The sequence below is a fragment of the Hyla sarda genome, chromosome 6 (assembly GCF_029499605.1).
Source record: "Hyla sarda isolate aHylSar1 chromosome 6, aHylSar1.hap1, whole genome shotgun sequence".
Taxonomy (NCBI): Eukaryota; Metazoa; Chordata; class Amphibia; order Anura; family Hylidae; genus Hyla; species Hyla sarda.
This window is the reverse complement of record NC_079194.1, coordinates 243927007-243999095: the sequence shown is the minus strand read 5'-3', so window position 1 is coordinate 243999095 and position 72089 is coordinate 243927007. Positions and strand designations below refer to the sequence as shown.

The 72089-nt window shown below is 41.0% G+C and overlaps 1 protein-coding gene across 1 annotated transcript; it reads right to left on the bottom strand.

Moving 5' to 3' along the window:
- Window positions 1–19668: 19668 nt before the first annotated feature.
- On the bottom strand, window positions 19669–58413 carry IGF2 (insulin like growth factor 2). The gene is made up of 4 exons (XM_056526867.1): window positions 58085–58413; window positions 31863–32025; window positions 22586–22752; window positions 19669–21754 (listed from the first exon to the last, which is right to left on the bottom strand). The coding sequence occupies exons 1-4, from the start codon at window positions 58142–58144 to the stop codon at window positions 21524–21526; spliced, it is 621 nt and encodes a 206-aa protein (XP_056382842.1). The 5' UTR covers window positions 58145–58413; the 3' UTR covers window positions 19669–21523.
- Between the last annotated feature and the right edge of the window lie 13676 nt (window positions 58414–72089).

The window sequence follows — 72089 nt, the reverse complement described above, 5'->3', positions numbered from 1 at the left end:
GCGTGGTGCTGTACCAGAACTAACACCGCCACTCACCCCTCTAAACCCCCCCCCCCCCCCCGCATCGCACATGCCAACACCCTCCCCTCCCATTCAGTTGAAGTGGCTTAACATTGACGGCATCAACCTGATTCCTTTTCTTCTCTGTCCAGTTTAGATGGCCATGGTGACATCTTTCAGCCGTAACTTGGTGTGGGGCCATGGGGGTGCTAGGAATACCTGATCACTTTGCGATGCCAGGGCACCGTTAGCCTATACATGGTCCGAAGTTGGAGACAGCTTCTCCTGGGTAAAGAAACACACCGCTGTTGGCTAATGGAAAACTGTCTTTACTGAGCAGGGTACAGATGGTATTACATGCCAACAGTATGGTGCAGAGTGGAGAGGATGCAGTGTAACACCTTGGAAGCCCTGTTGCCTTGCTGGGACTTATGGTGCTTTTCACCTAATTGAATTAATACTGACTTGTTATGAGACTGAATATTTGTTCCAGGTCGCTAAGGTTCTGACAAGGTCCTGAGACTTTCTCTGCCACTGCTTGAATTTCCACGGCCCGGGGACCCCTTGCAGAATGGCTGGATAAGACTTGAGATTAGATTTGTTCTGGACTTCCCTCACAGCTTCTCCACATACAGCTCACACCTTCCCCACACTTGAGCTCCGCACACTAAGAACAAACTGGGGCAACTCCACCCCCCACTACTCTATATATTTAGGGGTTCCAGTTGGCAGGCAGGGTCATATGAATTTGCACTGCTCCTCTGCACTTAAAGGTATTACACATATAAATTACAGATAACACAGTACTTTTAAAATAGTAATAGTAAAATATAATAAACATTTGATAAAGTGCTTAAACATATCAACTAGAGATGAGCGAACTTTTGAAAAATTCGATTCGGCCGATTCGCAGAATTTTCCGAAAAAGTTTGTTTTGATCCAAAATTTTTTGCGGCGAATCTATATTTAAAAAAGCTATTCCTAGCCTACATACAGCCTCTATAGGGGTATAGAACACTTAGCTGTGTTCTAAAACGCATATGGAGTGTTCTGGGTTAGTGAAATAATACTGTTATTCAGAATAACATGCAGATTATCGGCATCACTTTTAGAATCACTGCCGCACAGCAGAACAATGACAGAGCCTGGTGGTGGCATCAGTGTCAGGAGACCATATAGTGGCTGAATGAAACATCGTGGAGGTGTTGGCAGCATGAGGAGACCATATAGTGGCTGAATGGCACTGTGTGGAGGTGTTGGCAGCATGAGGAAACCATATAGTGGATGAATGGCACAGCCCGGAGTTGCCAGCAGCATGAGTAGGCACTAGGCCTTCACAATCCCTAAAATTAAAAGATGAATTTAGAAATTTAAACCAAAGATTTTGGATAGCGGGTGCTACCTATGATAAAATTTGAATTTTCCAGACCCAAGCCAAGCAGCGGCATCAGTAAACCATATATTGCCTGAATGACACAGCCTGGAGTTGGCTGATGCACGAGTACACACCAGGGCTTCACAATCCCTAAGAAAAAACTCAACAATTTTTGAAATTTTTGAAGAAGATTTTTGATAGCGGGTGCTACCTATAATAAAATTTGAAACTCCCAGACCCAGGCACAGCAGCTCCATCAGTAAACTACATATTGCCTGAATGACACAGCCTGGAGTTGGCTAATGCACGAGTACACAGCAGGGCGTCACAATCCCCCCCAAAAAACACAACAATTTTAGAAATTTTTGAAAAAGATTTTGGATAGCGGGTGCTACCTATGAGAAAATTAGAAATTCCCAGACCCAGGCCCCACAGCGGCATCAGTAAACTATATATTTTCTGAATGACACAGCCTGGAGTTGGCTGATGCATGAGGAGACCATTGAAATATCATATTTTTTTATTTGAAATTAAAATCAAACTTTGAGGGGCCCGGACCCCATCGTGTGGATACGAAGGACCAAATCCAACAAGCCCCCACAGCAACATCAGTAAACCATATATTGCCTGAATGACACAGCCTGGAGTTGGCTGAGGCACGAGTACACAGCAGGGCATCACAATCCCCCCCAAAAAAACCAACAATTTTAGAAATTTTTGAAAAAGATTTTGGATAGCGGGTGCTACCTATGAGAAAATTTGAAATTCCCAGACCCAGGCACCACAGCGGCATCAGTAAACCCTATATTGCCTGAATGACACAGCCTGGAGTTGGCTGATTCATGAGGAGACCATTGAAATGTCAGATTTTTTTATTTGAAATTTGAATCAAACTTTGAGGGGCCCGGACCCCAGCGTGTGGGTACGCAGGACCAAATCCAACAAGCCTCCACAGGGCTCATGTGGGCGTGAGATGTAGGCGCAACGTCTCCATTGCCCTGACCACCTCTTACCTTTGTTTAACCCCTTAATGACAATGGACGTAAATGTACGTCATGGTGACGTGGTACTTAGCGCACCATAACGTACATTTACGCGCCGACATGATCGCGAGCACTGGAGCGGTGCTCGCGTCATGCCCTGCAGGTCCCGGCTGATATCAGCAACCAGGGACCCGCCAGTAATGGCGGACATCCGCGATTGCGCGGATGTCTGCCATTAACCCCTCCGATGCCGTGATCAATACAGATCACGGCATCTGCGGCATTGCGGTAGTCTGAATGGACGATTGGACTGCCCGCATGACAGCCGGAGGTCCCCTCACCTGGCTCCGGCCGTCTCCCGTGGTCTTCTGCTCTGGTCTGCGATCGAGCAGACCAGAGCAGAAGATCACCGATAATACTGAGCAGCGCTGTGTCCTATACATAGAGCTGCACAGTATTAGCAATCACCTGATTGCAATGAATAGTTCCCTATGGGGACATAAAAAGTGTAAAAAATGTAAAATAAAAAAGTTAAAACATTTGAAAAATCCCCTCCCCCAATAAAAAGTAAATAGGCCGTTTTTCCCCATTTTACCCCCCAAAAAGCGTAAAAAAAATAATTAATACACATATTTGGTGTGTAAAAGTATGAACTATTAAAATATATTGTTAATTATCCCGTACGGTGAACGGCGTAAATGTAAAAAAATTTAAAAATTCCAAAATTGCTGCTTTTTTGTCACATTTTATTCAAAAAAGATTTATAGAAAATGAATAAAAAGTAAAACCTAAGCAAAAGTGGTACTGATAAAAACTACAGATCATGGCGCAGAAAATGAGCCCTCATATCGCCCTGTATACCGAAAAATGAGAAAGTTATAGGTGGTCAAAATAGGGCAATTTCAAACATACTCATTTTGTTAAAATGGTTTGAGATTTTTTTTGGTTTGAATTATAGAAAAGCATATAGCATGGGTATCATTTTAATCGTATTGACCAACAGAATAAAGAAAACATGTAATTTTTACCGGAAAGTGTACAGGGTGAAAACAAAACCTTGCTAAAGTTTGCTAAATTGCGGTTTTCTTTTCAATTTTCCCACATAAATAATATTTGTTTAGTTGCGCCATACATTTTATGGTAAAATAAGTGATGTCATTACAAAGTACAATTGGTGACGCACAAAACAAGCCCTCATATGGGTCGGTGGATGGAAATATAAGAGAGTTATTATTTTTAGAAGGCGAGGAGGAAAAAACGAAAATGCTAAAATAAAATTGGTCTGGTCCTTAAAGGGGTACTCCGCCCCTAGACATCTTATCCCCTATCCAAAGGATAGGGGATAAGATGTCAGATCTCCGCAGTCCCGCTGCTGGGGAGCCCCGGGATCCCCGCTGCGGCACTGCGCTATCATTAAAGCACAGAGCGAGTTCGCTCTGCACGTAATGACGGGCAATACAGGGGCCAGAGTATCGTTATGTCACGGCTCCACCCCTCGTGATGTCACGGCCCGCCCCTTTCAATACAAGTCTACGGGAGGGGGCGTGGCAGTCGTCACGCCCCCTCCCATAGATTTGCATTAAGGGGACGGGCTGTGATGTCATGAGGGGCGGAACCATGACGTCACGTTGCTCCGTTCCCCGTATCGCCCGTCATTACGCACAGAGCGAACTCGCTCTGTGCTGTAATGATAGCGGAGTGCCGCAGCGGGGATCCCGGGGCTCCCCAGCAGCGGGACCGCGGCGATCAGACATCTTATCCACTATCCTTTGGAAAGGGGATAAGATGTCTAGGGGCGGAGTACCCCTTTAAGGCCAAAATGGGCTTGATCCTTAAGGGGTTAAGAACAAGCGCATATCCAAGAGTCCAGAAGACTCTATAAAGCAGGACGGTGGACCACAAAAAGACATTCTTCTCTCTAGAGTTCATTCATCTCCGTATTATTTTTGACAATTTTAATCAAAAGATCACACACAACAAGCATTCAATGGTGTAATGGTTATTATTCTGGAAAATTCAAGTTTAGTACTGAGAAAATTATCATAAAATTTGAAAAAAAAGTACTCAAGAGGGTTTAATAATTATTATTATCTATTTCACAAATCGTAAAATTAAAGGCCCAAGCCCAGAAGCATCATGAAGGCAAGTAGTTCCTGAAAGACACAGGAGCAGTCAGGAGTAGGCATCAGCAGTACCCAAGAGGCTTTCATAACCCCTTACATAGCATGATCAATCGCGAGATCGAACAATAACAGGTGTGTGATGCCCTCAGATGTCTGGGGCTGCATGTGCGCTACACTGAACGGACCAGCGTGTTTCTATCCTTCATCGACAAGTGCAGGTAACCCGCTCAACCCCGTTCGTGATAGAGATTGGGGATTGCAATTATTTGCCATGAAAGAAGAATTCCAACTAAGTGCGGGTCATAAGCTTGGGTTCATTAAGTCCCTGGCCTTTGTACACACCGCCTGTCTCTACTACTGATTGGATGGTTTAGTGAGGTGCTCTGATCGGCCCCAGCAGGGTAGGCGACAGCCCTGGCAGAGCGCCGAGAATTTAAAGATCATTGTTGAAATTAGCATTAAGCATGTATTAGCTACTGCTAAACTTCCAAAAATTAAAGGCCCAAGGCCAGAAGCATCAGTGAGGCAAGAAGTTCCTGAAAGACACAGGATGAGTCAGGAGCAAGCATTCGCAGTACCCAAGAGGGTTTCATAACCCCTACACTAAAGATCAATGTTGAAATTTGCATTAAGCATGTATTTAGCTACTGCTAAACATCCAAAAATTAAAGGGCCAAGGCCCTAAGCATCTGTGAGGCAAGTAGTTCCTGAAAGACACAGGATGAGCCAGGAGCAGGCATTCGCAGTACCCAAGAGGGTTTCCTAACCCCTTACATGTAAAGATCAATGTTGAAATTTGCATTAAGCATGTATTTAGCTACTGCTAAACATCCAAAAATGAAAGGGCCAAGGCCCGAAGCATCTGTGAGGCAAGTAGTTCCTGAAAGACACAGGATGAGCCAGGAGCAGGCATTCACAGTACCCAAGAGGGTTTCCTAACCCCTTACATGTAAAGATCAATGTTGAAATTTGCATTAAGCATGTATTTAGCTACTGCTAAACATCCAAAAATGAAAGGGCCAAGGCCCGAAGCATCTGTGAGGCAAGTAGTTCCTGAAAGACAGGATGAGCCAGGAGCAGGCATTCGCAGAACCAAAGAGGGTTTCATAACCCTAATTGATAACCCAAGAGGGTTTTATAACCATAATTGGGAAGTGTTGGTGTAGCAGCATGGTCAATCTACTCTGAGGCATCTGGCATTGGTGGCTGGAAATCCTGGCTGATCCATCCCTGATTCATCTTGACAAACATAAGTCTCTCCACATGTTTAGTGGACAGACGAGTTCGCCTTGGGGTGACTATGGCCCCGGCCGCACTAAACACCCGCTCTGATGGCACACTACTGGCCGGGCATGACAGCTTTTCCAGGCCAAACTCTGCTAATTGCGGCCATAAATCAAGTTTGGCTGCCCAGAAGTCCAGCAGATCTTCAATGGTTGTTGGCATGGCTATGTCAGGGTATGCCACCACCTGCTGGTTCAGGTCCTGCTCCATGTCTACCTGCTGCTGATGAGTTGCTTCACTATGCGAGTGAAGAAAGCTACTCATCAGTGAATGTAGACTCAAGCTGCTGCTGATTGAGCTGGTACTGCTCCTGCCACCCCTCCCCAGCAGCCATGGCAGTGGAAGGTGAGCGCAGAGGGCCCCCCGAGTAAGACCTGAGAGTGGATGGACCATGTGGCCGATAGGCATCGGCCAACTGACTACGTAGGATCTCTCTGTAGTAGGTCAGTTTGTCCTCCCTCTCAGTGGTTGTAAAAAAAGGCCCCCATTCTGGGACAGTAGCGAAGGTCCAATAAGGTGGAGATCCAGAAGTCATCCCGCTGATGAATTTTGACAATTCAGGGGTTACTACGCAAGCAACTGAGGATGCATCCTGCCATTTGCGCCAGTGACTTGGAGGGACTACCTGCCTCCATCTCCACTGCATACTGCCACGGTGTGTCTGGGTCCTCTGTCTCACCTTCCTCATAACCCTCCAGCTCCTCTGGCTGCTCCTCCTCTCCTGTCCGATGACTAGAAACACCGGACATCTCATCCAACCTAAACTGTGCTCCGCTCTGCCCCTCATCCTCCTCCTCCAGGTCAGCCCCCACAGGGCTCATGTAGCCTTGAGATGTAGGCGCAAAGTCTCCATTGCCGTGACCAGCCATTGTTTCAATAATTTGTTGTAGGAAATGTAGGAGTGGAATTACGTCATTCATGGCGTTATCCAGGCGACTTACAAATAATGTGGCTTCCTCAAAGGGCCTGTGCAAACGGCAGGTGTCACGTATGAGCTGCCATTGGTTCACATTGAAGTTACACAGGGGAATACTCCTATCTGCTTTGATCATCAAGAAATCGGTGATGGATTTTCTTTGTTCGTATAGTCTGTCCAACATATGGAGGGTGGAATTCCAACATGTGGCAACGTCACAAATAAGACTATGTTGTGGGATACTGTTCTGACGCTGCAGCTCAAGGAAGGTGTGCTTGGCGGTGTACGAGTGGCTGAAGTGCATGTACAGTTTCCTTGCCATTTTCAGGATGTTTTGCAAATGGGGTGAAGACTTGAAGAAGTGCTTGACAACCAGATTCAACACGTTTGCCATGCAGGGCGCATGTTTCACACTTCCTTGTCGCAGCGCGGACACTATGTTCTTCCTGTCGTTGGTCACCATGGTTCCCATTTCCAGATTTCGTGGAGTAAGCCATATTCGGATTTCTTTACGAATTAATTTTAGCAGTTCCTCCCCTGTGTGACTCCGTTCGCCAAGGCAAACCAAGTGAAGAACAGCTTGACACCGCCGTGCCCTACACACATGGTACGATGAAGGGCCACCGAGATTTGGACGTGCAGTGGAGGCCGAGGACACGGTGTCGCACACTGTAACAGGACCAACTGCCTGAGAGCTAGAGCGTGGAGGAGGAAGCGGTGTGACCTGTCCAAGTTGCTGTTGTGGCTGTGCAGGAACCACATTTACCCATTTACCCGTAAAAGACAAGTATTGTCCCTGCCCGTAGTTACAGCTCCACACGTCGGTGCTGCCGCGTGCTTTTGAACACACCGACAGGCTCAAGGACTGGCCCATCTTCTCTTGTACAAACTTATGCAGGGCTGGTACTGCCTTCTTCGCAAAGAAATGATGGCTTGGGACTCTCCACCTCGGCTCGGCACAAGTCATCAATTCTCTGAAAGGTGCAGAGTCCACCACTCGAAAAGGGAGGGACTGCAGCACCAGCAACTTGGACAGGAGCACATTCAACTTCTGCGCCGTTGGATGAGTGGGCACATACTGTTGTCTCTTGGATATGACTTCGCCGATGGATTGTTGGCGGAATGGCTGACTAAAAGCAGGAGAAGCAGGAGCATCTGGAGCGTCAGAAGGAGGGTTTGATACACAGCTCCCTTCGGCTGAGGTGGTGGAGCCTTGGCTGGAAGAAGGAGGGAGCGGATGGCCACTGGGTGATGCAGCAGGCTTGACCACTACATCGGAGCCACGGTTCTCCCAGGCCGCTTTATGGTGGCAAAGCATGTGTTGACGCAGTGCCGTGGTGCCGACATTGGGACCCTGGCCACGCTTCACCTTCTGCCGACAGATCTTGCATGTGGCTACATGAACCTCCTCCGGATGCCTGATGAAAAACTTCCACACCGCCGAGCAGCTTATTTTTCCACCTATAGTCCGCACTAATTGACTGCTAATGGCGCCGTCTCCAGGAACCCCTGCTCCACTACCTCCCGGAAAGGTAGGCTACCGCGAAGCAGGTGGTCTCCCCCGGGCACGTTTGGCTCCTGAATTTCCACTTCTGCCACCACGCTGACTGCCAACCGTGCTACCGCCTTGCTGCCTCAAGGGCAACCTGCAACTCTCTTCTCCTGATGAGGATGAAGCCCCTTCTGCACCCGGCTCCCAATTGCGATTGGCTTCATCATCATCAACAGGTGTGTGCACGTCACTGATGTCTTCCTCAGGTTCCCCAACAGTGTCTGCTTCAGGAATCTGAACCCTTGCAATACCACCTCCCACATCACTCTCCGCATCACTACTTGGCCGCCTACTTGGCTGGGCAGAAGCTGCTGGCTGTCCTCTATTAGATCGTCCTCAGTGAATAGTGGAACTGAATCCACAGCATAAGATTCTTCTCTAGGAGAGGGGACAGCATAGGACAAAGGCAATGGGAGGACACGGACTGCTTCCGGGGACATGCCAACTGAGGGTTATGTCTAAGGAACCCACTGACTGTTGACTGGGGGTGTCAGATGTCACTTGTAATGATGTGGATGAGCGTGTTAACCAATCGACGACGGCAGATGGGTTGCTGGTGGAGACACGACCGATGGCTGATAACGGGAGCTCAGGTCTCTCGCTGCGACTCCTGCTGCCACTCGCCCCAAGTCTGCTGCCAACTCTGCCTGAAGTATTTAGGCCTCTGCCACTCCTCTTTGCACATCCTGGCACTTCTCTGCCTGACATACTTAGTGCGTTTATGAGGGTATTACAATACCCTACACTACTCTTTAAACAGTATTTGTCTAGAACAGCAGCAGGTGATTACTTATGGCTGTCCTTTCACAGTATATAGGACCTTGACAGATTAACAGGTACAAAATGTTACACTACTTGGATGTACGTATGCGGTATGCACTGATGAGGACAGAAATATGCGTAACTATACGCAGAAAAAATAAGTATTTTTTTAAAAACACCAGCAGGTGGTTACTTTTGCCAGGAGTCAGGACTTTCCCTGTATCTAGACTTGTTACATATACAGAATAGTAGACTGCTTTGATGTAGGCATGTGTTATGCACGTATAAGGGCAGAAAAAAAAAGCTACAGTCCGCTGAAAAATAACGTATTTGTGAACAGCAGCAGGACCCAACAGTGCAGCACCACAAAAAAATATATATATATACAGGGATTAAACTCTAAATTGCACTCTGTCACACAACACAGAATTGCGCTGAAAAATGAGGAGATAAGATGGTTGATAAAGTTCAGGCAGCTTGTTGATCTGTATGAGGCAGCTGACAGCTATCTGCCCCTCTCTGCTGCAATGCTCAATAACGTGAATAGGAGGTTTAGCTATCAATGATCCTTCTCAGTGTGAACAGCAAAGCACTCTGCACTCCTGTCTTTCCCCAATGCTGATGTGACTAGCAGTTGCAGTGTAATGCTGTGGTATAAGCTAGTCAGACACACGCAGTCCCATTCTTGTTATCTCTGAGTGCATAGACGAAATGAAGAGAAGCAAGATGGCTGCCGATTATATAGGGCTGTGACATCATAGGGGTCAATGAATACTAATAGGCTGCATCTCACATGTGATTCAGGGTCATCCCGCCTACCTTCATTCCCGCCGCTGTTTCCCGCCCTCCCATAATCCCCTGCCCCATGTACTCACATGTGGATCCGCCATTTTAGGTTTCCAATAGCCTGGAACGCTGTAAAATGAAGTTTAATGAAGCGATTTGCAAGATCGAATCGCGGCGCTATTCGCATTTATTGCGAATCGAATATTTCATTAAATTCGTAATGAATTCGGGTTCATCAGCTTCGATTCGCTCATCTCTAATAATAACCATAGCAACCTGTCCTTTAGTGGGCTCAACACCTGTGCTGCAGGTCTGCCCGAGGAAGTCTGCAGCCGACTAGACAGCCTTTGGTGCTGGGACACCCCAATGGCATCTGCAGGACAAACATCTTAGACTCTACATTTTTCCAGTTTCCTCCCACCTTTACACAATGTCCCCATCTATGGGCCCCCAAAATGTAATAATGACCCCTTGGTGTCCCGCACAGTAAAAATAGGTAGGATAGTGGGTCCCTCAATAAAAAAAAAGGTATATTCCCGCACATTAGGCAGGTAGTTCCCCTCTTAGGTAGATATGTCTCACATCAATCAGTTCTCTTATTTTATAGTCCCCCCATAGGCAGGTATGTCCTCAGGTAGCTAGTCCCCCCCAAAAGTTAAATACATCCATAAGTAGGTAGATCAAGGCCCACCTGAAGTTGGTAATTATGTTAATAGGTAAGTAGTCAGATAGGTGGTCAGCTAGGTAGGTAGATAGCCAGGTAGGTAAGTAGATAGCCAGGTAGGTAGTGAGGTAGGTAAGTAGATATCCAGGAAGTTAGGTATCCAGGTAAGTACATAGGTAGGTAAATAGGTAGGTAGCTAGGTAGATAGCTAGGCAGTTGGCCATGTAGGTAATTGCCAGCTATGCAGGTGGGTAGCCTGATAGCTATCTATTTAGGTATTTAGCTAGATAACTATGTAGGTAGGTAGCCAGTTAACTAGGTAGGTAGTAAGGTAGCTATTTAGTTAGGTAGATATTTAGGTATTTTGGGACACTGATATGTGATATTGCACATCCAAAATGTAAAGTTATAATTTCATATATCAATCATATATAGCACTGATAGGAGATGAGACTTAAAACACAACTTTAAATTTTTCAACTGATAAAAAAAAGCTCAGAAATATATTAAAAAAACATACATATATGCTGCCATCACAGTGTCCACGCTATATTGCAGTATATAAGTAAAATATTATTCCATATTCCGGGACTCACATCTAGCTGAGATATATTCTCTTAACTTCCAAACAGGTTGGATATCACAGAAAAACAGATAATAGAGGTCTATACTTCTCTGTCTCTTTATCTCATCCGACAGTAAATATTGCATATGTCCATAGGCCTCTATTGCAACATACCCATGTATGCACTTAGTTTGATTGCACACGTATTCACACAGCACATGTCATCTAATGTGCGGTTTATATCCATACAATCACATTGATTCCAACTGTTGACTGCATGTGTGTGTATTAGCCTCTATCATATAGACTAGTAAGACAACGCTGCTCCCATGGGCAATGTCCTGGTAATCTGTATTGTACTCCCAGATCTCATGAAATTATTATTAAAGCAGCATATGTCTTATTACAGTTCATTACATGTAGTATTATTGCACATAGGGTTAATATTGCACCATTCCCCAGAGAAGTGCCGCCATCAGTGTCATGTTTAATACACGCTACATCGGGAGCTTTCTTTGGTGAACAAATGCTGTTGTAACCAAGATTCCTGATGAACTTAACAGCGGGAAACATGTTGAATTTGAGCATAGGAGGAGAGATGTAGCCTTAATGGCATCTTGGATATACAAATGAAGCAAGTTCGGGATCACAGGTTTTTCATTATCACTACAGCACCTTGTATGCACATTGCACTGATGGAATAAGATTTATACAACTGGCACTTCTCTGGGGAATGGTGCAAATGCAATACTGAAGTAAATGCAATCTTCCTCTTCCTCTAGGTCAGCTTGCAACAGCTCTGCCATACATTATAGTAGTATCAAATAGCAAATTCCAAGCGGAACAGTAAAGCGACCACTCACCAGACTCTTATCAGAAGGCTTTATTACTTGCCAGTGCTGGGTACATACAGGTGCAAACATCACTAAGTGCTTCTTCCGGCTCACACCTGGTCCCACAATTCAACCGAATCTACAGAAAGGTCCCACAACCCAAACAAATCTAATCTGCCTTTTACTTTTGATTCACTTAAAACCAGTGGCTTCTACTTTGCAGCCCGCTTTCCACATTTACTGAAACAACTCGCAAACTTTCCAGGGTCCTATGAGGCAAAGAACTAGCAGAGATGGAGAGCAGAGCAGTGATACCTCATTCTCATCTCATTTCTTGGCCAGTCTTATAGGCAGGGGAAATTGGACTGTCTAATAGAATGTTGTTTAAAGAAACACTGCATGAGTAGAGTAGGTTCCAGCAGTAGTAGCCTTCATTCCGGCCCAAAAGACTTCCACTGATGAAACCTACTCGTACAGCATTTCCTTAAACAGCATTCTAAATTATCCACTTACAACTGTCAATCTCCCTGGTCTGTGCTGTGGTAGCTGCAGTCATCTGGACCCACTAGGAACCATTGGCTTTGACCTACCCCAGTTATGCCTGGGGAGCACAGCCTGAATAGTTGAGCAGTTTTATTGCCATTACTTCAGTCAGTACCCTCAGGTTTTATGTATCTGTGCACTGCATTTTTTTCCCTTTTATAGTATTTCTGCTGTTGTAGAGAATTTGGAATTATTATTTTGACAAGGATATAAATGGCTCATATCGTATTAAAGTCAATGTTTGGTCGCAGTTATTACTGCTGAAAAAGAACTGATATTAATGTGGGGGTGCAGTTACTTTTTTTCACATGGGTTCTCTATGTCTAATATATTTATTTTTGAGATCAGAAACTGTTCGGTGTAACAAATCTGCACTAATAAGAGACATCTGGAGTAAATACAATTTCACAGCACTGTATTTAGTATCAACATACCTGCCAACAAGACTGGTTTTCATCCACTCAACCACCAACAAGTCACATCTCAGCTTTGCCCAATTACACAGAAAATATGTTCAGTCTGAGGGCAACACTTTCAGAATTTTGTTCTTGGCGCACAGGTGCACATACTTTCTCATGACATTATGGCGTTAGTTCAGAGTTTCAAAATGGAAGCATTAAATGGCATATGTCCCCTGTCCAAGATGTCTAACTTTACTGATCCAGTATGTTAAGAGCCAGCACAATGCAACTGAATCTTGAAAGGGAGAGTCTACTATAGGCAAATCTTTTGTGTTGAAGAAATAGTTCATTTCCATTAGCATTAAGGAAATAACATACGGTCTAACCGCACACTTCACAACCAGCCCTGGGGTGCCATGTAAATTCATCATACACTCATACACTCTTCTCCACTGACAGTTTATGTCATGCCAAGATCTATATCTACTTTTTTTCTACAGCTTAAAGGGCACTATAATTCTAATAATTCGGAGGCATTGGGGAAGTCCCTGTCCTCATCTAAGGGCCTGAGTGGAAAGCGCTTACAAACAGCATCTCTCGCTCTGGGGGACCTGTCCTGTTTTACACACTGTATGACACCACATTGATTTGAATGGGCACTGTGTAATGCCAGTTTCCCCACAGATTACCACTCATCGCTGAGGTTTCCAAGCACGGCAACACTTTATTGTCAGCTCATTGTCAAGGAACCCTTCTAACAAGTAAGCATTCTCCAAATTGGGAAATTTCTTTCTTCTTGTGAACTTTATGTAAATCTTTAGACAATGATAAACATAAAGTAAATCTGCCAACTCTTTCATGCTGCCTAAACTACAAGTGACTTCCCCCTGCGCTATCATCCCCGATTTATAGATCTTTCCTTATACCCAAACAGTGAGAGCTCTATCAATCAAGGCTGCTGGAGTGGGAAGATGCCATCGGAGACTACTCCCATGGCTCTTAGGTTCATTTAAAGAATTTCTGCAAATATTGAGGTAACATGTTATATCTTATTACTACTATTATTACTACTTTGTATTTATATAATGTCAACATATGAGGAACATACAGAAATTGGCAGAAATTACCCTGGTTGGAGTCAAAATCTGGAGCACAATTAAAATTGGTAGAATAGCCCTTGCTGCCCTTATGGTACCTAAACCACAGTTGACATACAACCTGTGCGTTCTTACATTTACATGGCAACAGAACTCCCCTTTCATTTACAGTGGTCCCAATAATAACATAAAAATATTCTTGTGATCATTCCTTCAAATCCCTTTGCCCACTGTTGGGAGCACATCCCTTTGTGTGTAGGAAGATGTGTTGCAACAATGATATTAAAGAGGTTATCCACCATAAGGGGATTTTAGTACTTCCCTGCCAGACAGTAATGGACATTCTTAGGAAGAATCTGGGCTTGTCTTGGGACTTAATGGCTGTAATGTGTGTCCACCATAACAATGCTGATTTCTTTTTGAAATAGCTATTTCCTGTTGGAGTTTCCTCCCTCCAAGTCCCAGGATCCCTTGTTTGTAACTGTGAGGTAACGTTTCATCCTCCCACACATCAGTATCCCCACCAATTGCAGCATATCTGAGATGCCTTCCATGTGTGATATGCTTAAGAACTACAATTCCCTGCTGTTGTGTGGAGAATGATCTCCCTCCCAGAGGCTGCTTTTCAACACCTGACTAGTGATGTAATTTCTCAGGCCGCACTGTAACCTGGAAAAATCTGAGACAACACTCTTTTTGTATGCTGTTAAAAATAAACATTGGGGTAAAGATCACATAAGAATTGTGAGAGAACCGTCACACACAGGTACATACACTATATTATGAACTAACTTTACAGCCTCTGTAGCATAGTCAAATAAAAAAAAATTTAGCACCTGAAATACATGTGCACCTGAAATATCCCTTTAAGGTGAGCATGTAAGATGCGATCAGCCAACAAATTAACTTTCATAAATGTTTTGACTGATTTCTGACCAATGATCAGGAAAGAGCGTTCCTAAAAACAACTTATTCCCCCGATCATCAGTATGTGTAAAAGGACTTTAAAGCGTTATCTAAAGGTCTGGGAGTCCAAATGGCAGATAAAGCCAGGAGGATCACACATCTGAGGGCTTCTCACTCTTCTTCGCCATTGTCCCTGACTTGTTACATAGACTAAAGGGTCGGGAAGGGCAGTGAGCCGGGGAAAGAAGCTTTTGATAGAAGTGATTGGATTTGTTTGCCAAAAATGCGGTCTGAACACAAGGCCCGATTGATCAAAATCTTTGACATGTCTGTGTGACAGTAATATTTTAAGGCTATGAACTGATTTTCTTTTCCCAGTGTGAGGAATAACCTAGCTAAGAATGCTTTGATAAATAAATAAACAGCCAACAATATTTCATCATAATATGGTAAAATGGCTTTATTGATATGATATTATAAAAAAAACGTACAATAGGTGCAGAATCTGGGCGGTTGTAAAGTTGCATATTATGCTGAGTGCACATAAAATTGGACAATTTATGACAAAGGTACCAAAGTATAGGCTAATAAACATGAAACATGATGAAAAGCCAACAGTCCACTGGCAGCACACAAGACAACGTATCCTTCATATAGTGCAGAGGCCCCTCATTCCAACCACATAGACATGGCTGTCCCAGTTCTACAGAAGCCTTTATATTGGTGATAAAAACTGTTGCACTTTGGCTCTGTAACATATAGACCCTTTATATCGGTAATTGTTTTCATCCGATAAGGCAGAAAGTGTATGATACAATATTGTCACAATGTTCTGAATCATTTGCCAGAATCTAGGAAAATGCAAACATATATTCCATAGAGATAAACTAAGAGAGATATGGTTTCTTCTGTGATTGAATGATGTGAAAGTCCTTTAACTGTCCTGTAACTTAGGGTATAGGATAAGGTAATATGGAGACATATGCTGTATAATGAATGATGCGAGAATTATAAAGTTGGTGCTTTTCCTTTTAGCCTGCTCAAAAACATCTGCTAGCGGATCAGACACCAAAAAAATATATATATTTAACAGTCCCTGCATTAAGACGCTGCCACATAATGTGAACAGCAGCCTCTCCAACAGTGAATATGTCTGAACTTGATATGAAATATCAAACCTGAAGAAAAGACATCATTTGCATTGCATTTACATATTGAAACAAAAACTTCACACAAACAGCGGAGTTTTCTACAATGAAATGGCTCGGACCTGCTACCCACACTTTTTTTTTTTAGTTTTTGCTTGTTTGTGTTTTTTTGTGGCTTTTTTAAAATTCCAGTTGTTATGAAAAAAGAGGTTTTGTAAAAGGCAGCGAGCGAAATGATTTTCAATGTGCTTCTTGCTGTCTTTTCTTTTTTTTCTAATTTTTATGATTTTTCATAATCATTTTTTTTACTCCTTTTTTGGTAAAAAGCATTTAAAAAGTTCTAAAAACTAATAGTATAAAATGTCGTTAACATGTTTCCTTCTCCTTCCTGATTCGTGTTGCCCACCGGAATTGAACTGTGATCGCCTTTGTTAAAAACCCCTTTGCATTTTGCATCATCAATAAATAATTCTGTTCAGTTTTTTTCCTTCTTCTTGTCTATCGTATTGCAATGTAATTTTTACCCCTCGCTTTAATTTCATTTTTTTTTTATAATTTTTTTAAATTTTTTTACAAAACGTATCATGGCTCAACATTGCAAGGAAATAATATTAATATCATATAAAAATGATTACACAGTAAAAATACCCAATTACATCCTCCCATTTCCATTTCTGGAGTCCTCCCTATGCCCAACCCTATATCTCCTCCTTGATATGAAATATTATACAATTCAAGTAGTCTTCCCATTGTTTTTTTATGGTACACGCAAGACAGGAAAACATAAAACAACCAAAAAAAAAAAAGTGGCAATACCATTTAGATGGCTGACCAGTTGACAACTGTTTGGATGACATTAACATATTGCAGATTCCAAAAACCAAGAACACAATTATTATTCATTACAAAAAATTGTAAAATTTCTAACCAAAAGGATAATGTGGAAATCAATATTGCTGCTTGTTCTAAAAAAAAGTTACATCAAGAATCAACATTTCCGACAACTTCATTTATTGTTTTTTGCCCTCTTGCAACTTTCATAAAAAGCCAAGTTCTCAGCTATATTTAATTTCAAACATAAGAGAAGAAACCTTGAAAGTGTCCTGATCAACTGATATATTTTTTTATTAAAGGTCTTTTGTAAACATTGCTCTTTGTAAAAGTTGCGAGATGGTATTCACAAACCAACATGTCAATGTTGTCTGAAGGAGATTACTGGAATAAAACATGATTTTCGAATGATCTCAGTGGTTTGTTCAGCAGTTTAACCAACCCGTTCAAGATCATAGTGTTTCCTTGAGGGAAGAGATCCCTGAAAAATATTTGTAGCAAATATTTGCCATGGATATTTCTAATATAGACAAAAATTGTTCACAATATTGGAAGGCAATTTACAAAATAAGTGTAAGTACACACAGATATTAACTGATCCTGGCACTATGATCAATACTCACAATGGCTTATTTAACCCCTCTGTGTTTTTGTGCCCACACATTGGATTACCATATTTTTGTGTGCCATCTCAATGTCTTTTATCATACTAAGTAGGCATTCTGGAATTAAAAGCATACAATGGAAATGATGCAATTAAAAAAAATGACCAGCATGTTGTTTTATGTCCCATATCCATCAACCAGACAACAATTTAACCCCACCGGGATTAACAAAAACCTCTTTATACTATGTGTACAAAATCAAGTATAACTGTTATTAATAATGTGTTATTAATAGTATAACTGGTGAGAAACACACATTTAAAAACACAACCCCCTATGTGTCTCTTTCTATACTCCAAAAAATGATGATCTACTGGTTGCCTCAGTGGAGTTCGAGAGCACCTATTATATTTAAATATAATAGGTGCTCTCGGACAACACTGAGGCGACCAGTGGATCATCATTTTTTGGAGTATAGAAAGAGACACATGGGGGTTGTGTTTTTAAATGTGTGTTTCTCACCAGTTATACTATTAATAACGCATTATTAATAACAGTTACATTTTGTTTTATTTTGGACTCTTTATAGTATAAAGAGGTTTTTGTTAACCCCAATGGCGTTAAATTGTTGTGTAGTTTTGTCACCTCTATATGTGTTTTGAGGCCACAGTATAAGTAGACATCAACCAGACTTTCGTGGATCCAGATCACTTTAGCAAATCAGAAGTCTACAGTTGCACTTGGCCCTATCTTGGTATCATAATATATAGAATAGCCCTTACATCTGGCAAGTAACAGTAATCCTTAAGAAAAGCTAAAATTCAACTAGGTAGTAAAACTTGAGCTAAGACATACTTCCATACTCAGAATGTTTAATGCTCCAGATTTTTGCCAGGTCATGCTGTGGAAAGACACTAACCATTTTACTTTGCAAGATGGTTCCAAGTGTTTGTAATGACCGTTCAACTGTATAGAATAACTTCTCACTAGAATACTCCTCATATAAACCCATCAGCCAATATTAGTACCAGTAGTATAAGAAGATTGTCACTGGAAAACGATAGTTGCATCCATTAGTTTACAAGAAATGACAAAGGTCAAGGTGGTATTAACCATGGTGGAAATAGCATGCCAATATTCCACTACTGGATTATAAAAGATGACCTTAAAAACCTTCAGGAATATTACACCCTATAAGTTTAGTGGTCATTAAATGGTCATATACTGTTACAGGAAATCTGTCCTGTGTTTCAACTGGAAATAATAAAGTCTACCCTTATGTCTTTTTAAGGGAACATGTTATCACTTCCATGCTGCCTGAATGACAAGTTATCGGCTCTCCTCGCCCTACCGGCTGTGATTGATAGACCTGTCCCTGTCTGGGACTGTTCTAACGACTTGTGGTTTAGGCAACATGAAAGTAATGACAGGTTCCCATTATATATTGGTTATAATGGCTAATGCTATGCTGTTGACCTTAATATTAATCTAATGGCAATGTAAATGCCTTTTGAAATTGCCTGTCTTCCCGCCTAGTTGACCTTTTATCGGCAAAATAAAGGTGCATGTAAACACCATAATTAAGATGTATCACTGCCATAAACTAAGGTTCACAATCCTAACAAACATGCTATTCTCAAAAAGGACTTAGTAGAAATCATAAGGATCCATGCTAAAGCAAGGATAAAACGTGTAGTGCAATCGGCAGTGCAGTTCTATAAACTGGATACTTGCTTAGAGGATAGGTGAATAAAGTGATCCAATAAATAGACATGAGAATTCCATTAATACTAGTGTGTACAATTTAGCAAAAAAAAAATGTATTGGTAAAATAGGTGCTGATGCTTTTTTAATTCATAGTGGCTCTTTCAGAGTGCCTAAACTTTTCTACAACTTCTGATCTGTCACATCAAAATGTCAGAATTTGTGATCGGTGGTGGTCTGGCTGTGGAGAACCCCAACCTGATTGCTAAAATTAAGGGAAAGAAACAATAGATTGAGCGCTTCATCCTTTGTTTCTGCGTAATGCCAAGCACAGGGAGCACAGATACAATCATCACATGATCATAGAGAGATGTTATGGTGCCCCTTCTTTGTGTGCTTGGCTTTCTAAGGAAACAAGAGAAAACAACAATTTAGCAGTTGACGGGGATCTCAGTAGCCGGACCCCTAAAAATCTAAACTTCTGACATTTAGCTATGACATGACAGAAATTGTATAAACATTTAGGTACACTTAGGGGTTGTCCAGTATTTGAAAAGAAAAAAAAAGAGAAGAAAAAACTTTTTTATCCCAATCCCAGAACAATGATTTTTTTTTTTTATAGGCTTTTAGAAATAATTGGAGCTCAATCCTAACTACTTGAATGGATCTAAGCCGCAATACTAGAAATAACCCATGGACAAGAGGGGCACTGTTGTTGATTTAATAAAAAAATAAAAAAAGGGAGACTTTTTTCTAATTTTGGAAACCACTTTACTTTTTGACATTTACTAAAATTACAGCAATGTGACCACAAGGTTAATCTGCTCAGATTTTGATTCAATCTGCATTATCTATACGTCACATTCTTTCCTGACTAAATGGGAATTTGGTTGGTTTCATTTAACAATAACTTATGGAAGGAAAATGATCTTTATTGTTCTACAAAAAAAAATATAAAAAAAAATATTCAGTGCTGCATGTAATATATAACCTAGATTGTAAGTCCATATGGCTATTTAAACAAGTGAGGTGGTTAACTATGTAGAATCAACAGTCTGTAGTATGTACTATAGAAATCACTTATGTATGGATGAGACTAACCGCAAATACAATTATATATTGTAATTCCCTTTACCGTAGGTCAGTGAGTGACCACGCAACTGCATTCTGTATTCTCATCATGAATGTAGGTAAATGGCTTTATCTTAAGTAACGCTCCTCTACACAATTCTGAGGAAGGAAAAAGATACTTTTCTTAAAACGAAAAGCATTATTTTTTTTTCAAGTTCAATAGATAATCTATTAAATTTATTCTATGGCAAGGATTCAATAATCTATGGAAGCCGACACTGAATGATTTCCGTATTCTATGAACCCTAAATCTGACATTTCAGTCCAGCTCTTCCCCTCTTAATAACTTTAGCACCAAAAGGACACCATATTTAAAATATAATGTCCCCTTCTTTCATTGCTTTACAAAAAAATCCCATAAAAATAGTGCTTGACTTTTTTTTACCTTTTTTTTTTTTTTTTGCAAAAAAAAAAGTAATAGAATATATAGATATATTATACATATATAAAATCATTGTAATCTGTGGCATATGTGCAAAGCAGACAGCGCTCAAATTCAAACTATAAAAACACTCTGCCTACTTCCCCTTCATTTTTATTAGTTCTCAATGATTAAGAAAAAGGTGCAAATACGTTTGGAATCTTGCGCTCAGCCCCTTAGATACCAAAGACTGCAACATACCACTATGTATGATGCTGCAAAACTTGGTGATGCAGAGGAGTCAAGTGAAAGAGAAACCCCAAAAACCTTACATGCCCTTGGAATTTCAGGCATTAAAAAAGGTGCAAATAATTTGGACACTGACAATAAATGCTACAGGAAAATAAAGAAGACATTAAGTAGTGTAGAAACCAGGCATAAGAAACGGAAGAAAAAGTTCCCTTTCCGCACTGATTTTGTTCTTTCCAACGCTAAGGTTAGCATCAGGATGGAATTTGTACAATACTTCCATTGGTAGAACATTTTCTTTCCTTAGTGGCATTCTTAGGCCTTGATGTGCCACAACTAACCATATATTTATTTATTTTTTGCATATTCGTGTGCGTGTATAGACAACTGCTTTTGCGTCTTGGCATACATCTTCACATACACACACATAAGGTTCTAGTATGAAATGCAGTAAAACAAAAATAAACATAGAAAAAATGGACACAAAAATCCACAGAAATATTTCCCACCAAAAACAATGTTGTTCCTGCTTTGGCGTCTCTCGTTTTGCTAAGTTTTGTCTCTTCTGTGAGGTGTCACATGGAGTTTTTTAGGCTTCATTTCTGTTGTTTAGCTTGCTCTCCCTGTCATTCAGAAAAAAACAATCGAACGCTAAAAACAGAAGATGATGGCAGCAGAATGTTCTTTAATAGTGATTTTCTGGCTCAATTGTGGGATGGATCTGAGCCTTGATGAATGAGGTGATGCTGCTTCGCAGGTGGTGTAGCTAAAGGCCGATGTAATATAACCTGCTGTGATTCTTCGATCTGCTGCACCCGCCATCGATACTGGCGAGCACGAACAATGGCAGGAACTCCTCTCCGTAGACGCTGTGTGGATTTTCTTTGCCAAATGTCATATTTGGAGTACTTGTGAGAATGCTTATGATAGATGTCCTTAAAGATATAAGAGATACCACTGGCGTTACCATTTAGCAGTTAAATTTGTGAAAAGCTAAAATTTTACAAACCCCAAAAATAGGATACATAAATTACGATACATAAATCACAAAAAAAAACACAGAGGTCTACAAATCAACAACAAATTATTTTACAAGGAATTTAATTACTCCTTACATTAACTGACCAATGAAAAATCACAGGAACCAAGAAGAAGAGGGCAACAGTACAAACCGGACAGTGTTAAGGGTATTGGCAGAGGATTGGGGGGTGAGTATGTAGTCTTTGTTGTCTTTAACACAGGAAGGCCTGAATAACTCTTTTAAAACATAGGTGTAAGTTAGGGGGCTGGCAGGGCATCTAAGGTGTTAAGTTCCAGAGGGTGTGCCAACAAGCCAGAGTATTTAGAAAGGAAAGCAAACAAACTCATTGCCATGGGTAAAAGTAAGCCTAGCTCTGGCTCTGGGCAAAAGAGTATTCGCTCATAGATTTCAGATATTCCCTTTCTATTGGCCCCTTCTAAGCTGTTCTTACCCAGAGCCCTCATTTTTGCAATTGGATCTACACTCTAAACTTTAAGGAATGCTCTTCTGATCAATGGGCTGTGGTCAACTTCTAGGCATTGCCCTAATACCCAAATGGGCACTCATTCCATGTGACTCACAAAATATTCTGCAGACAATTAATGATTTGAAGTCTTTGGCCACACCAGCTAAACCCTCATCTTCTGCACATCTTGAGTCAGTTCTCTATGTTACTGTTTACTTTTACTCAGCAGATTTCTTGATCATATTAAGATAACAGAAAACGTGACACCTTCACACTCACCTTGTTCAGGGATGGCATGGCTGTGGTGGGTGCAGTAGATAGATCTCTCTCATTTTTTACAGGCTTCGCACAGTATGTCTCCAATAAATCTAGGTCACAACTTCGAAAGCAGCATTCCTCAACGATTCCTCTGTTAGGCCTGCGACTGGTGCGTACAGTTTTCTTTTCTGGGAAAACACAGAAATAGTTTGTTAACATTTAGTAATCTGACATTCACAATATAAGGACATATTAGATACTTAAATATTTTTGTCTTATATGATTAATTATGGTGGATAATACAATATAAATAAGGTAGTTAAATAAACATCCTTGTTCTTGGAACTTTTAAGAGAAATGTCCTAAGTTTTCTAACTTAACTTTAAGATAAAGAAAGACGAAGGCTGGGCCAAAACACACGTTGCGGTGACATCCCACCCTTACTCCAGAGTACTTTTTTAACTTGGTTTGTATGTCATACTTTTCCACTTGGTTCTGGTCTATAGAGATAATATAATATATAATATAAGATAGCTTTATTATATGCTATGGCTTTATCCTTCTTATATGTTATGACTATTAGGATAGGACCTTTGTATGTGCATTGTCATATGTTACCTGCTTTACTGTGTTGAACAGATCTCCATTTTTTTCCTCTGTAGCGATAACCCCTTTGTCTCTGATGTTTGGAGACTCTTTTGTGTGTATGTTTTTTTTTACCATCATAATAACAATCATCTTTTTATATTTATATTTATCAAGTGACTCTATTTTCTGTTGAGTTTTGTTTGCACTTTGGAGGTCATATATTTGCCTATATTACGTGAGGTGTTTTCATTATTTATTTTTCCTCACCCTGTCCGCTGTAGGAGTATGCTTATTTCCAAGAGAAAAGGGTGGTCACAGGTCTTCTTTCATAGGGGCAATAGACCTACTGTAGATCCCACAGATAGAATGAGATCCCTATATCTATAATTTGCAGAAAACATTTGTCTATTGTAATAGACCAGAATTATGTCGGTCAGGGCTAATATGTTTGTTACTGTATCTTATGTATCAATAAAATAGGCCTCTGAGTCTGCGATCTTGGTTTCCCAGCCTGGACTGTTTTTGCCACTTTCAACTCTTGTAGGGACAAGATTCTTGGAAACGCAAACACCAGGAGTTTTTGGTCTCAGGCCAGTGCACCAGAATCCCTTTCTTGTATTTTTTTTCCTCAGGCAATGCTAAAACTTGTATTTAAAAGCTGAAGCATCTGGACGGCTATACAACTGTACATTACATACCAATAGGTTACAATAGATCACATGATGCTATAATGAAAGTACACACAGTTGTTTTATCCATACATAAGCCACTAATCATAGGTTATTAAGATATCATTATCATCCTATTCCTAAATGGGCCTAAAGATGTCAGATAAATATTCATGTCCCTCAGCTCAAATACCAGCAGAGTAAGCCATGTAAACAAGAGTCTTGGATTTCACTTCTGGATAGGGGGTGTCACACTAAGCTCGCTCAGCTCTTTTCCATTAATTCTGCTTTAGTATGTTAACCCTTCTATGACTCATGAGCTTTACTAGTGAATTACAGTCAGGTCATCCTGAATATAAACTGATAGAACAAAGTGAATAATCCTATTAACACTAGTGAGCATATGTGATACATGTACTACTCCAAAGGTCTCCACATTGTAAAAATGGAGGGCATGGGGATCATAGATTTCACCGGATCACTGCAGTTAATGTTGTCAATCCACACCTTTGATTTCGGCAGGTGTAGTCAATGATGTAATGTGCATAGAAGTCTCCTGTCTTCTGATGGCAAATGTTGGGGGAGATGAAGATCAGACATATTGGATGTCAATGTAACGGAAATTTGTTCATGAGGTAACAGTCTTAGATCATGTGCATGTTTGAGATTTATAGAGCAGCTGGGAGAATTAGCTAAAGTTATGATATGTTTGGCAAGCTTTAAAGTCACTTCCAGGACCCCCTTAGATTCAGTTTATCTCAGATCAAGAGCAAGATGGAGCCCAGCAATGCAGAGTTATCCAAACAAAAGCACCCCTTAATTTTATACTTCAACACTAAAATAAGACAAGCCATGCAAGCAATCAGTTTGGGATCAATACTTTTTTAGTTACTAATCAACTGAAGTCATTTTGTCTGATTAGTAGAAGACTGTCAATGTGGTTACCTTAACTTTCCGTGAAATAGTACAGAATGTTATGTTTTGTTTAGTTTTTTTCCCCCTACAATCTACACAGATTTATGTAATAATATCTCAAGGACAGATTTTTACAGAAGCAAAAATATTCATAGAAATAGCTAGAACTGGTCTTGGAAAAGGTGCCTAATGGTAAAAATCTAAATGGACACCCTAGCAGTGCTCATTCATACAATTGTAATTCACTATCCCAGAAAATCATGGGCAGTGAGTGTTGCCCTCCCCACCTTGCCTAATACCTAATGTAGGAAAACTAAGGGCAATTCTACTCTGTTTTGCCTCCATCTTGTAAATATTGCTTTCCAGACATATCTCTGTTCACATCTGTGTCAGAGGCAATTGGTGGCAGCTTCATACGGGGCTTCTACCTTCCTCTGGATCAACACAGTAGGGTTTAAGGTTGAAGTTAATGGACTCTTGTCTTTTTTAAACCTTATAAACTTTGTAACCTCATAACTATTAGGAGCCTCCATTTCAGATTGCATTGTCTTTAGCTGGAAAAACAGCACTACATGCACACACTTTAGGGGACTCCTTCATAAGTCCTTGGGGTCCATTGGGTGATGTTGGCATCTGCTGACGATCAAGTTGAAACCTGTGGCTCCCATTATAAATGGAAGCACAACACCTATATAAGGTCAATACAGATTTTATTATTGGTCAAATCTGTAAGTTTTGTGGGAGTGACTGACCATGGGAAAGATAACTGTTGATAAAGGAGCATTTGACCAATAGCTTTCTAATGTCTATGGACACAGTTAGTGAAACAATGCTTACCCAATTTATGTCCATAGTTTCATAAAATTGAAGAATACTTTAACAGGATCACAAATCACTACTGTAGATATGGAATAGGCTTGTTAAAGAGATCTTCAGATTTTTAACTGCTAGGAATATTCTCTGTTGCTACAATACACAGACTGGCGCACTGGGGTGAGTGCCCTCCAGATACTTCAAATGCCTCCTGCCTCAGAAAGGAAGCAAGTATAGATATCATGCCATCAAATATTGTTAGATATGTGTAGGCATTGGACAAAACAGGAGTCACATGACCAAATTATCATAACTGTTACAGTAAAACCTCTCTGAGATGGCCACCCAAAATTGCAGTTAAAAATGGTTTCCTAGAAAGGAGGGCTAATGTACATTTTGTGCACATTCTCAGAGTGGTTGTCTTTTAGGGAGGTTTCCCTGTGTATATAATAAATCTAATACAATTTATTCTGTCTATGGCCAGGTTTAGCTTAAGAGATAATCCTGATGACAGCTGAAGGCTATGGTCTGTTCCACTGTTGTGGATATTATAATGATAAAAAATGGCTAATATAGTACCCAAGCTAAAAATTAAAATTCAACAAAACCCCAAGTTAATCCATTTTGAACACCGAGAGAGAGAATTGTCCGTACAGATGTATCCCATGTCAACGGACGAGCTTATATAAACAAATAGAGCTTCCCTGTAGAATCCCTGTAGTTAATGCACTCATAATGTGCTGTCTACATACATGCAGGCTGAATATGTTGATATACTGAAGTGTTGATTCAGCATGTACCCTACAGATGTTCCTTGTCATTACATATAACAGTAAGAATCCATGTTCATGTGATTCACTGTTTATAGTTCTTCACCAATGTTGCTTAAAAAGATTTCTAAATAGTTGGTAGTACTAAAGTTGTGGAGTTGGCGTTACCTTATGATGTGGCCAAGTACCAAGTAACTGTTTGATCAAGAGATTTATTTATACATGCCGATTTTTTTAGAATTTTTTCATAGTGTTAATTATGTATATATTTTTTCTAAAATCATTTTCTCCCTATAATTACCATCTACCAAAGAACAGGCTGGGATAATATATAATTAACATAAAAAGTGGATGCATTGTTTTGAAAAAGCTGTCTGACTATTTGTTTGTTTGGTTGCTGTCTTTCGTGGTACTCGAAGGAGTATAAATAGAATATAGATCACTGGGCAGCCTTAGAATGACTTGGAATTTAACGAGAAAATACTATTTTCTCATTACCAGTGTTTATATATGAAATCAATATTAAAGGTCATTACAAAAGAAAGCAAATATAACCTGAAAATCTGATAAAAATTATCTCAAAATGCATTGTCTTTTTAATAAAGAAGATTTCTCTTTGAACGGATTGTGAGCTGCCCTTCAATATTCCACTTTCTATCCAGTACAGAAAAAATTCTGTCGTCATATGCTAGCTTCTCCAAGCATGCGTGGTACTTCATTGGAGACACAATTGACCTTCATGGGGCAATATTCTCTTTTTACATTGGTAGTTGTAAACATTTAAAAATTAGATTATAGATTAAATATAGATTGGATATACCATATTATTCTAAGTGTGTGTGTATGGATGGTGGAGTTATGGATTCCTAATAGACTTGAAAACTGTAATTCACAGGGCCACATCTGCATTGGAGATGAAAGATATAGTATGTTATCAGATCATCCATACATGTAGAGGGAAATGTTTTGTAGAGGAAAATCTCTTTAGGAGGCCACACATCTGGAAATATTCTTGTACACTCTCCAGCCTGAAGGCTCATGCACGTGGCAAAGCTGTAAATGGACACTATACAAAAGCACATTGGTATAGTGGTTCAGTGGTTAGCACTGTTAGGGTTGAGAGGTCAAATCCCACCAAGGGAAACATCTATATGATCTCTGTTTGCTTGAGCTTCCCCATGTTTGGATTGTAGATTGTGAACCCTACTGGGTTCAGGAATCTCTGTACTGCTCCGCAGAATATGTTGGCACTATATGAATACAGGAATTGTTATTATTCATAGACATGTGAAGATTTTGTGAATGCCTGTGTGGCCATGGGACAAAACCACCATGTGCTTCCATATCACACCAGAGGCACACTCAGGTACAGTATGGAAGGTCATTGGCACAGTGCTAGTTTTTTTCTGTATGGCACTGTTCATGAGTTTTATGCCATTCTTAAGAAGTGTCTTAATGGTGGAGGGAACAAAAAAATGCTGTATCCAAAAAAAATTGGATTTGTAGCGCTGTCCTCAGTTTGTTCAGGAAAACAGATTTATTAACGCAACATAAGTTTTGAACCCGACCCGGGTTCTTCGTCAGGCAGCAGATACATACATCTGCTGCCTGACGAAGAACCCGGGTCGGGTGCGAAACTTATGTTGCAACAATATATATGTTTTCCTGAACAAACTGTTCTGATAGCCTTTATGAGGACGGCGCTAGAAATCCACGTTTTTGGGGATACAGCATTTTTTGTTCCCTCCACCATTGAGAAGTATTTGTATCGGTGCCCCTATGGAGGATCAGGTCCATGTGGAAGCTGCCACCTCTATACCCGCAAGGATCTTCTATATATCGAGTGAGTCTACACACACATCAAGGTGTTGTGCTCTCAGCACAACACCATTTGTTAAGCTGGGTTACTAAAAGTGGGGATACTTGGGTCATCTACCGTATTGCACTCGGAGCGCCCTTTTTTCCCATTTATTTCTTTGCATTCTTAAGAAGTGATGACTTAAAATGAATGTTAGACACAAGTTGGTGCCAAGAAAGCCGTACACATTCCACAGAGAAGGCTTCCAGCCTGGCCTACTCGACAATATTCTTGGTTGCAAGCAGAGAACAAGTCCTGTTAGCAATAAAAGCTTCACTTCACTGTAAAGCATTAAAAAAACAGAAATCAAATGTACTTTGTTAAGCTATGTTTGGCAACAATGATGGCACCGGCTTTAGTAGCTTATTTTAAAATGAGAAAGAGAAGAAAAAAAAACATTTTTGTGGAAAGATTCTCCCTCCACAAACAAAAACAATAACTCCCAGTGATTAAGATTGGCCTTTCTACAAAGCAGACGGCAACATAATAGCTCCAATTACAGCGGACAGGGCGCAACTTTCTACCTTATTTAAAGTGAGGCTCCACTTCCCAGTCACCTCAATGTAAGAGTAAAGAGTTGAATTATCAGCCATTTCCCCTTTATAACGTTATCGGCAAAATTACTCCCATGAAGACATCCCCTTTCCATATGTCCAATTAGGAAAAAACAATGTCATAGAGAGGGTCCCCTGCTCGTGACCCCTGTCTGTGAATTAGAGCGAAGAGCTGCTAACAAAGGACCTCTTCTTCTTTGATGGACCCAGCCTGGTCATAGTCTGCCATTTATCTGTATAGCCTCCATGTAATGCTACATACTAATTCAATAGTAAGGGCAGTAGCATATTCCTCCCACAATGATAGGTGATCGGTGGGAGTTTTTGAAGATGGACTCTTAGATGATCGACAGGCCATGGCTTTAGGTCTATTTAGTTGTAATTTCAGTCTTGCCATATTAGCACTATTATAAAGAAATTACAACCTGTAATAACAAACATAATATATATGTCCCAGAATGCAAAAGTTCTATTAATAGATGTTGATCACCAAAACTGTACATAGATACATAGACAACCTAGCTGTGTTTTTGGCTCACAAGAGCCTATTAGCCAGCAAGACATGATCGGCCTTTTGGGCCAAGCAGATTTTCTGGATTTCGTCTTTCTTTCTCTCTCACGACATGTGTGCTGTAAATATGCTGGCAATTTCCTTTCAGTAAAGGTCCTTCCCTTGCCCCTCTCTTACCTCAAACACCCTCCCTCTTTTGCCAAATCAATCAAACTGAGTTAAAGGGGAATTTGAAGTAAACAATTTCCCTCCTCCCCTCCATCTACTCTCCGGGAGGAATGCAGGAAGCAACAAAGAGGGTCTTTGTGGGACCTAGCTCAGTGAACCGCTGTCCCCCCCATTTTGCCTCCTGCCTGGATCTTCCTTTTCTCCCCTGCCAATTTTACCGAGAAGGACACACAGGCCAAGAATGTGCATAGTCAGCACAAGTTACAGGGAACAAACTCTTATCAGCTGTTCATGGAGAAGCACTTTCTCCTCTCATTGTCTATTGTACTATAGACAGCTGTCAAAGAATTAAGCAAATGACACTATGAAGTGTGACATCACAAGCTCAGGCTACATTCCAGGACTGAACTAACATACTTATAGGTACAGTCCTGTGAAAAAGCTAGGATTTTTTTGTGTGGACATTTTCAATGGTGTAAAACAATATGCCAGTTTCTTTTGTGGAAACAGTACAGTGTTTCTCCGCAGGAAATATTACATGTCAACCATTCAAATAAATTGCTATTCATGTCAGACATGGACATTGACATGATGTGCAACTTAGCCCTTCTCCAGAAGGAAAAAAAAACTGTCTCTAGTGCTACCTGTTGGATGTAACCTCTCTGTAGGTCAATTTCCAACCCATTAAAGAGTCTTAAAACATGACTAAGGATTTTGGTCAATCAGAACCTCATCCAAAATGGAGAGACCCACATCTTTACACAGCTGTTTCAAGGTTAGTCTCGGCAAGCTAAACCACTACCCCCCAAAAGTTACAGTAAATCAAAGACTCCTCACCCAACCAGCCTATTCCCGGTTCTGTACTGCCAAGGCTCAAAAACTACAGATGAGTGTTTTGTAATTTTGGAGTGAATTCTGGCTTGGCTAAAGGGGTCTTTAATGGTTCAGAGATTTACTTTTAGGGAAGCTACCTCTAATAGGTTGTGCTAAACACAGTTTTCTTCCTTCTACAGGAGACATCATTTGCACACCTTTTGCCTGTGCTTGCCTGTAAGATTCCCTATGCCACCTGGTGGTCTCCACAATAGAAAGCAATACCCACAAGAGAGCAATATATCACAGCGCACAAGAAGATGGTTTGTTACTATGAGACAGCCTGTTAAATACCGTATTTTAATGTCATATCACTATAAGACATCTGCAGCCATGAAATGGTCCCATGAACATGGGATGTATTAACCACTCCCCCCCTAGACATCTTATCCCCTATCCTTTGGATAGGGGATAAGATGTCTGATCGCGGGGTTCCTGCTGCTGGGGAACTCCGCAATCTCTCCTGCAGCACCCCCCTTCTTCAGCTGCACGGAGCGATCTCCTTTGGATAGGGGATTAGACAACTAGGCATGGAGTAGCCCTTTAAAGGGGTACTCCCCTGAAAAAACATTTTTTTAATCAACTGGTGCAGAAAGTTAAACATTTCCTTTCTGTCTGACCACAGTGCTCTCTGCTGACACCTCTGTCCATTTTAGGAACTGTCCAGAGTAGGAACAAATCCCCATAGCAAACCTATCCTGCTCCGGACAGTTCCTAAAATGGACAGAGGTGTCAGCAGAGAGCACTGTGGCCAGACAGAAAGAAAATTCAAAAAGAAAATAACTTCCTGTGGAGCATACAACAGCTGATAAGTACAGGAAGGATTAAGATATTTAAATAAAAGTAATTTACAAATCTGTTTAACTTTAAGGCACCAGTTGATAAAAAAAAAAAAAAAAAGAGGTTTTCCAGGGGAGTATCACTTTAAGCCCTTTCATCTAATCATAAATGCCCAAAATAGCATCAGGCTAGTCAGTCAGTCCCTTTGGCATTTTGCAATGGATTATAAATCATTGGTCACCAACATACATGGTTTTATCAGGTACTCCATTGGAATACAACAGGGGAAAAAAAATCAAAACCTGGATTGTTGGTGGGTCTTGTGGACTGGGTTGGGGATCTCTATATTAAATGACAATAATATTGATAATATAGTATTTAAAAAAGAATACAAGACAATGCTTAAGAATTGTGCACAAGCACCTATGTTTCACCCCTGTCTGGCACTTAATGTGTTAAGTGGTTATTGGAGGAAAATATGGAAACAGTTCCCCAGCAGAGCACTTGAGTATGTTTTTGATCCCTTCTGGCGACAACAGGCCTGCATCCCAATTGGGAGCAAAGCTTGGAAACACTATACCAGCAGCAGTTGTTGGGTAATGACATTGCTTACATATTTCTGTGTTTTTGTTCTATGCGGTTATGAATTCATGAATCTATGTATTACTTGTGAACAGACCAACTTCCATCCCAGGTAATTAAGAAATTACTTGTTAAAGTGAATGATATATATATATATATATATATATATATATATATATATATATATATATATTGTAGGATTAAAGTAGTTTGCTTACCAAAGTAGAACCCCCGATCTCCACAAACAAACTGCAGCGTATCCACCAACTGTCCACCGCAGAGGGTCTCGGGCACGCAGTGTACTCCGGATGATTCTGCTGTGTATGCTATGAAGGTGTAGAGGATGAACAGGGCGTGTCTGTTGACTGGTAGCCCTGGCAGCTAAAGAAATAAAAAAAATTACAGATGTCAATGGCTGCAATAGGGCCAGGTAATAAAGCAAAAACTCAGTATACAGTAAAATCTCTTTGAGATGACCACCCAAAATCTGTCACGGAAGCTCCAGTCTGGGCAAGGGGTGGTCTTCTTAAAAAGGTGGTCTTTTGGAGAGGTTTCACTGTTTATTTAGTGTCATAGAATACTTTTCTTGTAAACCTTTATAATATCAATGCTAATTCCGTGACATCGCTGTGGGCCCCAATGGGTGGACCCTGGTACCAATTTTAGTGCCATCATGCACGGCCGAAATTGGACTATCAGAATAGAGAACCAAACAGGTACTGAAAGGTATATAACAAATTGACATTGATAAAATATTTTAATTTGAAAGCAGCCCCATGACAAATCACAAGTAATATGTTACATGATAATGAGTAGAAAGATTACATCTTTTTCCAAGAATGTGTCGCCAATGAAGAAAAATCAAAGATGTTCTGCTACAGATTTTCTGCTGGCTACTCAATGAGAAAATCACAATATAACATTTCGGGCGGGAAATCTGCAACAAAAAAGCTGCAGCAAATATAGGGGATTTAAACATACCCTAAGGGTATGTTCACACGTATAGGATCTGCTGCTTATTTTTGGTGCATATTTTCTGCAGCTGATTTTGCTTCCCATTGAAATTAAAGAGTACCTGTCATCAAACCATATTTTCTAAACTAACTCAGATTATATTCCCTAACTTCTCCAAACCCCATTTCCAATGTTTAATTTTTTTTTCCGAGCTTTAAAAAGCTATGTATCTTACCTTTCCCCTTGCTCACATTGTGTGAGCTCCCGGAAGGAGAAATTGGGCATTCCCCAGCAAGTGCAACATAACTGATACCTGTGAGAGCTGTGTCTCACCATGAACTCCACCCACTTCCTGAGTTTGGACTTCTGAAAGTCCGGGAGGAGACCAAACTAACTTTTTGACTTGCGCAGGGAAGAGTGCAGAGCCATCTAGTGGCCATTTTTTTAATCACATTAAAAACATATAAAGGTTAAGAATTTCAACAGCAAGTAAATGGCAAAGTGTCTTATAATTACATAAAGAACAATATGTTAAAAGTTTAGTTTGGTGACAGGTGCCCTTTAATGGGTAGCAAAATCAGCTGCACAAAATATGCAACAGAAATATGTAACTGATCCTGTACGTGTGATCGTAGTCTGAAGAAGAAAAGGAATTATCAAAATATTCTGTGCCTATTACAAACTCTATACAATCATGGGTGGCCACATCATTCTACAATGATACCAAAAGGGAAATACAGTATTTACAAGGAGTTAAGGCCCCATTCATATACATCCTGTTTTGGGCTACATTGTCAATAGAATTCAGGAGACAATCCTTTTGACTCTTGCAAAAAAAAAAAATATATAGATTCAGGAAACAGACTGAACATAGTTACAAATAAACTACATTCAGTCGACTAAGATCAATGGGTAGGAATTGGAAAAACACTTTGCTGGTATCCCCGCATAAACGAGATGTGAATGATGTCTATAATTTAAATCAACAGACATGGTTTTGCCAAGTATACAAACTCACTCGGCCATTGACTACTGTATTTTGCCCATTTGCAGACAGGCACTCATATGGCTTCACCCTAACATATAGCATCTGCAGATCATTTTCATGTTAGAAAAACATGACTGCTCCTTTTCCACAAACAGTGCCATAGGCTGCATCAGGTATTGCAACTCAGTGTTTTACTTCAGTAGCCCACATGAAAGAGAGAACCTCTTTCCGGAAGGAGGCAGCCATGTTGCTCCTGTAGAAATTGACAGGAATAAAAAACTTTTTTGGTTGCAGAAATGTCAAGCCAGATGCTGAAGGATGGTTAAAGTAATATATAGCACTAAATTTATTAATAACTAAAAACCAATTATGCGTTTTGGAGGTACAGTCCTTCTTCCTCAGATCGGCATACCGATTGGTATGCCAATCTGAGGAAGGAGGACTGTACCTCCGAAACGAGTCATTGGTTCATTTCTTCATGTTCCTCATGGAAGATGGTTCCCTCCTTCTTTCCCATTTTGCTTCCACAAGACTATTGATACCCCATTGGGGTGATATGCGCATTACTTCTGTGAACAGGTGAGTGGCCATCTTGAAGAGCTGACCTTTCCCTGTCCTTGTTGGGACACTGGTGCCTTAGGTATTACATGAGGCGCTGTCCTCCTCTTTTTACTTTTCCCTACTATGTTCCTCCTGTGTCATACAACCCCTGCAATAATTGTATCATTTCTAATCATCACTGATGGGGCTGGGAAGGTGAAATACTGACTTTAAACACAACCATAGGTGGCCCGCATAAACTAATTCATTCCAAGTCAATGCTGTATACACAAAGTGTCCCAAAGGGTCTTATTGGAGGCAACTGATGTTCCTTCAGCAGAACAGGATGACTTCACTGAAAATATATTACACAACTGAAGACTTTTTATATATTCTTTTAATTTGGTAATCGTCATCTATGAAGTCAAAGAGTCATAAATCACCACAAACTGGAGCCATGCAGAAACAGGAAACATAGCAGCTAGCGCTGTCTCCTGTGTATAAGTTACACTCCTCCTTAAGTTATTGTATTGGCTTCAACAACTGATCTGTAAACCTCTACACCCAGTTGCTTGGAGAGATAAATTTAGTTCTGTGTAACTCGCCATTCTATTAATACCCATAGACAATGCAAATATTCTCAAGTGCTTGAACAAACATTTACAGTGTAGTCCAACCGTAAATCTGAGATGTCAACCTGCTAGTAACTATTGTGGTTCATTCCAATTCCCGTGTAACTTTCTGAAAGGGCCAAATACATATGTTCACATAAATACAGTTGTCAACAAGATATAATAGCTGCCGTCTCTAAAGCCAAGTATAACTCTACAAATCATATTTATCCCATAGATACATTGTTTGGATGCATTGTTTGGATTTGTGTCTGAATTTAAAGAGGTTCGCCTGGAGTATAATATAATATGAATAAAAAAAGAAATGGTGCTTTGGGGAAAAAGAAAACAAACACAGCTTATTGTTTAATAACCACTAATGTTTGCCCCCAATGCTTACACTGCTGAGAAGCTCGATGTAGGTGGGATTGTAGCGTGGTTGACAGCTGTTCTCTAAAGTAATGGTCCTGCTATTCTCAGTGTTGGAAACAGAGACAAATAGGATAAGAAAAATCTTCAGGACACCTTTTCTGTCCATGAGCATGAACTGATAGCTTCATTATTACATACAAATAGAGAAATGGAAGGGCCCTATGCTGGGTCTTGAGGTGTAGGGGTGAGTTGAATCGGGCATTTTGGATTTGCTGCTTTATCCTTTTGTTTTTAGGGAGATAATCCACTGCCAGCCATATCCAGCTCCATCTTTTCCCCCTTTGTCCATACAGAACACATGCATGCTCAGCCAAGCTAGTACGTGAATGGAAGTATCAGGATAGATACATGCCAACGGTCCGATTCACAAACAGAAACATATATGCAAAAGTGGCCCTAATGGGTGTTTCCATTCCAAGCATTTATGGCATACATACAGGATCTGCCATAAATGCCCATTAGATGTGGATTCGATATGACTGTTCAATTTCCTCCAGCTGCTTTCTCCACTAAAGTCTAAAGGTGGCCGTACATATTTAATAGCTGGCGGCCCACATCTATCTCACCGGCTCCTCCCATACACATGGCCAAACATTCATGTGTTCTCAATGGAGAGAAAAGGGATGAGCTGCAGCATTAATGGCAAAAACTTATCTTTCAAAGAACAAAAGTGTTGGGCAGTTGAAATTAACATCATATGCTGGGAGAAAGTCAGAAGGCCCCTATATACTTTAAAAATAGGAAGAGTAGAAAAGGGGCAGCTCAACACATTGAAGGAGTCAGTGGACGATTCAATCACGGCAACGCTGGCATCTTAGTAATGGAAGCTATGGCAGACAACTCAGCCGGGTCTCAGTGCAGGTAATCCAAAGAAAGAAATGGTCTCCAGCTCCCATAAAAAATTAGGTTTATTAGAAAATCCTTAAAAACATTGCAGTTGGATTTCAACAAGCCTGATCCTTTTCAGTAAACAGATAACCCAGACTAGACTGTCAAACCCTTCCCCATTCTCACCTGAGTGTATGGTGGTGCCACTGGGGTCCCCATACACCTTAGTCAAAAGTCAGCCCTGGACTCGCCCACTTTGACGGGAGCAACTGACTGTCTAAAGTATATGGTGATCCAAAGAAAGAAATGGTCTCCGGCTCCCATAAAAAAAATAGGTTTATTAGAAAATCCTTAAAAACATAGAGTGTGAATAATATCCAAAAATGGTAAAAACCAGTACATCCTCGAAATGCCAGGCTTTTCGAGGATGTACTGGTTTTTACCATTTTTGGATAATATTCACACTCTATGTTTTTAAGGATTTTCTAATAAACCTATTTTTTTTATGGGAGCCGGAGACCATTTCTTTCTTTGGATCACCATATACTTTAGACAGTCAGTTGCTCCCGTCAAAGTGGGCGAGTCCAGGGCTGACTTTTGGCTAAGGTGTATGGGGACCCCAGTGGCACCACCATACACTCAGGTGAGAATGGGGAAGGGTTTGACAGTCTAGTCTGGGTTATCTGTTTACTGAAAAGGATCAGGCTTGTTGAAATCCAACTGCGTAATCCTTCTTTTTGCTTATATCTGCCATTAGTGAAGAATGAGGAGGCTCCCATTCATACATAGATTATTGACTGGTCTTAACAAAATCAGCAGTAATGTCTGTGTACGGCCAAACTGGTACCAGTGCTTTAAAGGAGGTAGGTGACTTGTAGTAGGTGATATGCTAAACTAGTTGGCACAATAATCCAGGCATTTAGTACATTTTCTATTGAATATTACCAGCACCAACCACCACTGCCCTAACATCTACTTTAAGCATAAAAGTCACAATACATGTGAAAATCTTTTAAATCCAAATCTTTTAATTTGTAGCAAAATATCTTTACACAATATTAAGGCAAAATTGGGACAAAATAATATTAGACTATTCTTCTATTAGCAGTATATGTTCATCTACAGAACCATCCGCCCACAAATGATGGTGGGTATAGGGATAACAGGTGGAAATATTCTCCTTGTACTTCTTTAATGGGAAGTTTAAGCAAAGATTCACGTCAATCTCTGCTGGCCACCGTCCCAGAATTTATGGCCATGTGTCAGGATTTCTGGCTTGTTAACCTTGCTGTTAAGGCTATTTACTAACATTACACTTAGGTGTAAATTTGTCTTACCCTATTGCACTTGATATATGCTTTTATAGTTTATTACACTGTCAGCAAATAAAGCCTAATTCCTGACCGGTTGCTATGGATCACTGAAATTGTTCCCATGGATTCCATGTTGGAAGCCAATGTTTCCACCTTTACTTAAGAAAACATTGCTAAAAGAGAGCAGATAGTTTGGATCTTAGGATAGGAACTGCTGAGGCATTCAAATTTGGTTTAAAAGTATCTTATAAGAGGTAAATCCCAACCACAGCAGGTCTATGTGGAGAACTTAGCAATGACATGGACAGTCTCATGGATTTCAAACCAAACCGTGTAATGCATTATTCTTCTTATGGGGGTGCTACAGTAAAATAGAATACTTGCTGACAGCTTCTTTCTTGGGATCCCAGAAACAAGGAAGCCTTTAATAGCTTATCATAGGCACTTTTAGAGGCAAGCAACCCTCTTTAGAGTGAAATTCTGCAAATAAAGAGAAAAACAAATAGCCAGCGCTCGGTAGTTCACAACTTTATAGCCATAGAAATCTATATGGATGTGCCCAATGATAACTTTATTCACTTTGGGAGGATGTGGAAAATCCCCCCCATTGGGAACATCCATATGTATTTCTATGGCTATGAAGTTGTAAACTCCCAAGCGCTGCAGCATGGTGTCTCAGTGGTCAGAACTCTTGTCTGGTCATCGGTTCGAATCAGATTAATGCTTCCATGGAGTTTTTATTTTATTTTCTCCCTTTGTTTTTTGAACATTTTCTTCAGGTACTCCAGTCCCCTAACACATGCCAAAACATGATGGCTTTATTGGTTTTCTATGAAATTAGCCTAATACACATATATCTGCAGGGTATACATTTTTAACCCAATTGGAACCAAGGCACTGTAAAATAAATAAAAAATATTTGGGGACAATAAGTTGGCACCATATAAACACTACTCTACACTGCATTTCTATGTGCTGCAACCTTGTTTCCCAGGCAGTGTACCCCCCAGCTGTTGCAAAACCACCACAATTTCCTACATGCTGGTATGCTTGGATTTGTAGTTTTGCAACAGCTGGAGGCACTCTGCTTGGGAAACGCTGTGCTACATTATGCCTGTAAGTTGTCTTGCCAGTAGGTAGCGCTAGCCTTAGGTTGTAAGTATAGATAAAACTACAAGACAAAAACACTGTGACATGTCCATGTCCAAACTATTAGGGCACATCTGTAATAAAAATATCCAATACATCTGTCTCGCTATATAAAAGCATAGACAAAAACAATAGAAGAAACCATTGGGCTTGTGTTGAAGCGCTGAAATGTGCGTAGGCAGCATAGAGATGTTTTTCACAAGACAACATCTGCTAGCGTGCACTTTCTTATATGGAGCATGCACCTTTAAGCACTTAGGAGCATTATTCAGTTCTCAGCAGAAGTGAGTGACTGCAGGTTTAAACAAACACAACCATGTCCCACAAGGATTGGAGGCCTAAAATTACTTCCTTATATCAATATCCACGATGCAAAACAAAATCTATGGAGGATTCCAACATAATATATGTGACCCTGGAAAAATGTAAATAAACTCATTGAAAAATATTGCTCAAACTAAGTAAATGACCTCTAGGGCTTCTGAAGTACATGTTTGCAAATGGCATAGTTAAACATTGCAGTCATGTATATAAGACCTTACATACATTTCGCAAATGTTCATGTAAATTAAGGTTTATCCAATGGATTTAGTAATGGCCTTATTTTTATGTTTTCCTTTTTATCTGTATTGATGTCTATGGGATGTGATCTTTATCAACAACATCTGAACATAAAGAAATCCAAGGTCACACCACACCACACCATATTAATCTTAGCTTCTAGGGAAGAGTTGCTTAAAGGGGTACTCCGCCCCAAGACATCTTATCCCCTATCCAGCGGCGGGACCCCCGCGATCTCACTGCTGCTCCCGGCGTTCGTTTAGAGCGTCGGGTGCAGCACCGGAGGCTTGTGATGTCACAGCAGTGCCCCACTCGTGACGTCATGGCCACGCCCCCTCAATGCAAGTTTATGGGAGGGGCGTGACAGCCGTCACTCCCCCTCCCATAGACTTGCATTGAGGGGGCATGGCCGTAATGTCATGAGCAGGGCGTGTCCGTGATGTCACGAGTCTCCGCCCAGCATTGCCAGTCACAGTTGCCACAGCCAATATCGTGGGGGTCTCAGAAGCAGGACCCCCGTGATCTTATCTACAAACCTTTTGATAGGGGAAAAGATGTCTAGGGGCAGAGTACCCCTTTAATGTTCCTAAGTCAAGTACCCAGTGTTTGAACAAGTTACATCCATGTGCCACCTAGACTATGATCTTACACTATGCTGGCTATAAACACAGTGTCAGCACCTTCCATAGACATGGCATGTAGCCCACGTGGGGTATGTACCACCAGTTGAGTTCTGTTGATGGCGGCAAGACAACAAACTGACAATCCGAATTCAAGAAGCTCAGCACTGCTGCCATAGAAAAGGATCCAATCTTTCTGTTTGTATGAAAGGAGCATGTGAGATTACTTCTAGATCCTGGGGCCCTGTTGTGCATTTATCCAGTAGAACAAAAAGTTCTCCAGCTTCAGTATAAATAGGTTCAGTTCTTTATTATAATGCTTGTAAAATCATCATCCACCACCAACACATTTCAGACAACTTAATCGTCCTTAATCCTTATTTATGACTGCATCATGCTTGAAACGTATGAGCAATGACGCAATAAAATAAATGGAAAGCTCAAAATAAAAGGGAAGCTCACAAAAGCTCCCTACAGACAATGCCCCTAAATGGATATGTTGGTTAGTGTCATCAAAGTAAACTTTAACATGTTGTCCAGACACGTCAAAAGTTTAGATCATACCGGATCTTAGTCCTGAGTGAAGCTGGAGTGCCTCACTTCTTGGCTGTCAGTAAAATCGGACTCTTTGACTGCATTAGTCTGTGTTGTGCTAAAATCCGTGAGCTTACCCGCCAGTAATCTAATAAGCATTTTCACCTAAAGATAAGATATATTTTTACTGTATGACCCTAAACCCAATAAGCAGGACCCTCCTTGTGGACTGACTGCATACAACGTTGTAAGATTAATCACTCTAAAGAACTTCTCTAGCATCTGTGACCAAGTCTCCGCCTGATGAATGAAAGGGGTACTCCACTGCCCCAGCCTCCGAAACGTTTAGTTCAGAACGTTGGGTGCGGGCGTCATGACGTCACACCCCCTCAATGCAAGTCTATGGGAGGGGGCGTGACGTCAGTAGACTTGCATTGAGAGGGTGTGGTGTGACCTCACGACCCCGCACCCAGCATTCGAAACTAAAGATTCTGGACACTGGGGCAGTGGAGTACCCCTTCAAAGGGTTACTCCGGTGAAAAAATTTTTTTTTTTATTATTTTATTTTTTAAATCAACTGGTGGTAGAAAGTTAAACAGATTTCTAAATGACTTCTATTAAAAAATATTAATCCTTCCAGTACTTATCAGCTGCTGTATGCTCCACAGGAAGTTGTTTTCTTTTTAAATATATTTTCTGTCTGACCACAGTGCTCTCTGCCGACACCTCTGTCCATGTCAGGAACTGTCCAGATCAGGAGAGGTTTGCTATAGGGATTTGCTCCTGCTCTGGACAGTTCCTGACATGGACAGAGGTGTCAGAAGAGAGCACTGTGGTCAGACAGAAAATACATTCAAAAAGAAAACAACTTCCTGTGGATCATACAGCAGCTGAAAAGTACTGGAAGGATTAAGATTTTTAAATAGAAGTAATTTATAAATCTGTTTAACTTTCTGGCACCAGTTTATTTAAAAAAAAAAAATAAATAAAAAAAAGAATAGCTTTTACCGGAATACCCCTTTAAGTTGGTCAGCAGTTCAAGTGTTTTTGTAGTATACCTATAATCCATTTTAGGCTCATCCAGTACCCTCTTGTTATTCATAGCAAGCTTGAAAAACGGGATTCGGACAATGGTCAACAACAAATCAGAACTGCAAAATCATTGGATGGTCACCAAATATATGAGCAGATGCACTGTAATTCAGTATCCATAGAGAAAGAGAAGCATTAGCTTTCAATGAATAGAAAAGTATTAGCTTGGAAATAATGAACATAGTAGATGTTTTCTATGGCAGCAATATTGGTGGGTCGTGTAGGTGGTCGCGGGCACTGACAGCTCTAGTCTGCCTGGCCATTAACCATGAGAAGCCAGCCATAATTAAAGTCACAAAACTGCTGAGTTCAAACAGGGTTATACTCCAGTCCTGCCCTAACCTTTGCGCCTTTGCTGTATGAGGAGCCTGGAATTCACATTTAGCACTTGAGACTTGAGAACAAACAAAGTTTCTTTTAAGAGGTCTCCACTGCCACCTCTGAGTCGTATGCCTTTCTGATAATTACACAATCAGATCCTGTCAAAAGTGAAAGGGGATGGAGTCGGTTTCCTCCAAGATGTTGTTGTTTCTGTAAATTCTATAATTGGCTGGTTTAAATTTGATTTAAAATAGAAAAAAAAAAAAAAGAAAAAAAATACCCCGAGATTGAGACTCCAGAGGGGTTTTATCCTCGGAAATGATAGGAATTTTAGGTCAGGGCAACTGCAAACAATTAGCCATAACCTACAGTTCTACCGTCCCCTGACTGCATGAATGAATGTCTGTGAGGCTGAGAGGACTGATTTATTATTTTATGTCTTATTTTTCATTTTATTTATGTATGAGGTATGGCTTTGTGAGAAATGGATAGTATTGACTTATTTATAAAAAGTGAGGTGGAAGAACTTATTGGGTGATGATAAGTTGCACACAGATAGTGTGCACATTTTTTGGATAGCTCACTGTTATTGATATTAAAATATGTGTTTTTATATCCATTATATGCAGGGCTCAAGTCCTGCAGGAACTCATGGGAATGGAGTTCCTGCACTTTTTCCACAGCAGGAACGCAGTTCCCATTAGCAGGGGTCCTGCAAGACCACTCCTTAAAGGGGTATTCCGCCCCTAGACATCGTATCCCCTATACAAAGTAGGGGACCCCTGCAATCTCGGCTGTGGCACCCCAGACTTCGCTCCATACTGGATGACTGGTGATGTGGGGCAGAGGCTCATGACGTCACAGTAATGCCCCCTCAATACAATTCTATGGAAGGGGGCGTGACGGCCCTCATGCCCCCTCCCATAGACTTGCATTGAGGGGCTGTGACGTTACAAGCTTCCGCGCTGCACCCAACGCTCTAAACGAATGTCGGGTGCAGCAGGGAGAACGTGGTGGTCCCCAGCAGCGGATAGGGTATAAAATGTCTAGTACCCCTTTAAGTGGAAATCTTGGGTGAGTTCCCACACTTTTTTCCCCAGGACTTGACCCCTGATTATATCCCATTTAGTATACATTTCCCTGCCCCCACAGTCTAAAGCTTAGTTTCAAACACAGCCACAGTAGGCATGGCCAAAGAACCACTTTTCCGCTTTATGTGAGGAAAGTAGGTGGAGCCTAAGCCAGAAGGTGGAGCATTAAGGTATAATAGTCTGGTAAATGGCTCTTTTTGGTCTCTTTGAACTTCCTGCAAAAGGGGAGCATCTGGTCCTAAACACCATAGTCTGGGATGGATAAGTATATTGCTGTATTATTTCCACACTAAATATTTATATCACTTGGGTAGACCCATGCTAGTTTGCTAAACATAGAATATGTACTATCGTATTATTGTAGGTATGTCTTATTTGGTGAAGCTAATTAATGTTTTATTAAATGTTATCAACTTTACTGGTTAATGAGTGATTGATAATTTGGTGGGATACACTGCTGGTACAAGACATTTCATCAAAAATACCTGGTACAATTATTTCATAGTTGTACAAAACATAATCAGTGTTTCTGGGTGTTTACAAACATATTTAGGCCCTATAAATTTAGCCTGAACTTCCTGCTTCTGTTTCATATAGTTTGTGGCCATTTTGGGGACTCTAACAATGTAATAACATGGTCGGTGTTTTGTTGTACTCTTATCCTAAAAACCATGATTGGTGTAGTCAGCAGGATTTGCCACAATAAGAGGAGCTGCATACAGGATTATCACCCTGGAACCACAAGACTCACTTTATGGATTTTGTTGACCCTTTAATAACAAAAAGAGCCATAGCAGAACTATCCACAGACCATAACTTTTGGAAGAAACTGTTTTACTTCATTAAAAGTGAAAGGTGGTCTGCACCTTCAATAGCTGTTGGCTGAACATTCATACAGCTGAAAGCTATTTCTCTTGATCTTTCAAAACATATAAATGTTTGACAAAGTGAAATATTCAGATGTTCTCAGTGCAGAGAGGAGTAGTAGGAGAGCTGCCAGGCAATTGCTTATCTCTAAGAGAACAAAACGGTTCAGCAGTTAAATCCAACATGCCCAACCCTTCTCACCCCTGACATCATCTGTTGAGAGATAGCTGGCAGGCTTCTATACACTTCGACTGTGTTGTTCCCGGGATCTTCCAACTATATACTAAAGTGTATGGGGACCTTAAAGAGGTACTCTGCCCCTAGACATCTGATACCCTATCCAAAGGATAGGGGATAAGATGTTTGATTGTGGGGGTCCCACCCGCCTGTGGCACCCCAGACATCCGGTGCACGGAGCGAATTTCGCTCCATGGCGGATGACTGGCCATGCGGGGCGTCACACCCCCTCCCATAGACTTGCATTGAGGGAGTGTGGTCGTGACGTCATGAGCCTCCGGCGCTGCTCATGATGCTCTTAACAAACGCTGGGTGCAGCAGGGAGATCGTAGGGGTCCAAAGGATAGGGAACAAGATGTCTAGGGGCGGAGTACCCCTTTAAGGCTGTATTCACATATGTCACTCAATGTGTTACTTTTTCCTCTTATGTGGTAGTGAAATTCCAGAAGGGAAGTGATGCCAGAACCTATCCCACTGTCTTTAATAGGATCCTTCCTGGCATTTCAGTTGCGGTAGAGGACTTGCCCAGGATACTGGTCAAATACTGGTATAAAAAGTGCAGCATTTTGTAATGGATGCAATGGATATATGGACACTTAGCTAAGCAGGCCTTAAAATGCTTCTATTTTATAAGTCATCTGGATAGTATGCTACATTCCTACTCTTGGGTCCAGACTGTCACGATAAAAGTTCATTGTGTGACCATGCGATCAATCCATTTGGTTTGGTCAAACACCATGACCCTCCTTAGCTGTGATAGTCTACTCGGGAAGGCCAACAAAGGTCATTCATAGTCTTCTAGTGAACAGTCATTACCTACATTATAATAAATCTATAGACCTTGCTGAAGTTTGTGTCATATACACTGCAGTGTTGGACCAATCTGACCTTGTCTTACACGTCTGCTTGTTATAATCTTTGCTGCCTCGTATAGTAATATTTAGGTGTGCTAGTGGTTGCGGTGTTAAATTGCATATGACATCAACATGGAAGAAGTTAATGAAGATGTAATGTATTTTTTATTTTTTTTTGCATTCTGTCATCTCCTTCAGCCGTCATCCCATAGTCACCTGCTACATGTGCAGGACCAGGTGGCAACGACTGTCATTACTTTGCTCTTGCTTCATAAGCATGTAAAAGTCCCTGAGTTTCTGAATCACATTGATGTCAGCTTTGGCTTGTTTATCTACACACAAGTAAAATGACACGTGAAACGTGAGCGTTTGCATAAAGAAACATTTTTGTAAGCTGCTTAATGTAATCGACTTCCTTAACCCCTCTGTGGATTATGGAGCGTTAACATTTGATCTCACTTTCAAAACAATAACTATATTTAGAGGATATATAGGATTTAGCAAATATACAAGTAACTGTAGGCCCTATTCACATCTACGTTGTTGTTTCTATTGTTCTGTTCCCTCATATTTTACCAGATGAAGCGTGGCTGCATGCTGCTCTATTTCTTCAGACTTTATCAAAGGAAACTGTGACTGAGATTCCTTCTAAAGAGAGTGATCTAGTTCAGTTTTTCCGTAAAGTTTTGTCTACTGCTGTACAGGTATCTTCAAAGTACAAAACATTGGAGAAGGGTGTCATAAGAAATAGTAGGACAAAAAAAGTCAATGCTTGACACTTGGGGAATGCTCCCTTGAATTGTTTGGCCTACTACACTAACATACAAAATGTCAAGTATTTCCATACATAACAATATCTTGCTATGTAGATGCTACAAGAGATAAGGTGATCATTTGTATAGTGACATAGCTCCATCTAGTGTGATCACATCACTGTGCAATTATTAAGCCATGTGATTTTGTTTGTAGACCCATCATTTGCCAGAAGAGCATGTAGGCCGCGGGTTGTACTTGAAGCTTCTGTACTCCTTTTTCTAACTTAATCTTAACTCTCCGAATTGACTTTATGCAGGACAAAAGTGAAACATATTCTCAGACCTATTCTCCTCTAAACGAGTGAAAAGTCCAGCAACATCTGAGAGCGGACAGGCAGTGAACGGGTGTGAAGCTTGCTTCACTGCTTCACCGCACCCAGCTGAGGAGGAAGATGAAATCACAGCCGATCCACTAATGCAGTTATTAAGATTACAGTTCTGGGTCATTTACAGCTTAATGACAATTAGTGGAGAAGAGGAGGAATAAACACACACACAAGTCATGCAGGTTATGGTGGCAAGAGAGAAGTCACTGACGTCATGAAATCTCCCTTAATTATAGAGCCCTAAGTAAATGTGTTTCTCTTCTCCATATATCTAATCATATAATGCAAAAAGCTTGAAAATGGCTCCATAGAGAGCAGAAACGTTGCTTGACTGGATATGAAGGAATAAATGTACACTTTCTTTTGAATTGGAGTGCTGCGCCCTTCTGTTGGATAATCATATAATGCTATACAACACGTCAGAAAAGGAGTGTTCACCAAGAGGATGCACTGAGAAATGAAGATATGCTTGGTTCCCAGCATACCTCATAATAATTGTTAGCAACTCTCTGCAATGGCTCTTAGAGGGCTCCTTTCCCCTTAAGTTGCAGAAAATGTTCCTCTATGATGTTTATATACCCAAAAATGGTATATCCACAGTTGACCAAACTTTCCATGTTCCCCTAAAATGGTAGCCACCAGATTAGACACGTAGCAGAGGTATGTAATACTATATACGATATGTTTGACCTTACTGCAGTGCGTTTAGGGTTGGGCCATATAGTGAGCTGATAGCTCTATTTGGTGCCTTAGTCAAAATTTTGGTATGTCCAAAGGCTGTATTGTATTGGAGGAACCATGGTTGGGAAATAATGATCTAGTTGCTGCTTCCCCCCCCCCCCCCCCCCCCCCCCCCCAAAAAAAAAAGAAAATCATGCAATTTGTGGTCCTATGAATAATGCCATAAGACAGGCAGGTCTAACATGAGATAGATTGTATGTGAGAAGACAAGACCTCTTTAAATCCAAATAAAGCTCCTCTCAATATTCTCAAATCAATATTAATAAAAAAAAAAAAAAAAGATTATGGGGAATAAATCATAGTCATACTTTTGATTTTTACAAGGACCTACATAGAAAGGGAAATGGGTCATATAAGGTCCTGGACACTTTGTGTCAAGATATGAAAGTAGTGGGGCCCCCTCTTATATATGCATGTCAATAACCAATGTCTACACCACTGTCATAATGTAAGAATTCATTTTCTAAAAAAAAAGGCATCTGGCTTTGAACTTGATGTCTATTTCCCATTTATGTTGCTGACTTCACTTTTGCAAAAATCTTTGGTTCTGCAGAAAACAAAACTGGAAGGTCAGAAACCCCAAATTGTCATCTTTATACAGGAAGGACATGAAATGTGATGTTTGCCCTTTAGTAACTTTCACAATGCTGTCCATTTTTAGAGCAAAGAGTGACAGAGCTTTTCCTCTGCATGCATCACAAGATTTTACAAACTCAGCAAAAAGCTCAAAAAAATGAGAACAAAAAAAAGTCAGAGACAGGAGCTTCAGTGACCTCTTCATAGAGGCTCTGGAGATGCTCCGTGATTTATACACTGAACTCCTTTACCCAAAATGCTAAGTATTTTTGTAAATTCTTTAGATAGAAACATCTATAATATATGATCCGTCTAGTCTACTCCTACAGTATTGCCTACTTTTGTCCAGAGTCTTAGTTACTTGAAAGAACATTCCATTTAACATCAAGTGTAGAGTAGAAAATAGAAAGCCGGCACTCACCACTCAAGAAAAGTCTCTTTATTTCTTCCATGTACTGCAAGTACAAGCAGCGACGGCTGGACAGACCAGGGGCAATAGCCTTTGTCCCGCCCCTGGCCACACAGGGGGCCGGCTAGTTGCCGAGTCCACTCTGACATCGTGGAGCAGTCACAATGTCTGAGTGCACTGAGCATGTGCAGTATACTCAGACATCGTGGCTGCTCGCAATGTTAGAGTGCACTTGCCGCCTCGCAGGCCCCCATGTGTGGCCACTGCGAGCAGGTGGGACAAGGTGGGGGAACAGTGTTGGTGGGGGTTATCACGGCCTGACGAAGCGCCAGTGGGCGTGATACAGTCCGTGGCCGGCGTCTGAGGCTCCCTTCGTTACACCTACCGCCTCCCCGCTATGGAAAACCGGGACTGAAACCATCATCCAGCCGCCAGCCCTCTTGCAAGAGTCGCAGTGTGAGTGCTCTGTACTTTTTCTTTCTTTGTTTGCTTTAGTGATTAATAGTGTACATGTACACGTAGAGCACCACCAGACATGATAGCTTCCTCCGATTAACGCTCCCGGCCCAGGTGTAATTGGCTCACCTGGGAAGCAGCATACTGTCAGTGAAGGTTCACATTATACTGGTGCCGTTTCCTTTTTCTATTAGAATTGAACTGTTTCTAATTTACAAATCTGTTCAACTTTCTGGCACCAGTTGATTTAAAGAAAAAAAAACGTTTTCCACCGGAGTACCCTTTTAAGCCTGTATCTGGTTTATTGAAATGCATTCCGGTGGCCGATGCCAGAAGTTTTTCATAAATCATTTCCGTTGATAATAACCTACTACCTGCACACGGCCCGGTTGCGTTCAGCTGACAAAACCATGCACATCATCTGTTTTTCTACAACATCTTTACCTCCTAGCAGCCCTGGATCTCTAATCCTAAACTTTCTTTGGATCAGATCATGCCGTCTGTGTTTTGTTTCACAATTAGGCCGGCAAGGGGGAAAACTAAAGAAAAGAAAAAATAAAGGTGTAGAGCTAAAAAAAAAATGGAGGGGGAGTCAGCAACATCTGCTCTCTTGCTGCTACTCCTGCATGTTAAAGGTTCCCTCATATGCCCCCTATTCCCTGTTGCTCAACAATGCAGAAGCCTTTCCAACTCTGCTCGCTCTCTCTCTCCTTCTCCAAACAATCACTGCAGAGAGAAGGCAACTGGGAGAGAAAGAGGAAGAAAAACAGAATGAAACAAGCAAACAACAGACTTTTTCAGCTGGCGACGCGCCATCACTTAGCTCGCTATTCTGGCTGCCTTCACTTGTTTTGCCTGAATATACTCTCCTTGGGGACACTAATATGATGAAGGGGTGTTTTGTTTCCAAAGTAGCATTTATGGCTCGTCTCCCCCTTTAGCTCTTTTTTTTTTTTTTTTTTTTTTTACATGCTCCTCATTGCTCCATCCGTTCACCCTAAAAGCTTAAGGACGGACTGTACCTTCTAAAGTAACACACGAGTAGAACCAATCTTAAATTATTAATTTAAAAGCCCTTTGCTTACATCTAAATCCCCTTGACTGCCAAAAGGTTAACTTAGGGCTTGCAAAGCTCCATGGTGTATTCAGGGTTATTGCAGGCGACAGGGTTATTTGTACATGTTCCTATTTCATTGCAGTGAAGTAGGAAATGTTGGAATTAAACACATATTTTTTTATATCGAGAAGGCAACATGAACTAGTGTGAAGCATGTGCACCAGGTCTAGCCTGTGGTATGTGTGCGCACTATTTGGCACAGAGAGCTGACACACATTTTTCGATCATGGGATGATTGATACATGACCAGGCTGGCAGGGGCTTTTGGGACGCACAGTTCCACAACAGCTGGAGAGATGTTGGCTGCCTACCACAGCATTATTGCATGCTGACTACATTGTGAAGTTACTACAAGGACCAGGATTGTTCTGTGCAAAGATAACACATATAGGGAAGCCATGAAAGCTGTTACAGCCTTCCTTGGAAAGTAAAGGGTTACATATAATATCAGCGTATAATTGGGATCTAAAATGTTACTACGCTAATCCCCGTAGTGTTCTGCTCTGGAACAGAACAGGCCTTGCCTCCTCCATATAAAAGGTGGTATGTGCTGTTCTAGAAGACATAGAACTCTCTGTGATAAGTGATGAATTTCACCCTCCAGTGACATATATCCATTACAATTCTCTGGATACCACAGAAAATGAAGAGACATCCTGACCACTTTACTTAACTCTTTAGAGTGCAACGAGATTAAATGGGATGTTATCCTGTCTGAATTTTCTCCCTACAGCTAAGAATAGAGGCCAGAGGGAAAAAAAACAAGAAATTTAGCTCTGAGGGAGCAGTAAAACAATCCTTCTTTATTGATATGCTTAAAAAATCATGGCAGTGAAAAAGATGACTTAAAAACTTGGTATGAATGGCAGGTAAACGGGTTTCCGGCCTACGGCCCTTAATCATAATCAGATTATGGTTAAGGGCCATAGGCCGTAAATGTGTTAATCTGTCGTTAATACCATGTCTGTAAATCGTTTTTTTCATTGACATGATGTAATTTTTTGAGGATTATTTTTTCACTGCTACCTCAGAAATGGATTTGTAGTTTTTCACTCTGTTCTAAGGATTTTCTCTGTGTACAGAGGAGCAGTATTTTTTGCAGATGAGCTGGACTTCCTTTTTGTTTTCAAGATTAGAAGGCCTCAATTTTTCTATGTGTAATACACCAATCAGCAGAACTAAAAGAGTTGAGGACCTCCAGGACTAAAGAAGGACTAATGTAGGACCTCCAGGGCTAAATAAGGACTAATGCAGGACCTCCAGGGCTAAAGAAGGACTAATGGAGGACCTTCCAGTTTTGAGGAGGACTAATGTAGGACTTCCAGGACTACAACACGTGAACTAGGGAAGGACCTACAGGGCTAGAGGAGTACTAGTGGAGGACCTTAAGTTCTAGAGGAGGACTAGTGAAGGACCTCCAGGGCTAGCAGAAGACTAGAAAGGGATCTCTGTGGGCTAGAAGAGAAATAGAGGAAGACCTCTGCGGCTGTGTGATGCCCCCTCCCATTTATATGCATGGAGGGGGCATGTCGTGACGTCACGTCTTCAGTCCCGGAAACAAAGAGGTTTCCGAGACTGGAGATGCAGCCCCGCATAGAATGCGGGTGCTGCACAGAGATCACGGGGGTCCCAGCGGCGGGCACCCCGCAATCACACATCTTATCCCCTATCCTTTTGATAGGGGATAAGATGTATTTGGCCGAAATACCCCTTTCAGAAAGAAATTTCTGAGGTTTTGGTCTAGATCTTACACCAATGAATACAATCGCAATGCCTATTGTTAAACCTTTAAGAACCAGGTTTTTTCAGTTTTTACACTTTTATTTTTTCCTCCTTACCTTTAAAAAATCATAACTCCTTCAATTTTGCACTTAAAAATCCATATGATGGATTATTTTGTGCACCACCAATTCTACAGCTGCAGCTGATCGGGACGCCGCAATTTCACCCCAGCGGTCCCGAAAAGCCCCCTGAGCTAGCCGGGGGCAGTTTAGTTTCACTTTAGACACGGCAATCAACTTTGAACACCGCGTCTAAAGGGTTAATAGTGCCTGGCACCGTGATCAGTGCCGCCCGCTATTAGCCTCGGGTCCCGGCCGTTGTTAGAGACTGAGCACGACCTGCTATGATGCGTTATAGAACGGGAAAGGACCCAGGACGTACAGGTACGCCCTTGGTCCTTAACAGGTTAAAAAACCTCACCAGAAACCTGGATACAGAAGAACCGTTTGTCAGACTAAGCGATGAGAACATATAAATATGTGCCCCCCTCAGTCTTCTCAATACACAACTTATAAACATGCTATGAAAGGACATCCCATAAAAGTGTTTTCTTTCACCAAAGTAAAAACAAATAAACCTTTGTGGATATTCTATCTCCGGGAGATTTGGGAATCTACATTCCAACACACCCATTACCCTGACAAAGCTAAAGTGAATATGACTAGGTAAGGGATTGCATTTCATTAAAGGAGTCTGTGTAAGCAAGAAACTATGCACATACCACACTTGATCTTACTTCTTATGTGCCAAAATAATAACCCGGGCAAGTCTGCCATGATTACTATGGGCTCATAATGAAATAACTTTATGCTCTGAGCGTTTGGCAACCAGGCGCATGTTGTAAATTCTAATGTAAAGGACGGGAACTCTGTGTATTTCTGAGCGCTTGCCTAAGTGGTAAAACAGACTGCAACCACTATGTGCCAGGTCTATTCTGTACTGTAGGACAACAGCAAACCATCTGGCAACAGTGTATTCTCAAAAAAGATCCCTGACAATATACACAGTAATAGTATAGAATAGTAATAGCAATAGAAACATAGAATGTGTCGGCAGATAAGAACCATTTGGCCCATCTAGTCTGCCCAATAATCTGAATCCTATGAATAGTCTCTGGTCCTATCTTATATGAAGGATAGCCTTATGCTGGCCCTATCTTATATGAAGGATAGCCTTATGCTTATCCCATGCATGTTTAAACTCCTTCACTGTATTTGCCGCGACCACTTCTGCAGGAAGGCTATTCCATGCATCCACTACTCTCTCAGTAAAGTAATACTTCCTGATATTACTGCATAAACCTTTGCCTCTTGTGGTAGTAATAGCAATAGAAACATAGAATGTGTCGGCAGATAAGAACCATTTGGCCCATCTAGTCTGCCCAATAATCTGAATCCTATCAATAGTCCCTGGCCCTATCTTATATGAAGGATAGCCTTATGCTTATCCCATGCATGTTTAAACTCCTTCACTGTATTTGCAGCGACCACTTCTGCAGGAAGGCTATTCCATGCATCCACTACTCTCTCAGTAAAGTAATGCTTCCTGATATTACTGCATAAACCTTTGCCTCTTGTGGTAGTTGTAGTTTTGCAGGTTGTAGACCACTGTCCTATACGTTACATTGCACGGATCCCTCAACATACGATGGTTTCAACAAACGATGGTCCATTTGGAACGGATTACCATAGTATGTTGAGGGACCACTGTACTAGTTTAGTATCTTCTCTGAACTCTCTCTAGAGTATCTATATCCTTTTGGAGATACGGCCTCCAGTACTGCGCACAATACTCCAAGTGAGGCCTCACCAGAGTATCGCCATTTACCACATAAAGTAGCACCATATAGCAACATATATAGTAACACCATACAACAAGATAACCGCATCACTATTATCTAGTAACACAGTGGTGATCAAGTCACTTAGTGCCCAACATACAACTATTACTTATTACTTCCTCATATATTGGAATAGTTCCCTGACTTATAACCAAGGGTATACCCAAAAATGTTTCCACCCCCAAGAATCCCCTGATCCTATTCCTATATTCTATGGTATACTAGTCCCCAAGTCAAGCATGTGAGCCGGTTTCTTAAACCTTAGAGGTTTGAGCATATGCTGTCTTTTCAGGGCCTCTGACCAGACTATAAAAACATCAGGGTTCCATCATATCCTGCTTGAGAAACAATGAACTACTCAAATACTATAGCCACATAAGAAAGCAAACACCATCTGAAATGATTATTCGTTATGTAAGAGTGCAAAATAGGCAATCATTTACCCAACCTGGCCCACAAAGAGTGCCAGGGAGCTAGGGATGGACTGAAAGTGATCTGGGCCCCTGGTAATAATGTTTATTGGCCTATGGTTAAAAGGGTACTCCGGTGGAAAACTATTTTTTATTTTTAAATCAACTGGTGCCAGAAAGTTAAACAGATTTGTAAATTACTTCTATTAAAAAATCTTAATCCTTCCAGTACTTATTAGCGGCTGTCTACTACAGAGGACATTCTTTTTTTTTTTGGATTTCTTTTCTGTCACAACCACAGTGCTCTCTGCTGACACCTCTGTCCAAGTCAGGAACTGTCCAGAGCAGGAGAAAATCCCCATAGCAAACATATGCTGCTCTGGACAGTTCCTAAAATGGACAGAGGTGTCAGCAGAGAGCCCCGTGGTGATGACAGAAAAGAAATCCCAAAAGAAAAGAATTTTCTCTGTAATATACAGCCGCTAATAAGTACTGGAAGGATTAAGAATTTTTAATAGAAGTCATTTACAAATCTGTTTAACTTTCTGGCAACAGAAAAAATAGAAAAAAACGTTTTCCACCGGAGTACCCCTTTAACACAATGCATTTGAGTGGCTTATGAAACTTTTATGTATCTGGGCAGGTCAGGCTCTGCCCTAATGCCCAAATGATCTGGTTCAGTTGAAGCAAGCATGGTTACATGCATGGTGGCAAAATGACCTGTTCTGACCAATGGAGATGGTAAATTAAAAATATTTTTCCAATATGGGAATACTCCTTTAAATCGTTAAAGGGGTATTCCCATACTTAACATTTATTTTCACATTTATTACATTTATCATTGGTTGTAAATGTCTGGCTAATGGAGGCCCCACTGCTAGGACCTCCACTGATCACTAGAAAGATGGACTCAAGTCCTCTGTTCCTTATCACTTTAAATGGGGCAATATCGCTCATGTCCGACCAACGCTCCATTCAAACTTCAACAGTGAGGAGGAACAGGGACTCGAGACCACAAGTCTAGTGATCATATAGGCCCCAGCAATGTGGCCCCCAGTGCTTATATATTTATTACCTTTGTCCATGTTTTTCTAAATTCTCTTTAGTGTTGTATTGGTATGATTATTTGATCTTGGTCAAACTCTTCTGTCTAGTGTTACGTTACAGAGCATCTTCTCCCTCTCTTGATGTTTCTGTTTTAGTAAATACTTTCTCCCCGATGAAACTACAATTCTGGGTCATATTTTTCATCCCTCTATGCAGTGCAGTTCCTCTCTTATTTCCACTAGAAATGTATGTATAAATTGACAACTGGGCGTTACCATTCTGCCTTGGCAGAGGGGTGTGTCCTTATACAGACCAATACTCTCAGTACTAAGTGGATTTTGTCCGGAAGTGTAGAGACATATCCCCAACTGGTAACTAGTTCTTCGAAGAATAACAGATGACCGGAACGATGTAGAGTTCTCAGAAAAGGTGTTCCAGATGTTATATATTATAAAGAATACAATAATTTACTAAAATAAGACATGTCACGAGAGCTGACATTGCTCCTTAAGATTCTGCGTATTAGTATGTCGAACTACATGTCTCAGCTGGCACAGACCTATGTCAAACCCATTCCTTGCTTTCCTGTACTACTTCCCTGGTATAAAGACCACCTACAAACTCAAGCAAAACAGAAGACGTGGGGTTGTAATAACTCCCTGGTTTGAATTCCCAAACATTCCCCAAGAAAAATGATCTACTTTTACGTTTTCTTAAAGTTTCGCCCCCCCCCCCTCCTTTGCTGTTAGTGTGTTGAAAACGATAATGCAATATATGGCAGGGCAGGGGTTAACCGATGGCTGCAGGCAGGCTATATAACCCATAGACAGATCTGTGCCATGTGTTCGGTGTCTGTGTGGGAAGAACTCCCTACTAGGAATCTTGAGTCAGCAGTTAACAGAATGTGTGCGTGCATGTTTTATCTGTGACACTCACACTGTAACAAGCATGCTCTGTGAGACACGTCACAAGGGCTCACAATCCTTATACAAAGCACCACTTCAAAGGGCAGCGAAAACAAGCGTTTTCCTAGAAATGAATTAGCCAAGGGGCCCTGAATACACACACAGACTCGCAGATCATCTGCAGTTCACATTGCACACAGCCTCGGGGATGTAGACAGAGTAAGCCGAAGTTCATTTACAGGGGAAGAGGTGGGGAACGCGATTTCCCCTACCTGCTTGCTGCTGCACCATGCATATATTTACGATATAAGGGTGCGTTTACACGTGCGTATTTTTGCTGCAAATTTGCTGTAGCAGATTATGTTTCTCATTGGGCAGCTAAATCTGCAACAGATCCGTAGCAAAAATACGCACGTGTGAACGCACCCTAAGGGTGCGTTCACACGTGCGTATTTTCTGCTGCACATTTGCTTCAGCAGATTTTGCTGCCCATTGAAGTCAATGGGCAGCAAAATCTGCAGCAGCAAATCTGCTAACAAATATGTGAACAAACCCTAAATGTACGTTCACACAAGCGGATCCCCATCGCGTATTACGCCGCAGATCTGCCACTGAAGGACTGCTGTATGCTGCCTTTACAGGTGCCTGCTCGGAACGGCAATATGGCAATACAAGCAGACACACTGAAGTGATGTGCAAGTCGCTGCACATGCGCGGTGTACTCGCACACATCGCGGCCGCTCCCCCTGCTCTATGAGCTAGGCACGATGTGTATAATGCGCACGGCAACTCGTACATGGCAGTGTGTCTGCTCGTAGCGGCGTATTGCAGCCCCAAGCAGGCACCCGTAAAGGCAGCATACAGCGGTCCTTCTACGGCGGTTCCGCAGCGTAATACGCACTGGGGATCCGTTCGTGTGAACGTACCCTTAGGCTGGAAACACACAAGCAGTTTTATACGCTTTTAATGCATGCTTTATATTTTCTATTGCTTTTGAATCAACTCTTGGCTTTGGCTCAAGAAAAAAAAAATATGTAAAACTGCATCAGAAACTGCAAGTGTGAATCCAGCATTACGTCAGCTGCCATCGACGGCATTACTCACATGAACCGAGAGCATAATATGTGACTGCAATAATACTGTACTGATCCTGCAGTCATGACTCACCGTTACACCAATGACTGAGCCGAATATGTTCTAAAACGGATTTCATCTGAACGTATCTGATAGATTTTGGCACCGTAGACTTAAAGGTTATCAGTCGCCATTGTCGCTTTCTAATGAAAATCGATGACGTCTATGTCTAGCTTTGGGTTGTCTCAGGACAGCCATTGGTGGCGGATTGCTCGCGAGCACTGTGCCACTTCGTCTTGTGTCGGCTCGGTTCAGCTGTCTTTATGGTTGGCCAGTGTGACTGTGCAGATTCGGAAAAAAAATTACCCACAGAAGACCAAGTGGCATCCCAATCGCCAGGACTCACACACAATTTGGGTATTAAGGGCATGTCCTAGCATGTCCTAGCAGTATGCCGCAAGTGTCTAAATGAGACAATCTCTCTAGATCAGCGTTTTCCCAACCTGTGGCTCTCCGGCTGTTAGAAAACTACAACTCCCAGCATGCCCAGACAGCTTTCTGCTCTCCGGGCATGCTGGGAGTTGTAGTTTTGCAACAGCTGAAGAGCAACGGAATAGGGAACACTGCATTAGATAGGGGACTGCATTGCAGAATCTCTGTATGATAAATAACGTATAATAATATGCATAATAAATACAATTTACAATGGCGACATATATGCACACACTATAGCGCAGTGCCTCCAGCTGTTGCAAAACTACAACTCCTAGCATGCCCGGACAGCCGAAGGCTGTCCGGGCATGCTGGGAGTTGTAGTTTTGCAAAAGCTGGATTCGCAGTGGATGGGAAACACCTGCTATTAACGATGCTGGGTTATCATAAGCAATGAAAAAAGAAATCCTCAGCCAAGTGCATGAATTCACTTTAAGAGTTAAAATTTGCAGGTATGCAACTTTCTCACATTCACTTCAATGAAAGTGTTGGACACTTATTTTGTAAACTCAGCAGTTAAACTATACATTAGACTTGGTTTAAATGCCCTTTACTCTGACGCCCTCTAGTGACCATACCGGGTAATGATTATATTCAGATATTTTTACATTTTACCTGTTTTTTTTTTTTTTTATGCACTTTTCCTTCCCAAGGTTTAGGTGACAAATGTTGTTGCTTCCCCCCCCCCCCCCCCCCCCATCCAGCAACCATTGCCATCTTCCTTCTCAGACAGAGCTAGGGCAGCACCTGGCATAACAGCCCATCACTGTCAGCACCTAGGTACTCATTTACTCCACCACTAATTAACCAGTGGGCATAGGGAGCCAGAAAACAACATCCTCAGATCCAGCTGCCAGTCATCTTTAACCCTCACCATCAACAGGCATACCCCCAATATTGCTAACCAGCAAAAAAAATGTGCCCTATACACATTGTGGAACTACAACTCCCAGCAAATCTCAGCACTTTGGAAACCTAGGTCTGACTCAGCAGCATAACATGAGTTGCACCTACAAAGGGTTAACCCCCTCAGCCGTAATAACAATAACACATGCACTGGCTGATATTATCGTAATGAGTGCTAATTAGACATGACGTCGCTTCATGACGCAAGAAATCATTAACTGCATAACTGATAACCCTGATAATTACACGTAAGTGCACTGTAATCCATTATCTGCGCGCTGGTAATTAACTCTAGCCCATATGGTTACTACTATGACGTCACAGTGGTAGAGGTGACGTCAGAGTTAAGTAAGGAGTCTACAGCTGTCTTAGATCAGCACTTCTCTTTCTTCTATCTGGCAGAATGACACTTCCTGGTACCGAATGAACAGGAATCTGTATCTTGTCAGCTGCTGCACAGACTGCACCGTAATCACTTATCCTTAGGATCTATAGGGCTATCCCAGCTTCAGAACCCCTCTCCACCCCATCAGAGACCCCAAAATGAATTACCTGTAGACCCCTCCAGGACTGGGCTGTGCAGCTTCTGTTCTTGCACCTTAGATGCTCCATGTCGTTACTTATTGTAATGGACTAAGCAGCTCCTGTAGAATTTGGAGGGTACAATAATAACTTTTTCCCCCTTTGTATAGAATCGTATAAGATGCTGTAGGTAGTGTCTCCAGGCTGCTGGTGGAAGTTACAGGATGAGATGGAGAGAGGAGACTGGGATGGTGAAATGCATTGAGAAGTCTTCTCACTCTGTAGGCTATGGTAATATTCTTGTTAGCTGCTCCAGTCCTAGGGAGACAGACTGAGGAGGCAGCCTGCCCTTTCTTTTATACACCCTACCTCCCCCTCTTCTCCCCCTCCAGTGGGCATGTTCCTGTGCATCCACACGCCTCCCCCCAACCCAAAAAGAGAAAGTGTCTAATGTGAAACACAACGCCTGGGAGTCATTGTTCTCATTTCATTCACAAGTTTACTTGATACTGTTGTGCTGTGCTGGGAGAGGGTACAGCTCCACTGTTCTGTACTGTAACCCACTCATCTGTCAGGTCCTGGGCACTGCCATGGGTCTGTCACCCACACAACCTCTTCTGGTGGCCAGCAGGCACTAGAAGAAAAAGGAATGTAAAGGGTTAATAGAATGATAGCAGCTTGTAGGTAAATTCTATGATGATGATGATGGTGATGATAATGATGGTTATGGTGATGATAATGATAATGATAAGGATGGTTATGCTGTGCTGGTGGGGATTATTATCATATTAATGAAGATGATTAGAAACCTTTATTCATATATTCACTATTTATATATTTTATATGTTTATCATCTATGCATTCTATCTTACTTCAAGTGATTGGTGGTTCATGCTATGTATCTGTCTATCTATCTATCTATCTATCTATCCATCTATTAATATCTATCTCATATTTATCTATATCTATCTATCTCATATCTATATCTATCTCATATCTATCTATCTATATATCTATCTGTACGTTATCTAGCTATCTTATATCTATCTGTCTATGTAGGTATCAATCTATCTATCTATCTATCTCATATCTCTATCTATCTATTTATCTATCTCATATCTCTATCTATCTATCTATCTATTTATCTATCTATCTCATATCTCTATTTATCTATTATCTATCTATATATCTATCTATCTGTCTATTTATCTCATATCTATCTAACTAACTCTGTGTGTGTGTATATATATATATATATATATATATATATATTGCCCTGTATGTCAACTAACAAGCTTATATAAAATTAAGTATCTATCATCTATCTATCTCATATCTATCTACCTATCTATCTAACTCTCTCTGTGTGTGTATATATTGCCCTGTATGTCAACTATCGATCCTATATAAAATTAAATATCTATTTATATATCTTATACCTATCTGCCTATGTTACTATCAATCAATGAACCTATAATTTGTCTACTCTTGTGCAAGTTATATATCTGTCTATATATTATCTATCTATTTCTATCAAGAACCTCTAAACCTCTAAAATCAGTCCACTATTTTGCTATCTATCTATCTTCTATCTCATATCTAATATCTATCTATCTATCTCATATCTATCTATCTATCTCATATCTATCTTATATCTATCTATCTCATATCTATCTCATATCTATCTATCTATCTCATATCTATCTATCTCATATCTATCTATCTCACATATATCTATCTATCTCATATCTATCTATCTTCTATCTCATATCTAATATCTATCTATCTCATATCTATCTATCTATCTCATATCTATCTCATATCTATCTATCTATCTATCTATCTCATATCTATCTATCTCCTATCTATCTCATATCTATCTATCTATCTCATATATATCTATCTCATATCTATCTATCAATCTATCTATCTCATATCTATCTATCTCATATCTATCTATCTCATATATAAATCTATTTATCTCATATCTATCTCATATCTATCTCATATCAATCTCATATCTATCTATCTCATATCTATCTTATATCTATCTATCTATCTCATACCTATCTATTATCTATTTATTTATCTATCTTATATAAAATAAAATGTTGATATCTCTAGTTCAGGATGTTATTGTTACCTACCTATCTATTGTTCTATCATCTATCAATATTTCATACATACAATAAAAAGACCCTCACTAAACTCGTATCTTTTAGGACTCTGTGACTATCCTTTACGCTAAAAGAACTTGTCGCACCAAAAGAGATGGAGGATACAGAATAATGCACGGTACGCAATTTAAAACAGTATCAAACAGAACAGATATAAAATATTTTGAAGAAAAATAAATTAAGGCAAAGTTTACTACTTTTATAGTTTAAGTTCTTATTAGCTAAACTTACTTAAATGTTTTTAAACAGTATCATGTTGGTTGTTTTAACTGCTTTTATGTCCGATTCGAAAACATTCATAGGAGACATAGGTGTGCAAGCATTTAGTTATCGTTAAAATATCAGATAAATAGAAGGAAAATGCCAATGAAATATTTAAAAAAAAATATTAAAATACCTTACATCATTTTTTACTTTTTTTGCATCTCATTGAAAGTAGCTATCATATCAAATCTTTTAACCACCGCTATGTTTTCTTCATTTGTTGACTTACAAGACCCTCTAAGGAAAAGCAGACACTCACTTACATGTCCTGGGGCTGCAGAATATAAAAAAAAATAATGAACACAATAACTGAGTTTTATTAGTTGATTTTTGGTCACAGTCCAGTAAATATGGCAGTATACACAGCATGCAAGAGTAGCCAGTAAAAAATATAGACGTGTAAACGTGGGTTTGTTCTAATATTGAGAGGATCCACCCTATATTTCAACTCTAACTAGTAATTATTTTGTGCATTTCGTAATGTCACCGAGTTACTTTGCCTCGCAATACCTGATTCTTGTACTTAGCAAAAAATTATTTTTCAAGTTTAAGATGTAAAAAAATTTTTGTAAAAAATCTACAGATCCATAAACTGCTTTGTTGTGTTGTATTAGTTTACTTTTTACATGACTAGGTTGTTTTAGTTAAATTGATTTATAAATATTTTAGACTATTTGACTAAAACTGTTAGTTTGTCTATGGCTTTAGAAAAATCAGATATGATCAATTAATTTAGGAACACTTACTAGACGTGGTTTTATATATTTTTAGTTTGTACATTTTATTGGTTATTGCTCATCCCTGCCGAATTTGAACAGATAGTTTCCAATGTGAAAGCTGCGATAAAGCATAATTCACTGGGAGGCACCGAACAGAGCAGACGATAAATGAATCATATATCTTTGATCAATCATATTTCTTGTGAGACATCCGTTTGTCTTTATATGATTTCATGATGATCAGACTTATTTTAAGTTTATTTTCTATATTTTAGTAAGCACATAATACATCTTTACTGTACCCTGAGGTCAATTCAAATATGTTCTGGGCCACATTAAGAAGACAAATGACCAATGTATCACTAAGTGTGAAATAATCCTAAACACATTGTCACATTCTTAAACTGAAAAAATGAATTAAAAAAAAAGATATATATATATATATATATATATATATATATATATTCACAAAATACTTTTGAATGTTTATCTATGTGACATGGTTCTGTTTAAAAGAGCCAATGATTCAAAGGTAAATTTCACTGGGCATTCATCAGTGTTGATCTGCATTTAAAAAAAAAATATCTATATGGTATTACCAGCCAAATAGAAGAAAAAAGTAATGTAATTGAAGTAATCTAAAAAAAAAATTTTAAAAAAAAATATATATGATGGCTGTAAACATGCAATTTAATATATAGTAGAAATAAACATTTTTTTTAAAGTTAGTACAATAATTAAAGATAATTTAAGTACAATAATTTTAGAAGTTTTTTTATAACTTAATATACTAGAAGGCTTAATACATTAATCAGTACAATATACCGGTATATTTTTCCAATTTTTCCAATTCCATTTTTATTAAAACAGAAAGCATATATATATATATATATATATATATATATAGAGAGAGAGAGAGAGAGAGAGAGAGAGAGAGAGAGAGAGAGAGAGTATTAACTAATATACCGTAATTAAAATGTTACTTTGAAAAAATTATTTTTCCATGAAAAAAAATAAGATGATTGGCAAATTTATTCAACACTTAATGTAAATGGTATATCATACATGTAAACAAAATATTATTTTATATTTATTTTAAATTAAAAATATATTTATTTGTAGGTTAATTAAACAATGAAACTTTGCTTTGAAGGGTCATTCATCAAGGACAAAGGTGAATTATGAATGCAGTGATGTTGACTTCCGAGGTCATAGACGTGACAATTATTATTAACAATCCAATGATTTCACGATAACCCTTTTAGTCTTTGGTAGTAAAAGGATAGAACTCTGACCCAAATGGTCAGAACAGAATTCCTGTTTCGTGGCAATGCTATGATCATATGGTTTACTTCGCTACACTTACGAAAACAGATCATGTGTGGCAGTGGAAAAGCACAATATTTGTCTAGGGACAATGTTTTTTTTCCATATGTCCACTTGTCAAAGAACATTCCAATAGAAAAGAAAAAAAAACATAAAAAAAATACCAAAAAACTAAGTACATATATCACTGGAAATCTTTTCATCTATGATGAGATCAGTCATCTTTCTTGGTCTGTTTTTTTTTACTTATGTTACAAAAATGAATATTTTTTTATATTATTTTAATATTTTGCATTCATATTCTGCAAAGCTGTATATCAGTCCCCTTCAATAATAGCCCTCCCAATCTTGTTTCTTTATCTCCAATACCCTATACAGTAGGGGGTATATTCCATGCAAAGTTTTTGTTTTGCATATGAAAAGATACAACTACAATAGCATAGTAACATCAAACACTTCTTGTCTAGGAATAGGTTACAGATTTGCTATTTGTATACTTTAAAAAAAGTAGCGATGAGTAATCCATATGTATGCATTACTTTATATGAACCACAATACTTTATTTGTGGTTCATCATCCTGTTGATTGAGTCATACAGTCATTCCAGAAAGGTCCACGATTTCCATAAAATTGCAGCCAAATACTCTGTAAATCATAGTTCATGTAGTGAATGTTTAGCCAGTGCAATAACATAAAAAAAATTATATGTTGACTACAATTTTCTGCTTTGCTAACAACATTTTTTGTTTATATTTATAACACAGTCTACAGGGAGTTTTAGATTAATTATTGACAGTTTTATATGTATATTCTATTAAGATCTGATGGGTTTTAAAAATAAAAAGTTTGCCACGTGTGCCAGGTGTTCATGGACTTTGACTATTGCAAATAATTCAAGCAACCTGAACAAGAAAAGGAAAAAAAAAATTGAAGCTATGTTCTCACACACAGTATTTTGGGCCAATTGTGAGCCGTAACGCTGAAAAAAGAGACTAAAAATGGACCAAAGGGGGGGGGGGAACGGCTAAAAAAAAACAAAGGAAAATATGGCTGAAAAAAATTTACCAAAAATTGATTAAAGGCAGAAAACTTAAAATTAACTTACTTTTGTTTCTTTTTTTTTCACCTTTTTTTTCCTATTTCCAGATGTTTTTAGGGCCTTTTTTGAATGAAAAACGCTGTGGCAACAGAAAACAAGGAAAAATTTTTAAAGTATCTGATTTTATCAGTGGACTTTATCCATAGCTTTTTCTACTCAGCCTAAACATTGGCTTAAGCATTTTTATGCAGAATGGTAACTTTTAAAAGAGATCCTAGAAAATTCTGAAAAACTTATCCCCTATCTACCTTTCGGCTATCTTCGGGCTCTCCCAAAGAGATATATGGAGGGGGCATGGTGGCGCTGGCTTCGGGTGGAGGTCGTGACGCGCCGCTCCCGGGAAGAGCCGGGTCCCGGAACAGGAGATTGCGGAGGACCCCAGCGGTCAGACCCTGCAATCTAAAACTTTTACCATATCCTGAGGGTTGGGGATAAGTTTTTCTGAATTTTCTAGGATGAGACTTTAATTTATACAAGAACAATGAAAAGATGTAAACTGGGTGCAAACCTGCCAAACTTTCTATACTTGTAGCTTTAGAAAAATAGCAAAAGCTTCAAATGTGGCAATTTTACAAAAAAGGTGTCCATTATTAATCATTGATAGCCCAATACCATCACTTTGTGATCAGTGCGGGTCTGGTTGTGCCATCACTTTGTGATCAGTGTGGGTCTGGTTGTGACATCATTTTTTGTCATCACTCTTTATCTATGCTATACACAAACACTGATGACCTTGCAACCAGTCTTTGGGGCTCCCTAGGAATCTCATAGTGGTGGTTATTACATTAGTAAATCTGAGCACCAGGACCACCATTTATCAGCAGAATTGACGGGAAATGAAGAATTAAGAGAGAACAACACGTTCTAGATTGCCATTGCAAATAGGAATGAGCAAATCGAATCTGAGGAATCCACATTCATTACGAATTTCAGGAAAAGTTTGATTTGCAACTAATGCGAATATCGCCGTGATTCTATCCCTTCATTAAACTCCATTTAGTGCAGTCCAAGCTCTAGGGCATCTAAAATGGCGGATCCACATGTGAGGACATGGGGCAAGGAATCCTGGGAAAGCGGGAACAAGGGTAGGCGGGATGACCCTGAAACACTTTCAGCCTATCAGCAGCCAGTCACCTCTGTGATGTCACAGCCCTATATAATCGGCAGCCATAATCAGCCTTTCACTGCTGAGAGATAGGTAGGGACAGACAGCGCTGTGTGTTGCACAGAAAAGCTTTTTTCCAGTAGCGATTCACCTCCAAGTCAAGTCAGTATTCAAGAGAGAGGGACAGAGAGTAGTGCATTTTGCACAGAAAAGCATTCTTACTGCAGTAATTCACCTCCCAGTCACTGTCTACAGCGTTCTATTACAGAGAGAGACAGAGAGCAGTGTGCTGCACAGAACAGCAGCGATTCAGCTCAAACAAAAATCCTGCCTAGAAGCACTGATAGGGAAGGTAGTGAGAGTGAGAGAAAAAGTGCAATTTTGGGTGTAGTACACAGCAACTGTGTGCTGCAGCACTGGTGTGTACTGCTGATGTTGTGCATACCACATACGTACATCTAAGTGGTGTGCTATTTTGTTCCTTTTCAAGTCTCAAGGGCTTAGATACTGTGAATGGCCAAGCAAAAGTACTCAACGGTTGGTGTTGTGCACAAATACTTTTTTAAGCATACTGTAGCACATTTTTCTCCCCTCATAAGTGCATACCACATACGTACATCTTAGTGGTGTACTATTTTGTTCCTGTTAAAGTCTCAAGGGCCTAGATACCGTGAAAGGCCAGGCAAAAGTACTCACCAGCTGGTGTTGTACACAAATACTTTTTTAAGCATGCTATAGCGCATTTTTCTCCCCTCATAAGTTTATACCACATCCGTACATCTAAGTGGTGTACTATTTTGCTCCTGTTAAAGTCTCATTGGCCTAGATACTGTGAATGGCCAGGCAAAAGTACTCACCAGCTGGTGTTGTACACCCCTCCCCTCATAAGTGAATACTACATAGGTACATCTAAGTAGTGGCGGAGCGTATTGTACTCCCCTCATATACGCACTAAGTATGTCAGGCAGAGAAGTGCCAGGACGTGCACAGAGGAGTGGCAGAGGCCTAAATTCATCATTCAGAGGTTGCAGCAGACTAGGGGCGAGTGGCAGGAGGAGTCGCAGTGAGAGGCCTGAGCTCCTGGTATCAGCTAGTGGTCGTGTCTCGACCAGCAACCCATCTGCCGTCATCGATTGGTCAACACGGTCATCCACTTCCTCACAAGTGACATCTGACACCCCCAGTCAACAGTCGGTGGGTTCCTCAGACACAACCCTCAGTTGGCATGGCCCGGGAGCAGTCCCTATCCTCCCATTTCCTCTGTCCTATGCTCTTTGCTCTCACAAAGAAGGATCTCATGCTTTGGGTTCAGCTCCACTATTTAGTGAGGACGATCTAGAGGACAGTCTGTGACGTGCAGACACAACTCGATGATGATTATAAAGCCGATCCACTTTGGAGTTGGGTGCAGAAAAGGCTTCATCATCATCAGGAGAAGAGGGTTGCAGGTTGCCCGTGAGGCAGCAGCTAAGCCAGCAAGGTGTTAGCATGGTTGGAAGTCAGCATGGTGGCAGAAGTGGAAAGTCTGGAGCCAAACGTGCCCTGGGTAGACCACCTGCTTCGCGGCAGCCTACCTTCCTGGGAGGTAGTGAAACAGGGGTTCCTGGAGTCGGCGGCAGTAGCAGTCAAATAGTGTGGACTGTTTGTGGGAAAATCAGCTACTCGGAGGTGTGGCAGTTTTTCATCAAGAATCCAAAGGAGGTTAACCTGGCTACATGTAAGGTGTTAAGGCAGAAGGTGAAGCGTGGCTAGGGTCCCAATGTTGGCACAAAGGCCCTGCCTCAACATGTGCAGCGTCACCATAAAGTCCAGGGAGAACCATGGCTCCGATGTGGTGGTCCAGCCTGCTGCATCACCCAGTGGCACCCCGCTCCCTGTTTTAGCCAGCCAAGGCTCCACCACCTCAGCTGAAGCAAGCTGTGTGTCATACCCATCCTCTGTCACTCCACTTGTTCCTGCTCCTCCTACTTCAAGTTATTCATTCTGCCAGCAATTCATCGGCGAAGCCATGTCCAAGAGACAACAATATGCACCCACTCATCCAACGGCACAGAAGCTGAATGTGCTCCTGTCGAAGTTGCTGATGCTGCAGTCCCTCCCTTTTCAAGTGGTGGACTCTGCACCTTTTAGAGAACTGATGGCTTGTGCCGAGCCGAGGTGGAGAGTCCCAAGCTTTCATTTCTTTGCGAAGAAAGCAGTACCAGCCCTGCACAATTTTGTGGAAGAGAAGGTGGGCCAATCCTTGAGCCTGTCGGTGTGTACAAAAAGTGCAGAGCAGCGCCGACGTGTGGAGCTGTAACTAAGGTCGGGCACAATACATGTCCTTTAGAGCCCACTTTAGAGCCCACTGCACAGCCACAACAACAGCAACTTGGACAGGTCACGCTGCTTCGGCCTCCGGGTTCTCTGGCTGCTGGTCTTGTAACAGTGTGTGACTCTGCCTCCTCATCCTCCAACGTGTTCTCAGCCTCCACTGCCCAGACAAGTCTCACTGCCCCTTCAGCATATAATATGGACAGGGCACAGCAGTGTCACGCTGTTCTTCACATGGTTTGCCAGAGTCACATGGGGGAGAACTGCTAAAAGTCATTCATCAAGAAATCAAATCATGGCTTACTCCACGAAAACTGGAAATGGGAACCATGGTGACCAACAACAGGAAGAACAGCACTGTGACAAGGAAGCCTGAGACATGCGCCCTGCATGGTACACGTGTTCAATCTGGTTGTCAAGCGGTTCCCCCCATCTGCAAGACATCCTAACAATGGGAAGGAAACTTTGTATGCACTTCAGCCACTTGTACACCGCAAAGCACACCCTCCTTTAGCTGCAGCGTCAGAACGGCATCCCCAACATAGTATTATTTGCGATATTTACACACGTTAGAATTCCCCCCTCCATATGTTGGACCGACTATACGAACAGAGTAAAGCCATCACCGATTTCTTGATAATCCAAGCAGATAGGGGTACTCCCCTTTGTAACTTCAATGTCAATCAGAGGCAGCTCATACGTGACACCTGCCGTTTACTCAGGCCCTTTGAGGAAGCCACATTATTTGTAAGTCGCCAGGATTACGGGATGAACAACATCATTCCACTTCTTCATCTACTACAACACGTAGCTGGAAACAATAGCTGGTCAGGGCACTGGAGATGTGGCGCCTATATCACATGGCCACATGAGCCCTTTGGGGGGCTGAACTGGAGGAGGTGGATGGGGGGAGGGGCACAGTGGAGCACAGTTTAGGTTTCGCGAGATGGGCGGTTTTTCCAGTCACCTGACAGGAAAGGAGGAGCATGAGCATCTAGAGGAGCTAGAGGGTTATGAGGAAGGCAAGACAGAGGACCCAGACACACCGTGGCAGTATGCAGTGGAGATGGAGGCAGGGAGTCCCTCCGAGTCACTTGCACAAATGGCATGATGCATGCTCACTTGCTTGCGTAGTGACTGACGAATTGTCACCATTCGGCAGCAGGATGACTTCTGGCTCTCCACCTTATTGGACTCTCGCTACAGGCACAAAATGGGGGCCTTTTTTACACCCACTGAGAGGGAGGACAAACTGACCTACTACAGAGACATCATACATGGCCAGTTGGCCGATGCCTATCTGCTCCATCATCCATCCTCACGCAGGTCTGACTTGGGGAGTCCTCTGTGCTCACCTTCCACTGCCATGGCTGCAAGGGAGGGGTGAGGTGGCAGGAGCAGTACCAGCTCTATCAGTAGCAGCCTGAGTCTACAGTCGCTGATGAGTAGCTTTCTTCACCCGCATAGTAAAGCAACTCATCAGCAGCAGGTAGACCTAGAGCAAGACCTGAACCAGCAGATGATGGCATACCTTGACATGCCCATGCCAACACACATTGAAGATCCGCTGGACTTCTGGACAGCCAAACTTGATTTGTGGCCACAACTAGCAGAGTTTGTCTTGGAAAAGCTGTCCTGCCCGGCCAGTAGTGTGCCATCAGAGCGGATGTTAAGTGTGGCAGGGGTCATAGAAACCCCAAGGAGAACTTGTCTGTCCACAAAAAATGTGGAGAGACTGACCTTTGTGAAGATGAATCAGGCATGGATCAGCTAGGATTTCCACCCACCAATGCCTGATGCATCAGAGTAGATTGACCATGGTGTCACACCAACACTTTACAAATATGCATAGTGCCAAACAGTTTTAAGGCGTTGCTCCCCAGTTATAAACATTCCTCCACATCAGACCGTTTGTCGCCCACCTTCATCACTGGGTACTGGTATTGCCACCGCACCACCGTCACTGGGTCACTTTCAGGACTCCTGATGCTGCTGCTCCAACCTCAAAACATGTTTAAGGTTCTGCTCCCCAGTTACAGTACTTCCTCGTCATCAGACCACAAGTAAGTATTGATTATATGCATTAGCTAAAACGTAACTTTTCTTAGGATAAAATATACGTACTCAAAATTTTTTTGAAATCAAACAAAAGGAAAGGTGTGGAAAAAACACCATGTGCCACCTAAACCACCAAGTATTGATGTGATGCAAAGACCTCTAAAAGGTGGAAGGGAACAACCTTTGGTACATTGTAACAGGTGGGGGTAAAAACTTCCCCTATATGGCCTGAATCGCATTATTAATTCCATTTTTGGCAAGTGTTACTCACCCTAAAAAGGGCGGCCCCACACAGGAACCTCTCCCTATTTCCCCCTACAAACACTGCCATTTCCCAGGGTTTTTACATGGAAATAGAGAGTTTTCTGTGTGGGGCCACCCTTTCTTACAGAGGAAGTTTTTACCCCCACCTGCTACAATGGACAATACGTTGTTCCCTTTTCAAGGAAAGTGTTACTTGTCTTAAAAAGGGCAGCCCCCAACAGGCACCAATCCCTATTTTCACCTAAAAACCCTGGGAAATGGCAGTGTTTGTAGGTGGAAATAGGGAGAAGTTCCTGTGTGGGGTTGCCCTTTTTAGGGCGAGTGACACTTGCCAAGAAGGGAATTAATAATGCGAGAGTAGGGCCTTACAGAATAATTGTTTACCCCACCAGTTACAATGGACCATACGTTGTTCCCTTCCACATTTTAGAGGCCTTTGCATCACATCAATACGCGGTGATATAGGTGGCACATGGTGCTTTTGCACACCTTGTGTTGACTGGTTCTGCCAGGAGCACAGAGGCGTCATCCCGGCCTCCTTATATATGCCAAAGCTGTAACCAGGAGGACTCTAATTGGCTCAGCAAGCTTAACCACACCCAGGAGCACAGAGGCATCATCCCAGCAACCAAAACAAACAACAGGGCTAGAAATCATTCACCCTATGGGTTCTGGCAGAACCAGCCGTCACAGTACCCACCCTTTTATGAAGGGCTACTTTTAATGATTTCTAGCCCTGTTGTTTGTTTTGGTTGCCGGGATGACGCCTCTGTGCTCCTGGTTGTGGTTAAGCTTGCTGAGCCAATTAGAGTCCTCCTGGTTGCAGCTAAGGCATATATAAGGAGGCCCTTTTCAGTCATTCTCTGCTTGTGATAGTTCTTAGTAACTTATCTAGCTATCTCTGTGCTCATTCTGTTCTGGTTTTGTGACTTTTGGCTTGGCTTTTGACTTCCCTTTGATACTCTGTTACTGTACTTTGTGCTCTCCAGGTTTAGACTCGGCCCTCTGACTACGTATTTTTGTGTGTGCGTGTTTAGGCTTGTTTTCTGTTAGTCGTGTACCTCCAGCCTTTCCCAATCTTTTGTCAGTTTTGTAGTTTATTGTTTTGACTTTTTGACTTTCACTGATGGACCTGTCGTCTAGGGCAGGTACGTAAGTAGGCAGGGAAAGGGGAGTGGTCAATAGTGTGCACTCCTTCCCTGCCCAGACGTGACATTATCACAAGCCCAACTACAGCTCTTGTTGGTCAGATGCAGAACCTAACTCAGTTGGTGCAGGATTTGACTGAGTAGGTTCAGCAGCAAGAGTTGTCTCAATCTCAGTCTGGAATAAACCAGGACTTGATTGAGAGGCTTGAACATCAGGAGCAGCTGAATTAGAGGTTGTTGTCCAGAATCTTGGAGCACAGGTATTTTCCGATTACCAAAAATGTAAACCTGCCAAATTGTCTCTGGGGGGAATTGATGTGCCTGTTGTATCAACAAATGTATCTTAAGGGAATTCTAAGAAGCCAGCTAAAATTGTTCATGTTGAACCCGTGTCTGAGGATTGTGATGAGGATAATATTGAGCTAGATGACACTAATGAATGCTGTTATATTGAGGATGAGGACAGGATAGAGGAGATCGATGGTCTGTCTGTCTCTCAACCCTCTAAGATTTGTAAGGGTCTGGTAGCCCCTCATAAAAGGGTGGGTACTGTGATGGCTGGTTCTGCCAGAACCCATAGGGTAAATTATTTCTAGCCCTGTTGTTTGTTTTGGTTGCTGGGATGATGCCTCTGTGCTCCTGGGTATGGTTAAGCTTGCTGAGCCAATTAGAGTCCTCCTGGTTACAGCTTTGGCATATATAAGGAGGCCATTTTCAGTCATTCTCTGCTTGTGATAGTTCTTAGTAACTCACCTAGCTATCTCTGTGAATCGTCCGAATGTAATTTTTCAAAAATTTGCTCATCTCTAATTGCAAACTTCACTATTGTACCAGACATAGTGGTGCTTCTTAAATGGAGCTGAATTGCAGTACTAGACAGAACCACATATATGTGGACTAACTGCTACTGTACCTAGTAAATAGGCCATGGTGAACCCGAAAAGGAGGGTGTTCATTCATTCTGCTTTTAGTGAATCTTCTTCTCCTTCTTCTCAGAAAAAGATTTTCTGAAGGTTTTCTTATCTTTTCATGACCGATCCACCACAAACACCATGATTGTATGAAAATCGTGACAGCGTTCGAGCAGCATGGTGGCTCAGGGGTTAGCACTGTTTCCTTGCAACACTGGGGTCCTGGGTTCAAATTCCAACAAGGACATCATCTTCAGAGTTTGTATGTTCTCTCTGTGTTTGTGTGGGTTTTCTCCCACGCCTTAAGACATACTGATAGGTTTAGATTGTGAGCCCCAATAGGGACACGGACCAATTTGAGTGTACAGAGCTGCATATTCTGTGTGTGCTATATAAATAAAGAGTTGTCATTATGAACTTTCCATTTAGTCAAACTGCCGAATTTTTGCTAATTTATGCCTCGCCAGGCAGTAAATGGGTCAGGAGAACCCCTGGTCTCTTGATTGTTGTGAATACCGAAGGTTGGACTCCCAACTATTAGTCAGTTATAGCATCTTCTGTGGATATGCCAGGAATGTTAGAGGTGGTAAAACATTTTTAAGATATAGAGGAACCCCTAGACTGTGTTTACACCACATTTGTAATGTATGA

Excerpts from the sequence above, each read along its gene's own strand:
- IGF2 (XM_056526867.1), bottom strand. The coding sequence starts at position 58,144 with ATGGAGCATCTAAGGTGCAAGAACAGAAGCTGCACAGCCCAGTCCTGG. Across the intron at positions 32,026-58,084 it reads AGTCCTGGAGGGGTCTACAG|CTGCCAGGGCTACCAGTCAA; the intron begins GTAATTCATTTT and ends TTATTTCTTTAG. Across the intron at positions 22,753-31,862 it reads AGATCGGGGGTTCTACTTTG|AAAAGAAAACTGTACGCACC; the intron begins GTAAGCAAACTA and ends GTGTTTTCCCAG.